Source organism: Mercenaria mercenaria, chromosome 13 (assembly GCF_021730395.1).
Source record: "Mercenaria mercenaria strain notata chromosome 13, MADL_Memer_1, whole genome shotgun sequence".
NCBI classification, from domain to species: Eukaryota; Metazoa; Mollusca; class Bivalvia; order Venerida; family Veneridae; genus Mercenaria; species Mercenaria mercenaria.
Genome location: NC_069373.1, coordinates 60,036,805 through 60,108,893, shown reverse-complemented (window position 1 = coordinate 60,108,893; position 72,089 = coordinate 60,036,805). Strand labels below are relative to the sequence as shown.

General features: G+C 33.3%; 4 protein-coding genes across 6 annotated transcripts in view; all 4 read left to right on the top strand.

Moving 5' to 3' along the window:
* The window catches only part of LOC123530171 (G-protein coupled receptor GRL101-like), a 6,653-nt gene extending 2,730 nt beyond the window's left edge, over window positions 1–3,923 (top strand). Inside the window, exons 3-7 of the mRNA XM_053520744.1 lie at window positions 383–912; window positions 1,170–1,297; window positions 1,841–1,889; window positions 2,895–3,136; window positions 3,635–3,923. Coding sequence (XP_053376719.1) covers window positions 383–912; window positions 1,170–1,297; window positions 1,841–1,889; window positions 2,895–3,136; window positions 3,635–3,772 — 1,087 coding nt within the window. The 3' untranslated portion in view covers window positions 3,773–3,923. The remainder of the gene's footprint in view (window positions 1–382; window positions 913–1,169; window positions 1,298–1,840; window positions 1,890–2,894; window positions 3,137–3,634) is intronic.
* Window positions 3,924–22,331: 18,408 nt separating this feature from the next.
* Window positions 22,332–29,952, top strand: LOC123529345 (uncharacterized). 2 transcript variants are annotated; one of them, XM_045309656.2, is made up of 2 exons: window positions 22,332–22,470; window positions 25,732–29,952. In XM_045309656.2, the coding sequence occupies exon 2, from the start codon at window positions 25,746–25,748 to the stop codon at window positions 27,654–27,656; it is 1,911 nt and encodes a 636-aa protein (XP_045165591.2). In that variant the 5' UTR covers window positions 22,332–22,470; window positions 25,732–25,745; the 3' UTR covers window positions 27,657–29,952. The 2 variants fall into 2 exon arrangements, with proteins under 2 accessions (XP_045165591.2, XP_045165590.2); XM_045309655.2 differs by lacking the exon at window positions 22,332–22,470 and adding an exon at window positions 23,544–23,659.
* Window positions 29,953–42,329: 12,377 nt separating this feature from the next.
* LOC123529577 (uncharacterized) lies at window positions 42,330–53,175 on the top strand. 2 transcript variants are annotated; one of them, XM_045309957.2, is made up of 3 exons: window positions 42,330–42,494; window positions 46,335–46,436; window positions 49,576–53,175. In XM_045309957.2, exon 3 carries the CDS (start codon window positions 49,584–49,586, stop codon window positions 51,495–51,497), a length of 1,914 nt encoding a protein of 637 aa, XP_045165892.2. In that variant the 5' UTR covers window positions 42,330–42,494; window positions 46,335–46,436; window positions 49,576–49,583; the 3' UTR covers window positions 51,498–53,175. The 2 variants fall into 2 exon arrangements, with proteins under 2 accessions (XP_045165892.2, XP_045165891.2); XM_045309956.2 differs by having other exon boundaries at window positions 42,486–42,622.
* Window positions 53,176–56,376: 3,201 nt separating this feature from the next.
* On the top strand, window positions 56,377–62,913 carry LOC123529368 (uncharacterized). Its single transcript, XM_045309678.2, has 2 exons — window positions 56,377–56,539; window positions 58,297–62,913. Exons 1-2 carry the CDS (start codon window positions 56,492–56,494, stop codon window positions 60,277–60,279), a joined length of 2,031 nt encoding a protein of 676 aa, XP_045165613.2. The 5' UTR covers window positions 56,377–56,491; the 3' UTR covers window positions 60,280–62,913.
* Window positions 62,914–72,089: the final 9,176 nt, after the last annotated feature.

Genomic DNA, 72,089 nt, shown 5'->3' with positions numbered 1-72,089 from the left:
CATCTGCCCACCCGACCACTGTCCTAACAGTTCTAAAAACAGAAAATAGAATGGATTTGTATACAAACACGATCTCTCCTATAAACAACACAATTAAAAATTAAGTACAAAACAACGTTCTATGATTATAAGATATTGATATTATAATAAATTTTATAATTAAGAAATATGTGCCGATTTAGCTTTTGTAAAGAGTATATTGTAAAGTAATACTAGTAGCTTCTGTGCCTAGAAAAAATAATATTAAACCCTCCTAAATACAAATGAGTCAGCTCATTACGTCACACGTAAATCTTTACTCTTTTCTACTTTTTATGCGTACAGAATAATGCTAAATTTTAAGTCATCTTAATACGACTTGTTTTACTTATATGCATTACAGATACATTTACATGGATGAATACTGGAGGGGAAGTGGATGGTGTACTTTTGCGGGAGTCCTTTCTACCGTATCGTCTGAAGCCAGTGTGTTCTTTCTTTGCCTTATTACACTAGACAGGCTCTTTGTTATAAAGTTTCCGTTTGGTCAGATAAGATTTAATTCAATCAAGGCACATTTATGCTCGGTTGTAGCATGGATTATTGCTCTTTTCATTGCTTTGCTGCCGGTATTTTACGAAAGTTATTTCCAAAACCAATTTTACTCCAAGTCCGGTGTCTGCATTGCGTTGCCTTTGACAAGGGATCGCCCTCCCGGCTGGGTTTATTCTGTTACTGTGTTTGTCGGCCTAAATTTTGTCACCTTTATTTTAGTGGCATTTGGCCAGGTTTCAATTTTCATGGAAGTAAGAAAGTCTAGCTTACGTATGAAAAAAATGCAATCTGCCAGAAGAAAGGATTTGACAGTTGCACGAAATTTACTACTTGTGGTTACAACCGACTTTATGTGCTGGTTCCCGATTGGAGTTATGGGTATGAAAATGTTATTTTTACTGTTATTTATACATTAATAATCATTTTACTCTTTTTTAAATTTTTTTTATACCATTTTGAATTGATAAGTTTAAGAAAGAGATAATGTGTATAGATAAGTTACTTCGGTTTCGGTTATTTTTAACAAGTTGGTACATTTGTAAAATTCTAATACTACCACATATACTGATGAACAGGCAAACTCGTAGACCAATGTGAGATAAATAAAACCGAAACACTCGACGTTTACATTACAGGAATGATGGCCTTAAATGGTCACGTGATTTCGGGAGATGTTTATGCTTGGTCGGCTGTGTTTATATTGCCGATCAATTCTGCACTGAATCCGATATTGTATACTGTGAGTGCCATCCTTGGAAAAACGGTATATTTCACTTACACTTTTTTAACAAAGTCTTATATTATGTTTCATTTTTAAACACGAACTTGAAGATGAGCGGTGTTCTAGTGGATAAGGAGACGGCCTGTCAATCCAGGGGTCGTGGGTTCGAGCCCCATTGCGGTCACGACAATATGACACCAGTACTGGTTTTTCCAGGAAGCGGACTCGAGAGTGGTTCCAATAAGCTTGAAACTTTAATCACAATCTAGCTAAAACAAATTAGTATAAACTAAACACGAATATGAGCTATGAAGACAGACATACATATTGTCTTGTCTGTGACCTAAACATAAAAATATTAGATTAAACTTTTGCCGGTATAATTTAAACTGTTATTACAGATATATCTATTACCTTACCAAGTTTATTAACCAATTCTAATTATATTGACCAAAAAAGTCTTACGAAATAAACAACACAATGTGCGGACAGGTAATTTGAAATACTTCATCTGATGTGAGAAAACGTGTGTAACCTTCGTTTCTTACATTAATCACTAGTAACTGTTATGTTTCAATTTGATAGAAATTCAATCCAAGTACAGATGAACAAACACGCACAGAACTTTCGAAGGGTTGGTACTTTATTCATCAGTAATAAAATGAAAAATATCAAGTACAATATTATATTTTGCAAACCTTGTATTATGAAAGAGGCCTCCGCGGCCGACTAGTTAAGGTCGTTGACTTTAATCACTTATCCTTGCCGACGGTTGTTCTACCCAGGTGCTTGTCCATGATGAAAAAGTACCAGGAGGGGCACATTGGTTAATAAGCTGGAACTCGCCATATGACCTAATATTGTGTCGGTATGACTTTAAACCAAAAACAAAAACCCTTTATTTATTTGATTCAATCATAGAAACTTTTTATTCAGAAAAATGAAATGAAAATGAAATAAATAGTCAAATGATAATTTGTTAATGTTACATTATTATTATTATTATGCTATCTCAGTCATATTTTCTCAAAATATGTTCTATTTCAGTCAGTCATATTTTGAACAGTTCATGTTATCTTAGTCAAATTTTATACAAAATATTCTGAGTCAGTAATATTGTATTGAATATAGGCTATCTCATTTAACAACAAACTAACATTTCTGTCGTATTTTGTTGAAAGTAATTAACCTTCATAGTTTGCCTGTATGACTTGATAGCAATAAACATATGATTTTAGCAAACTTATTTTTTTTTAGATCAGATAGACTTTCCACGCAAATAAATAAATGGCAAATTATCCAGAGATTCCATTGTTTTTTTTTTTTTTTGTCCGAATACAAACGGTATGAAATCTTCCGATAACAGCTGTGGAAATTGCGTTCGTAGTTAAAAATATCTTTTTTTTTCTAATAAATTGAGAATTTAGAAACAGATGGAAAGTTCAGAAGCCTACAGCTTTATATTTGATGCCACGTAACCATCTTCGGCACTTGCATTGCATAAAAAAGCATGAATAAAATGTAAAATCGTTTTCTGAATGGGAACATAAATCTTTTATGACAATATTATTTACAATTGACTTACCTTATGCATTTCTTTTCATTAACTGTTTACTTGATTGTTTCTTTCATCAACCAGAGCTTGGTGATTACATAAAAGAATATCAAAGTATAAACAGACAGTTAAGCAGGCGTGGTACTTTGAGAAAGAGGTACAGATGTATTGAAGAAATCGTTGAAAACGATATAAAAGTGTTTCCCTTTATCACGCTAAAAGTGTCTTACGAATTGTTCAGATGTATAGAAGTACTGCACAGAGCCTTTTTAGTTTTTGGAACAATTGATAAGGATACAGTTTGTATCAGAACATGGAATGGAAAAGTATGACAGTTTTATTCTTTTCAACCTTTCAAAATTAGTTTATGTTAATGAATTCTGTGTGCGTTTTCCCACGTGTGTTCTATTTTTCATTATGAAGAACAGGTTTTCGAGTTTTAACTTAAACGTACTAGTATTACTAATATTGGCATTAAGTGTCATTTCATCGATTAAAAACAGAATTATCGCAATACATAAGTTTGACACTTTTTGGACATTATGATGAATAGTAGTTAAAATTAATATAGGAGCTTCCCAAACTCAGATTTTTATTTCGAATGTATAATGATAGTGTTTTTAATTTTCCTCTAGTAATCTGGAATGTACGAATAAATTTATATATATAACTGAAACAGAACTATTTCAAAAATAATTATGGAGTACTTTTTCAGTGCAAGAACACAATTCACCTTTAATTTAGATTAGATCATCGATTCTTCCGGTTTGTAATTTACTATGTTATGTCTTATTTTTATCTTTCAAAGTATTATTTGTTTGCAGCTTACTGGAGATGTTCTTATAAAGAAAGATCATATTTCTACAACAAAAAATGAAGACCTTAGAAGCGACATACTTCAGACTGGAAAAGTCATAAATGCGTTGATTAAACATAGCATGAAACAAAAGACAGATATATAGTAACTTTCCTTTGATACAAATTCAAAGTATCTTTTTTTTATTATTTTTTTTAATATTTTGACTAAAGTATTTTTCTTACTTTCATTTGGATTGATTTATTATTGAGTATTACTGTAAACTAATGCGAAGAAGTGTGATGTTCGATAAAGCTGAGTTTATTTGGTTTATTTTATTTTATTTGGTTTTCAATAATTATCATTTGGGCCGCGCCATGAGAAAACCAACATAGTGGGTTTGCGACCAGCATGAATCCAGACCAGCGCAGTCTGGTCAGGATCCATGCTGTTCGCTTTCAAAGCCTATTGGAATTAGAGAAACTGTTAGCGAACAGCATGGATCCTGACCAGACTGCGCGGATGCGCAGGCTGGTCTGGATCCATGCTGGTCGCAAACCCACTATGTTGGTTTTCACATGGCGCGGCTCATTTCTCAATGTGTGACTGCAAGCTATTTTTGGTTGGTGACTCCCTTATAAAGGAATTTTAAACAGGAAAGTCAGATATTGTTCTAGTTTATAATTTTTAGTAAATAGCGAAAATGTCAATATCAACGGTGATTCAAAAACAATTTACGTCACTGTACTAAGATTGTCTTGTTTTTTTGACTTTAATTTACATGTGTTCTTATCAAGTTTTGAAATTATCGACTTCAATTGTTTTCTTGTTTATTTTTTTATTTTGATGTTTTACTCGGCGTTTTCTGCAGCAGTGTCTAATTTCACAGGTTAGAACCAAACATAAAACTAAATATTACAGTTAAATATCAGTTAAATGACGTTATTCCTGTCCCGTAAAGACTTTTTACATTAAATATAAAACGTTCATGGTGTATTGCTCGTATTTGTTAAGAAAACGTAAGAGAAACCAAATATAAACAGGTATTTTTCTTGCTTTTGGAGTACAATGATTTTTCATGGATATGTTTTTTTATTCAATTCATTTTAACAAGGTAAACGTTTTTTTTTTGTCTCAAATTTGAACAGACTCGTGGGCGATCCAAAATTTCACCATAATTGTTTTGGTTAAAATGAAGTAGTTTAAAAACTAATAATTTTTTAAAAGTTGTATTAATAATGGTTTCGTATTGTGCGACGTTAAATCCAAAAAAAAAAATAAAAAAAAAAATAAAAAAAAATATGGCGGTGGTGAGCAAATTTTGTAGACAGAAATTGGAACAAAATGCACATTTATCTGAATCACTTTGATTTTATAGTTTATATATTATATTGTGAAAGTTGATTCTTTGTTTGTCGATCTAGATTAAATAAATTTGTCGTAACAGTACACTTGTATAACTTTTGTTGTGTCAGTTATCGAAAATTGATGAAACTGTTATATAATGTAGACAAGATTATTTTCAGTTTGTACATTTGTAATAGCATCTGTTAATTTTAGAAGGATTTCTAAGAAGTGATAAACGAAAGGGTCCGAGCAAAAAGAATCTATCTCCATTTTTGGTCCAAATGGAGTTAGGGCATTTGTTGCATAAAGAAGAACATTTCCGCACCTGATCAACTCCCCCAGCAGCGTATTCTTCTGTTTAAGAGTAAAACAATGGTATATTGATATATTAAGGCAAAAATGATGCGCAGATCATGGTTTAAATGCAACAATGGTCCATCATTTGAAACGATGCATGTGCTGAATTTTATTCATATCTTCAATAATGCATACTATAAACTAACTGCACTTGTAGAAAAATTGCAAACATGTATCGGATTTTAAATGCAATGTTTTAAAGGTTGAAATGATCAGCACTAATAAAATGCAAAAACGCAAATATCACAAAAATAACCACTGTTAAACTTTAGATATAAAACATTCTCAACCAGACGAAACGTTAAACAATATATAAACCAGATAACATTTTACAAGTGTCTTTTTTACTTTAAAGGACCTAACCCACTCTTTTATGACTAAAGATTATTTCTCTCAAAGATCCATAAAAGGAAATATTCTGAAAGTAACGGGCGGTACAAATTTATTGGCATAAGACTTTTGCAAGATATCCCCATAAAATATCAAAAATATTGTACTGAAGGTAGTACACCGTTGCGTTGTTTTGTCATTTGAAATAATGCAGAAACTACATTCTTTTTGCAGTTTAACCAATATCTAAATTTTATTTTAACCATTTTATCCTTTTTTTCAGATCATATATACATTCTATGCCAAACTTGGTTGAAATGAACATATTAAAAACTTTCACCTAAACTGTTGGCTGGTAGCTTCGATAGGGAATCGATCCTACCAATTTTCGTCGCAAAACGGGATTGATCCCTCTACGGTAACATGCTATATATACCGAATGAGATATACTTTCGAATTAAAATATCTGCCCTTCCAGCACGTTCACACAGCGTCTGACTTCGGATTATTTTGGAAGAATACGCTTTTTCCATGCGCGTTCCATGTGCGTTATTTCTTGTTTAGGACAATTACAATATTTCATTTTGGGACCATATGCCATTTTTCATGGAATTGCAGTCTTTGTATCATTGAAAATTCTATGCACACGTCCGTATGAGCACATAAATAGTGATTTGGTACTTGTATCAGGTGCAAATGTTGATTTCTGCTCAACCCAGGGCTAGGGGGCGTGGACGGCACTAATCATTTCCACTACCGTCCATAAAAAGGTTAAGTTAGCCCGAGCCTGTAACATTGACATATTTTGCCTTGTTTGGCGGCCTGTGGAGTTTTCTTTTTTAAATATTCGATTGTATGAAGAATCAAATACATTCCACTAAAATTTTCATTTACCTATATTGTACATAGAACTCGATTCAAAAACACACGCATTTGGTAAGCTGATATTCTGCGGCCCTATTTATACCTATGACGTTGAAATAAAAGGAATTACCTCGTCTTGGGGAGAAGATATAAAAAGGGGTGCATATGAACCCTTATTGACTTAGAGGTTGCCTTAATAATATGTTTTAGTTGCTAAACTATAGGTCTGCACTTGATGCTTAATAATCATTACAAAATACTTGTATACACGTATGAAACGGCAATGGAGAGCCTCAAGAGCTTATTAGCTCAACTTAACTAATAATTGCACGAGAACAATGCCCGAGTATCAAGTGTTGACAACTGGGTAAGGATCTCATTTGCGTTTAATGGGTTGTTTATTATATGGAAAAAGTAAAGTTGATTATGAAGGTATGTACACCTCTACGTTTTTTAACGACGAAATAGCTTTGACAAAAGCTAAATCATATATGATTCATATTCCTTCTTCATGTTCAAGTTTTTGCTTTGATTATTATAGATATAAGCCACGGTTAAAGCAAAAAAAAAAACTGTAAAAAATGCAATGAACAATTTCTACGTGCATTTTGATTATAAGTACAAGTACAAACCTACATAAACATAAAAGAACAGTCAAATCTTTAATCAGTTATGGCCGGTACTATAATGGAAAATTTTTACTATGCTACTTTAAGCAAAGATGTGTATGATCCATCAATTTTAAAATATTTTGCATTTCTTCTTGAACCGAGTACCAGGATGTAGTTTTACAGGCTGACATAGGCGAGTGTTGTAGATTTCTCCAAGTTGTTTGAATTTGAAGACAATTCAAATACTTCATCAATGACGCATATTCCAAGACAGTCTGGTTCCATCCAAAAGGTCATTGGTGTCATGTATTACGATAGGCATACAGGACATTGCTGAAAAAAAAATTGTATCATCATACCCACACGCAATGCAAAATTTATAGTACAGCTTTGAAACTTCTTTCCACTTTTGTCAAGAACAATAGCTTTGTCCACTGAACTTACAGTAAACTTTGACGAAGTTATATCGGAGTCGCACCCAGTAATGTTTGATATTTCTTTGTTTACTACGAAACTTGCAACTGTTGTAAATCCCTTTTCGCTTACTTTCAAAAGATAATAGGTAAGGGTAGATTTCTCGGAAGTTACTGACCTGAAGCCCGGGTCGGCTATTATAGCCACCTCTTGATTTTCTACGGCAACAATATTATGGTTTCCTTCCTTGAAAGTCTTTTTTACAAAACACATGTCCATCTGTTCCTAAAAGCACTAAGAAATTATGAATTTCTGATAACATCCCTATGTATCCATTTCCGAGATCAACGAGATTCGAAAACTTACATGCAGAAGGAAAATGTTGCTTCATATCTGATGCCATCACTGTTTTGTTTATCACATATTTTAGTGATGTGTAACTTGGCGTATAAAAATGAATTGTCTTGATATATATTTTCTTAATCCTTATTGTCTGGTTCAGAAGAAGTTCTTTACTCTGGAAGAGCGCTCATCCGTTCATAACCTTTTGCATTAGTATCTAAGCTCTTCGCCTTCCCTTCCAATAGATCTGATTTCCTTTTATCAGAAGAAAACCATTTAAATATTACTCTAAAAATTCCATTCCGCTTTTCAGCTGACTTTTTTACCTGGTGATGTCTGTGAATTATCATATCCTTTTGTGCTTTGCTCTGTTTTACATCTATTTGACGACTGTTTCTCAGATGTCTGTATCGAATACTCGGATGTTTTATTGTCGACATCTGCTTGGGCAGAAACTAGCTATTCCTTGTCAGTTATATAGACTATTTCATCTGATGAAGCATTCCATGGCTCGGAAGTCTGATCACGTGCACCATCAGTTACATCATCTATGGTTTCATAACGTTCGCGATTCATTAGATATGCGTTTCCGAGAAAAGCATCTGATTGCATAATCAGATCTCTTAGATAATCGTTGGTTGAAAATCTCCTTCCGGTACTGTGTCTTTATCTAAAATGTTTTTCATTACTTTCGTTTTCACTTCTTTTAATTTATTTTGAATTTCAATGACATCTTCAATTGATTCAGCTGACAACTTGTCAGTCTGCTCATTGATTGTTATTTCAAGTGTAACAAGTTGTTGCTTGTTCTGTTCATTTGGTGCTGTGACAGATTTGGCATGTTTATCAATTTTCGTCAAAACCTTATCTTTCATTTCGACGAGGCGCGTCGTTAGTTCATCATGTAATTCAACTTTTTTTTTCCAATCTATCTTTTAGTGCACTGGTCTTTTGCTCGTGATTGTCTAATAGTCGTTTGTTCTTGGCAGCTATTTGTCTCACTGATAGGTATTCTACCACCAGAGTGTTTTTGTCTCCTGAAACTTTTCGAAGTTCCGTAAACGAACACTCCGGAGATTTTAGACAGAGTAATTTCTTGTGATAATGACAGAGAACTTGAGCTACTTCATCGTGATGTATATTACACATTGGTATAATGGCACTATCTGCTGACATTTTTGTTGCTGAAAGAAAAACAAACAATATTTTTGACCAACTGACTTTAATATTTTATTTTACATATGTGACTCAAATGCAAACAAAACACATTCAGTGTGTATTTCTATGCTTACAGGTTTACAGATTAACACTTAAGTTTGATAGATACCAAGTATATCTGACTTGCATTTACATAATTGAATTGGTATTTGTATTATCTTGATGTAAATAAGTTGTGTATGGGCGGGAGGCTTACATTTCACAAATAAACTTGTAAACTTGTACCTGAGATGAATGTTTATTGCTTGTTGAGACAAAAAAAATGCGGCTTACTCTGGTTAATGTAGGGCATCTTTCCGTTTACAGGCATGTAATATACATGTCCTGTTTATAAGAATATTTTAACACTTACCACTAGTTTCTTTCTACACTTTTTCAACACCCGGCCGTTTCTATAAGAGACATGATAACGCCGGCTAAGTATTCTATTCTGTCAAAGCCATTTAATCAAAGTAAATCTCACCTAAACACCATACTGTTTGCTGATGACATCAATTTTTCAGATCAAACGCGTTTGCTTGTTTTAGGTAGGACTGTTTATCAACAGTATTTCAGTTACATTACTGCGGAATTAAACTTAACCAGTGTTCCTTGATTCAATACCAGTACTAACCTGTTCTCCGCAAGTAACTGCCAACTTTACCACATGAATCAGAGGAACAGAACGAAAGATTTCAGACACATTGTCTTTGATTAAGTCGATACGGTTGACCAAGAGTGATATTCACAAGAATCGCATTATAACAATAAATATGCCCTTTTTGTCATTCCAGTCAGTACATTGAACATTTTTATTCCAGGAAGTATACATTTTCCGAAATATGAAATGTTTCTCGTACAGTGCAAGCTTCTATTATTTAAATCAGGTATTATAAGGCACCACAAAACACGTAAGAAAGCTAACGCCGCCTTTCATTTTCCCAAAAGAAAGAAACATTATTTTTATTGGCATGTATTTTTATTGCAAATGATCGATAGATAAAATTGTAAATAAACAACGGTTTTCACACTTGTCTTGTTGTAACTGATTTTGGTCCAACCTTATTGCCCCTTTGTATGTTTCATCAGGCCGAACCACTAATTGAATCGGACAGACCATGACCAATATGAAAACACTAGTACTAGTTTATTATAATATTTTAGACCATACTGTCAATGCAAACGAAACCATTACATGTCGGCCGCTTACCTTCTTTCCGGTAGGATTTCCACTTAACCTGGTAGTAATGTAGATGGGCAAATGACAAAAGAAGGGAACTTCTAGAGAACTGCACTTCGGCCACGGTCAATTCTGCAAATGAAGAATAAATATGAACCAATGAGCAATTGATGAACTTGGATCCGCTCAATATTATAATAAAAATTGTAGACAAAGAACGCGCTACTTGTAAATGTATAGACTTGAAAATATGTACATCTAAAAAAATTAAACAAGAGGGCCCAGAAGGGCCTGTATCGCTCACTGTCCTAATTCTAACCCCTGATAATATTTGATACGGATTTCAGTACTCATAATGAATAGCATTAATCTTGAAGTTACAGCAACGAAATTACATGTAATCCAAATTTCGTCGCTGTAACTTCAAGAACAAAAAAGTAGGTCAGTAAGTCACGAGTAAGAATTTTGAGGCTGTATCTTAAAAGAACAAGAAAGTAGGTCAGTAGGTCACCTTCATGGTCACTGAAAGTCAGTTATAGAATTGGTGTGCACAATTGTATACACATTATCCAAATTTCCAGCTGGGTGACCTAGTTTTTGACTACATATGACACACAAATCATCAAGATTAACATTCTTACCAAGTTTCATTTCATAAATGTGGCCTCCAAGCTTTTCCTTTTATTTAAACTGGTGATCTAGTTTTTGATCCCAAATAATCCAGATTCGAACCTGACCTAGAGGTCATCAAGACAAACATTCTGGTCAATTCTTATGAGTTTTAAACTTAAAATTAGGTATCTAGAGTGTAAACAAGTTTTACCTTTGATTTGACCTGATGACCTAGTTTTTGACCCCACCTACCCAGACTGGAACTTACTGGACCTAAAGATCTTCAAGATTAACATTCTGACCAAGTTTAATTAAGGTATGGTAATGAATGTGGCCTCTAGAGTGTTAACTAGCTTTTCCTTTGATTTGACCTGGTAACCTAGTATTTGACCCCAGATAAATCAATATTAAACTCCTCTGCCCAAGTTTCATTAAGATTGGTTCAATATTGTGACCTCTAGATTGTTAATAGTAATAATGTTGACAACAGACGACGTACACAGGGCGATCATAAAAGCTCACCTTGAATACCTCGCTAAAAATGGTGAACTCCGTCACCTCCGTCACATTCATGACAAAGTCCAAAGCTTAGTCGGAAATGATGTAAATATGGTCAAAATATATAATTATGCAACAAATTCATCGTCAATGACAACTTCGAACGTTTGGCCTCTCCCCACCCTGTCCATTTAAGCTAATGACAACATAATTCTTTGTAATATAATTAAGACTCCGTGAACTTTAAAACAAAACTTGCTAGCCATGTTTATATCAGTTTTTACAGAATTAAAAAATAGGTGATATTCATCTGTTTTCGAAAAGATATGCCAGGACATCATAGAAAAGAGCTAAAATATGCATCTTGCTTGTTTATGTGGCTTAACACAACTGACTGATAGGCAAGTGGGAGTCAAGACTAACTCAGTTTGATCGGAAATTGAAATACATTTTGTTTTAAGTAAATAGGATCAAACTTTAACAAACCTTAAAAAAGGACATCGGACATTATGCTAGGGATTTTGCCCGAAATTCAATGCCATTTCTTGACTTCAAAAGCCGATGATTTTACATAATGGCTTCAAATACTTATAAATAAGTTATATTCCTATCAAACCGTCACACAAATAATTCTATTTCTTATTTGTTTTCTTGAAATTCGAACAGTTTGTGACAAAGGGTAATATTTTTTGAAAAAATTAATATGTGTAATTTTGGTGAAACAAGTATATGCATTTAAGGTATGTCTATCATAAAGTGTTTTAAAACAATAAATAAACTTTTACCATGCAGATTATCAGTTTTATTAACATTTTTAAAAATAAATGAAAAGCAAAAAATAAAAGTGGAAGAAAGCTTTTGGTCATACAACTGTCCTTAAGTTCTTTTCACCCGAGTTCACATGATAACTGATGCATTGATCATAGCCTATTGTTTGGTCCTATACTGTATACATATCTAGCTATAATGTATTTACACATGTACAATACTGACCGGGCATTATGTATAGGGTTATATATTGAATAAATGCAGCGGCATAGCTGACCGTTTAAGTTGTATCGGAGGGCCGTAGGAACTACCTAGGCCACTGTGGGTTCAGGGGTGCCTGGGTTTCAACATTTAATGGCGCATTTGGGCACGTTCTAGATGCAACATTTGCTCTTTTCAAGGTCCCATAATATTGCATTTCTGGTTTTCATGGCTTTTAGCCTATATTCTTTTAATGCCTAGAAAACATTTAAATGTGTATAAATAAATAAATAAATGTGAATAAAAGAACATAACAATAAATGCACCAGTAGTAATTACATACTGACTGGTCCAATATATCAATAGAACAGAACTTCCATAGCTAGTATCAACATTCATGTACTGATGTAGATATTCTTGGGTTCGCAGTATTAGTTCTTACGAGGTCATTACTAGTATTTCCGGTAGGCATTCGGAATAAGTTTCAGACGTGTGGGTGAATTGCTGGTTATTCTTAGAGTGTCAGTGTTAGTTTTGGGCGTCAGTGTTAGGTCTGGAGGCACCAGGTTCAGTTCAGGAGTTTGTGTCTGGTGTAGTTGTGTTAGATTTAAGGATGTTGGATCCAGTGGTTCTTTGGTTCGAATATAAACCAAAGGTTGTTCTTAAAGTGCATTCTATGTGCGCCATAATTGTGTCCTACAAAATGTGAAAAGGTATTTGCACCACAGCGGCACTATTCCCATAGAAGTTCGTCTATATATTTCTTTTATAAAGGGTAAAAAAGTATTTGCACCACAGTGGCACTATTCTCATAGAAATTCGTCAATATCTCTTTTACCAAGTGTAAAAAGGCATTTGCACCTCAATGGCACTATTTCCATATAAGTTCATCTATATCTCTTTTACAAGGGCTAAAAAGGTATTTGCACCACAGCGGCACTAGACCCATAGAAGTTCGTCTAATAGTATATCTCTTTGTCGTGTTTAGGTTGAAGACACATACATCTAGCTGTATATGTCTAAGCCACTTGCTTGGTTTATGACTTGGCACAGACGTAGTTGTCTCAATTGTGATGATACTCAATCGACGGACGTAGATGTCAAGAGGGAACAGACCTGATTGCAAAATTCATAAGATATACTTATCAGGATCAGTCTGCTTTCAAGCTTGACTTTCTATGTCCGCTATTTATTTATCATAATGTTTTCTATGCTTCAAATATTTACAAAAACAAATAAAGTTGTAGATACATAAGGTTTAAGAAACACATACAATAAGTGTCAAAATATTTTATGTAGAATTCATTTGCTGACACCCTGTATGTAGTTTATTTCAATTTTTGACAGTTCCCCCCTGTGACCAAGTACCATTTTTGCAGCATACATATATAATAATTACTTACAAAGGCATGTGAAATATTTTGTTGCGTCACTGGTGGGAAAGACGTTTAAAACATAAAAATGATTAATGTTCATATTTCTTTAGAAATGAGAATGAGAAATGTCTGCAAACTCATGTTTTTTGTTCACAAACTGGTAAAATGTAGTCGAATATATCAAGAAATGGTCTTGAACTATCTTTACTATACAATTTCAGAGGTCTAGCCCTAGGTCAGTTTTGACTTAATTGGATAGGCAATCTAAATAGGAAAATGTCCGAGGTCCTTTCTTTTAACTACTGATTTTATTGTCATAAGCTACAAACATGGTTAGTTTCAGTATTGTTAGCCTAATTTTAGTATTTGTATTTGTCTCCTTTATTTCATAATGAAACAAACAATTTTGGACATGAACTTTACAACCAAATCACAGCTATATGTACTCCAAATTATTCAAATTCTTCATTATTACATTGAATCATGATCAGAAACCAACACTACTAATCAGCAATTTGAACTTGTTGCTATCGCAAAAAAATCAGTCATTTAAAATTTCACAACTAAACCGACATGGATTCTGGTATAGAGTAATTCTTACATCCTTATACTCAGACATTTAGTCTTGCGGAACACAGACAAAACAATAAAAGTACAAAGTTACACAGCTTGGCATTTAACCAACTGTGGACCTTTAAACCTCATGAACTTATTCCCTAAGGTACACTTTCTCATAAGTGAACCGATACCGGGGAGACTCCCCTGTGATATAGAAGTACATTCCATTTTTTCAAAATAAATATAAAATATTGACTGAGCTTTACTTTAACTGAAATTAAAATCAATACTATCATCAAAGCATTTAAAGGAGAAATCCTCCTTAACGTGTACTTCTTCAAAAACAATATTTTGTAATGCAATATTGGATTACAGCTATTGGAAAGCTGCAATACTAAACAAATAAACTTTAAGTTTATATCTCCTTCGTAAATTATCTAAATTGTCTTCTCAAAGTATATACAAACTGATGAATCATGTAACAAATAATTATACAGTGTATAAATTGGGCTGCCATTTCCTAATATATGCCTGCACTAAACATACATATGTTACCGCCATTGATATATCTTTTAATGTTTTTCTTTACTTTGATGCTTTGCTCTCATTATGTATGAGCCTAAGAATTGACGTAAACATTTGGACCAAAAAAAAAAAGATGGATTTTGCCAGGCCTGGATCCCGTGAGGGGCTTGTGTCTAATGTGTTCTGGTTTGTCAAAACATAAGAGAGCCAAGTGCATCATTGCAGATCAAGGTATTGCTTCAATGACCTTGTTATTATATACATATACCTATTTGTACTGTAATATTAGCCAAGCAGAGCGCCCGCTCCGAGTGCGGGAGGTAGCGGGTTCGATACGTGGCCGCATCATACCAAAGACGTAAAATGGCACTAATAGTTTGGCACTCAGCTTTTAGAGGATAGTGCTAGGGCTGGTCAGCCCGGTTTTAGAATAATGTGACTTGGTGGGGTATCATGTAACGTGTCTACGGCGTGATATTCTAATGAGACAGCACTATAAACCTGTACATTGTGCTGACAGTTACTAGTAGACATTGTCGTTTATATGACAGAAAATTGTTGAAAAAGACGTTAACCCGAACAAAAACACACCCTTTTTTGGCTATAACTGTATTGGTTCACATCGACTGGAGTGGTTTTCAAACCACGTAATTGTAAATAACATTTATTTGGATGTCTACTCTATCTGTTTAAACATGAAATTAAAAGCTTTATGAAACTTTAATTGCAAATATGAAACTTTTCAAATATGGGTTGAAGACGAACTGAAAAATAGTTTACCAATCTTGATCTATTTACATAGTTTGTGCATTCCTCACTGTTCTAAAATAGTGTCACTCTGTCAGACATTGAATAACAATTAACTGTGTATAAACACTTAAACCTATTTTTTCATACGGTTATTAAATGTTTAAAATGTACCTATTACTTCATTAATTCAATAAAACGTTAAGACATTAAACACATTGTCTTGGCATAATAAATGTCAATGTCAATTTGAAACTAAATTATTGTATATCTCATATTTTTCATGCAAATCATGTATAATTACCATCATGGAAATACAAAAGAATACAGTGATTTTGTTGTGCCTCTTTAACGCAACTCTCATTTATATCGTCAAACATTAGATAATTATAATTAATGATAAATACAGAAAGTGTTTGTAAGATCTTCACTTTCCCGTAATTTTATTTAATTTAAAAGGAAAATGTGGCTGGAATGATATAGCTACATGCATTTAATATAATGTAGAATTAGGCTAAATATTAAGCCAAATATTACATGCTGACAGATTGACAAATCACAAAATCATGAAATCAAAAATCTACCAAACGCCGAGAAATATTAACCTGAATATCTTTAAATGTGTTATGTTTTACTTCATTCATGAATTTCTCTTTATATTTAACAGGAGTTTATCTGTCATTGGAAATAAAATATATTTATATTGTAATGTAATTTGATTCTAGATGTAAACTGTTCATGTCAAAAATGGCCATCCAACTTTTCACATTCACATGTAAGTAAATAATTATATATTTGTTTAGACGGGTATATGATTTATGTGGTTTATAACCTCCTAAATGAATTAAAAAAAACATTCGAGTATTGTATGAAATTTAATTTTCTTGCTACAAAACTTTCTTTTTTCAAAAGTATCAGAAAATTAGAATAAGTCAAGCTAAATTCTGAAATTTACCTTCCGCTGACGATACAGTTCTTGATTTACGTGTAGACTTCTAGGCTGCTAGCTTCACGCTGCTTGACTTCCCGCTGCTAGGTTGCTAACTCAAGGCTGCCAAGCTGCTATATATCGCTGTGCAAAATGCAAAATATTTTGCAATTCGAATAAAAATATTTTTCAAATTGCCTTAAATTGCCTAAATAATAGCATCTTTCTCTGAACCCGGACAACGGTTCAATACATATCTTACCTTACAAAATGCAAAATATCATGCAATACGAACTGCAAATTGCAAAAGATTTGGCAGTTTGCAATTCAAGTAGAAAAATGCGAAAGGGATTAAAGGCCTGGAATGCCCTAAACCAAACATATATATATTTTGAATTGAAAATAAAAATTCAGCTTGCGATTCAAATTAAAAAGTACGATAAAGGGAAAGTATATATATGTAATTTCAAAGCCTGGCATGCCTTGAAAATACCAGCTTTCTGGAAAAAAAGTGAAGCTAAGCAGAAATAGCAGTTTTAGATATAAAATATGGAGCTAGAAATAGGGAATTTCTTCAGATATTTTGGTATTTTGATTTCCTAAGGTAGCTGTTTTAATAAGAAATACAAAATGCTGACAGGAGTAGCCTTTAAACAAATTATAAATATTTTTATGTTCGACTATTTTTCAAATAGTAGAGCTTTTGTGATAACACTTTCGCGGGCATCGGTGTCGGCGTTACAAAGTTCAGATTAAAATTTTGCATGTACTTAGGTTTCTCAGATTAGGTCAAATGCTTTTAAACTTCAAGTATGTCTTTGGCATCATGATATGAACTCCCTGTAGAAGTTGTATAACTCTAGCTTTAATGTTGTAAAAATTGTGTCTTTTTTAAACTTAGAATTTATTAAAGCAGGTTTTCCTTGAAATATTAATCTATTAATGTATATTCCCTACCTCCATATTGTTATAATTCCAAAACGTGCAATAAAATTAAGCCATATATTGTTCTAGTTCGTAACACTATCGTTCTTTGACATTGTCCGATCATCTAAATTTGACGTCTTTTACAGCGGTTCTTTAGCACATTTGATCCTTTTGACCTTTTGCTCCTCGGTAAACATGTAAGGCAACCATCAAGCACATATCTTTCTTGAGCCAAAGTGCTGTGTAAGAATCTCATGAATTCTCCCTGTTGACATGCCAAGAAAGGACACGACGACCAGACACCGTGTGCATGGCGTCTTCACGAATCAGACGTCTTATTGCAGCAATGTTCTTTGACATCACTTCTGTTTTGATCGTGCTAGGAAGAGCCATGTCTTTAAAGACTGCCTGATAAATTTTAAATTTACGTACCCTTTTGTAAACAGTTTCCTCTGTTACAGCAGACTACCATTAGATAACATATTTATCAAATCTGGCAATAAAACTTAAAGACAAGTAATTGGTATCCCGATGGGAACTAACTGCGCCCCACTCATTGCTGATTTATTCTTATACTGTTATGAACGAGATTTTATGCTTGGCTTATCCACTGAGACACATTTTGAAATTATTGAAGCTTTTAAAGGAACCTCGAGGTAACTTGATGATATTTCAAATATGGACAACCTATATTTTTCAGAAATTGTAAAACACATTTACCCGAAAGAGCTACAGCTTAACAAGGCTAACCCTTCAGATTTAGAAGACTTAAATTTAACAATTGTGAATAATAATCTAGAAACGAAAATATATGATAAAAGAGACGATTTTAATTTTGAAATTGTCAATTTCCCCCACCTTGATAGAGATGTCCCTCGAGCAACCTCATACGGTGTCTATATTTCACAACTTATTCGTTTTGCAAGAGCTTGTTCAAAGATTTTAATGATAGAAAACTTCTTATCAACAAAATATTATTACATTAAGGTTACCGTTATCATAAGCTACAGTTTCCTTTATATAGGTTACTGACCGTTCCAAGGCGGTGCCCCTATTTTCAACTTGTTTTCTGTCTGTCTTGTATTTTGTGTTGCGTATGTTGTCTTGTTTGTTGTAAGCGTTTCTTTCCTCTTTCCCCTCACTCCCCCTATCGCCCCCATCCTTCCTTCTTGCTATTGCGCTCCCTTGATTTGGAATCCCCTCCCCCTCTACTATGAGTAAGATTTGTGCCCACCTTAATTTTGGTTGCCGGAATCCTAAGGCAGTGCCCGATTGTCTTTTTCCTGTTTGTATGTCTTTGGCGGTGCCCTACAGTGTTGTTATATCTTACTTGTCTGTTTATCTATGTTAGTTAGTTATGTGCGAGTTTGTGTTTTTGTCTTTGGTACATGAATGCCTGCACTACTGTGGTTTACGTTGTAGTGTAACTGTGACACAGGAACGTACCATTCCCTTTGTATACTCATCCTTGTTCTACTTTCCCCTTCAACCCCTTACCCCTCCCCATGTCTATTTATATTTTGCATGAAATTTAAACTAAAGCAACCAGTCTGTAGAATTTTTCCGTTACAGCTTCCTTTTGTTGTTGGCCTACTTTGCAAATACATGGCTCTGAGGCTGTGTTTGTGGTGCGCTGTGCTTTCGAGAAATCTAACCTTACATATTATTTTCCAAAATGAATTTTACAGTTTAATGGGTATCTGCCTTGCAGGTATTTTTAAAGAACAACGTACTTTAATGTACGATCAGTTTTCAGATTTTGTTCGCTTTTTTATGGCAACGGATATTTTGCTTACTTTATATAACTACACCTGATACAAAACTAAATACCTCAAAAATGATACGCTAATTTTCAATAAAACTTTGTTGGATTATAAAGGAGTCATTCATTTATTTTCCATGTACAACACGAGTTTCTTGTGTGTCAAGCTTCTATGCAATTGTTTTTAAGATGATGGAAGCCAGCTACAGTAACTTTACAAAAGCACTTTTACTTGAAGTTCTTTTGTGAGTGTATATGGTATACGCAACTTTAAAACGTATGATTTCCTCTTGATTCAAGACAAGACTTTAGACCAAGACGTAGGACAAATCTGTTCATGTTTAATGTAAAAGTAAGAATTAGAACTACTTGCCAAAATAAACATGCTTATATAAACACAACAATAAAAAATTATATAACCAAATAAACCTTTAATATTTACAATGGCACTAACTTATTCATATATCCTCGTAATATTTGAAATAATTTCACCCCAGGACCATACTACTCAACGAGGAAACTAAAGTTAAAAATGAACCCCTTTTTCAAAAGTGATACATTGCAAACTTATTCATCATAATAATAGATTTAACCATTGACTGCTTTTATTTCTATCACGTGACGATCTAAGATCCTATTATTTCTAACGTGATTTAAAATACATTCACGGTCTATCAAGAAAATGTACCTACAGTCGAAAAACGTCATGTTTATATTGGACTACTGTAAAAAATCAACTTTTTCTGGTATTGGACGGGACAACTCTTCCTATTTCTTAATATGGCATTTCGGAATTACATCCCTTATATAGCAATTTGTCTGCATACAGTAAAAACCTGGGATAATTTTTAAAACGAAACATGTTAGCGTGAGCACACAGTTTCTTACCTAAAATATTTTCTATCCCAATCAAGGTTTCGGTTTAAAATTCGATGAATAGTTGTTTTTCAAACCTTTTTGTGCTGTTCGATTCTACATGTTGAATAATCGCGTCGGAAATAGGTTTATTGTTATCATATTACATTTTCTAGGTGTTTCATGAATGGAACATTTCTTAAAGTGCATTCATCTAATATTAACAGCTTAACAAGGCTAATACCTCAGTTTTAAAAGTGTCATTCTTTTTACCTACATTTAACAATTGTGAATAGTAATTTAGATTTCAATTTTTAAATGTTCGCATGTCCCTTCTGCATGGGGAGGTCCCATCGTTTTGCAAGAGCTTGCATAAATTTAGAGGATTGTAATGATAGAAATCTTCATATTTAATTTACCAAACAATTATTACAACAAGTTTACCGATATCATAAACTTCGGAAGGCTTTCACTAAATTTTACTACAAATCGTCCAAAATCCAAAAGAAATATAACACAAACCTTAAAATAATTCTAAAACTTGGTCTTCCGCACCCGTATACTATGGGGATGTTGTTTATAAACTCAGGCGAGTTAAACATAATGCTTAATTTAATCACATATTTGTTAAATGTGCAAAAAGGTTTCTCAAAAGAGGATACACTGCATGTTTGGTGATTGACCCATCTACAGTTATTCCTTACGATTTCCTATGTGATTCTATAATGGTGAGACGAGTAATAAAATGTAAGACCTTTTAAATCCTAAATGCAACTCAGGGAGAGAATGGAATGTTGTCTTGCAGCTTGCTTAGTCGTGTTTCTTAAGTTTGCTCAGTCGTGTTTCTTAAAAATTACGACTTCAAACAAGTCGTTGTGTACATTTGTGTAATTATACCTTAGATAGATCCTGTTTATATGTTTTACTTTATAAAATCTGGTGTTTTGTCACTAATGAAAGAGGCTTTCTCAGCAGGTCATTTTATTTACTCTGTCCGTATAGTGTCTGTTTTTTTGTCGTTTTTTTTTCTTTCCTGTCTCTCCCCTCCTCCCCTCCTCGCACCTCGCCCCTAGCATTAACACTAGCTCGCCTTTTACTATGAGTCAGGTTAGATATCCACCATAGTTTCGGCCACCGACGGTCCCTGGGCTTTGCCCGAATTTTCCATTTTTTTTTGTGTGTGTTCGGACGAACGTATGTTTGTATGTGTTTGTCTAATTCACGCGCGTATTTACGCTGCTATGGTTTGCGGTGTAGGGAAACTGCGGTTTTGGAACGATGTTTTCCGTGTTGAATATTCATGTTTGCTTTTTTCACTTTCCCCAACGCAACCATCCTACTATCTACACAATACCCATTTGTATTTTGCGTATAATTAAAATGTACTTGTTTTTTTGCTATATTATTCCCCTTCAATTTCTTTTTTTTATTGCGAGCATACTTTGCGATGCATGGCTTTCTGGCTGTGTTCGGAGTGCTCTGTGCTTACGGGAAATCTACACTTACCCTTTTTATTCATCTTAAGCTCAAGAGTCATTGAAAATAAATCTCTTTTAAAGGTGATTTGTTTTATATATAATTCAGTAAATTGTAAATGACGTTTCTACCATATTAATGTGGCTGCCTCCATGATTTGCCATTTTCTAAGATTTCAAACTGCAAATTAGCTTTTTTTGATAATGTTTTAGCTGCCAAAATCTCGGATTTATATGTATCTGTTCTTTTACCCCCTTTTATATGTTTTATATAAAACAAAATAAAAGGAAACTATTGATATTCAATAGTTTCAGCTTATTTCAGTTTTAATCGTATTCGTAAAAATCTCCGTAATTGTGAATATTTTGCATTTGCTTTCTCTTATACGTTTTTATCCCACTTTGCCCTTAGAAAATTAGCATTTCTTTGCTATAATTTTGTTTAGGGCCACTTACCGTTAATATAGATTTCAAAAGTTATATTCTTGTTGGTCATCATAAGGTGAGTGAAGTAGATTAGGAACTATAACTTTCATTAAAGCCTTTTATATTTTTGCAATAAGAAAAGAACATTTTGCCAAGGTCAATGTTAAAAATGAGCGATTTAAGTATATACAAATGTAGAAGATAAATCATCCGAACACAGGCAAGCAGCAATATGAAAAGAAATTTATGACTCAAAACTGAATTACAAAATTTGCAGTTTTACGTATATGGTCTTGAATGCTATCCTCTCTCCCTCCCCTACCCCATCGTCCCTTGCATTTACGTCCCCTATCCTTTAACAGACAGTTGGTTTGAATAAGCACAGCTTTATTTTATCATTATATCTAACGCTTACGTTAAAGATGATTGTGCGATATCCGAGTTGAGTAAACAATCTTTCAAAAACCGTATAAACCATTTCTCTCTCCATGCAAGAAGGAAGTTAAAATACTACAGCACTTGTTTAGCTGTTAAGGAATATTTATCGGTCTCCTTCAAATTTAGGTAAGTACCTTATATACATTATATACATGATATTTTTGTATTAATCGAACCATTTAGTGCTTCCTAATGTATATACAATGTTTACACTAATATTTCAAGCCAAACACTGCCTGAAACATGTAAAAATGTAATCTAAAATAACGAGGTAATATATCATATATAAAGTTATTTTAGGTTTAACAGAGATATGCTGAAAAACCCCATTATACTATATTCATTTCAATGTAATGGTTAAAGTGTGTTGGCCTGATCAAATTATCTCAATTCGAAACAAGTAAATTCTATATGTAGAAGATGTATCGTGTATCAAGACTCAGTCTGTTATTTTATATCAGTTTTTGTTTTCAAGCAACGTGTAGTTTACTCGGTCATTATTTGACAGAATTTTAAGATAAACGGAATATATTATGAACTTTGTTTTGGTGACGTGAAATTTCTTCTAAGTTTGGATTTTCTAAATATTTTAGTTGACAACTTTGATAAGTTAAAGGTTAACATGCAATTAATCAATATGATCCAACTACGCATCTGAATAAAATCTCTTGGCATACAAATAGCAACAAGGAATCACACGAAGCTACAGAAAGGGCAAATTACATTTAAAAACATTACATTAGTTTCAGTTTTTGGCTCCACGTTTGGGTACCCTCCTTTATAAATGCATACTAGCAACAGATATACAAATAATTTTCATACTAGACGTATGATTTATGTGATGAAAATATATCAAAGTCTATAATATTCTTTATGTACTTATGCTTTTTATACGGGCAATAACATTATTGACATTTATAAAAAAAAAAAAAAAAAAAAAAAAACGTGTTCGGGTTATTTAAGTGTAAAAGAGGCATTAACAAATTAGAAATACATTTTGTAAATATAAGAAGTAAGGAAGAATATAAAAAATCTACGTTTCTATTTTGCTATCTTTTGGTATCTGTGCTTTATCAAAGTTTTTATTAAATCTGTCTAACACTTTAGATTTATTTAGCTAAATTCAGTCGATTTATCTTTTCAATTTTTTGTTCAACTATATCGATTATTCTACTTTTGGTTGATATGTTTTTCAAACTTTTAAGTTTATCTTTTATATATTCGTCACATAGTTAGGTAGTTAGGTACCTCCGGCAGTGCGCCTTTTATTTGGACTTTAATACGTAATAAGTGAAAGGAATGGACATAATAACAGGTTTTTGAACGTATTGATTTCATTATTAAGTTTGGTCATTTCGTCCATGTGTAAATTGCTCGTATATGTTTTGCTAGGGCATTTCTGTAGTTATGGTCCTTTCTACTACCATAACGTTTGTAAAGACTAAGTAAATACCTTACGAGTTCCATCGGTCTGTTCCTTCGTCAGTCCGATATCCGTTTGCAAAACGTGTAATATTTGATTATATTTAAAGTTATCTATAAGTATCTTAAATTTCTTTTTCTCCTATTTCTTAAGGTATGACCTGTCTAATGGTGAATATTTCAAATGTTCAACTTAATGTTACAGCAATATAATGTATCGAGTGGGAGACTTGTATGCAAAATTTAAACAACTTTTACCGTTGAGTTTTTTTTTTTAATTTGTATAATTCATGATATTTCCTCAAGCTCAAGAAGAGACACTTTTAAAGTGATGGCCACTGTTCAGTACGTTTGCAGAGAATTTATCATACGATACCCCCTGAAAAAAATTAAGTCAAAGTAATTTATTGTAGGAATTGAATACTCTTCAATAAGGTGGTACACTATTACACGGGTCAAACCTAAACTTCATTGCAAGTTTCGCCTTTTATATCCTTTGGTCAATGGCATGTCTTTTAATTCCTTTTCCCAACACCTGTCCACTCGTTTGAAAAATCAGTGTCTTTATATCGGCCCCTTTGGGATCATCGAGACCGTTTAATGTCTGTGTAATAGAATTATTCTGAAGTCGTTGGGCATGAGGAGCGTTGCATTTATTATTACCTCTCGTTAACAGTTTCTGTAAGTTCGTGTCTGCTATGATTTTACTTGTGCTTTAAAAACTCTCCTTTCTCTCTAAGTTTATTACTTCTCTTATTTCTAAACAAACAGAGCCCCCGCTCTAAAGCTCAACGGCTAGTGTTCATTACATCCTTAGTTCAACTGGCATGACTATTTCTTAAATCAATCTTTTTTCTGTCACCTCTCAATTCTTTGCCAACTTTTAATGTTACATTCATATTTTTTGTGTAATTTGTTATCAAAAGACATAAATCGTATGACCACAATCTGTGGCAGATTGTTAATTATATATTCTTCTCGTTTTCGCTTACCCTTAATGTTCTTTTGAAATATTACCCAATTTATCATGTGCAGATATCATATTTCACCCTTATACATATAATAAAAGTAATTTCAAGTACCTGTTATCTCCATGAAGGAAAATGATAAAATTGAATTGATGCCAAAAAAACACAGTTTGACAAATAAAAAGGCGACTGGTAAATTAGCAAAACCAAGCCGATGATATTGTTATTACACTGTTATCGTTTATGCATCGGCAACTGAAAATAATAGCTTATAGAAATGACGTTTAATGTCATACAATATCTAAGAACATTTGACAAAGAAAATTTAACAAATTAAACTTTTTAATTCATTTAAAACGCGTTTCCAAAAAAAAAATGGTGTTCCAAAATCTAAAACGACAGACTATTGAGTAAGGTCCATAGAAAGTGGCATTCGTATATAGCTCCGCAGCGTTACGTATCATATATAGTTTGATTTTTGTTTTGCTTTTATCGGGTTTAGAGTCACATCGTCACATTTTTATCTATCCGCGTTTTTAAATATATGTCATATAACTGAAATGTTCTTGTTGTTTAAAAAATTGAAGCAACCGGTATGATTTTATTCAACGGCCAGTATTGTAATATTTGCATTTTCAATTGATCTTTCTCTTGCTCTTCATTATAAATGTTTGCTTATTTGAAATGTGTTCAAAACTGTTATTTCAAATATTCCATTAGCATGACATCTTTCTACTCGACCCGATGAATTAACTGACACTTGGAGAAAACTAAAAAAAAACTCACTTCAAAATAGTTGGAATAGTCCAGAATCAGTATACTTTAAAATTAGATCTTTAAATAATTTCTTCTTGTACGTTTTCATATCAAGCCAACATCTGGCTGATATGCCGATAATTCGGCTTATATGTTTTAGCGAAGCGGAATGAAACGAAAAGGTATTTCACTTGTACACAGGTAGAACTCAAATCAGTATGTTGTTGGTTTCTTGTTTCAGAAAGAAAAACAGCCATGTCAAAGGATAGTGCCATCATACCTATGTGTGATATACATCACGATGATGTTGCTCAAGCTCTCTGCCATAACCATAAGAAGTTACTTTGTCTAAGTTGTGTCCTAGAAAAAGCGAAATCTGCGAAGTGTTCGTTTACTGAAATCCGAAAAGTTTCAGGAGAGAAAGACAGTCTGTTGCTAGAATGTCTATCAGTGAGACAAATAGCTAAAAAGAAGGAACGACTCATAGAAGAACACGAGAACAAGACGGAGATTCTTAAAGATAAATTGAAACAAGAAGTAACTGAAATGTATGGTAACCTTACAAAGCGCCTCGACAAAATGAAAGAAAATTGCCTGACGTCAATTGATAAACAAGCTAAAACGGTTACTGCAGCAAATGAACACAACAAGCAACGACTTGCTACATTCCAAAGAACAGTCAATGAACACATTGAAAAGTTGTCAGCTGAATCAGTTGCCGATAAAACTGATATTCAACTTAAGTTTGAAGAGGTGAAAACGGAAGTAATGAACAACATTCCAGATAAAGACACCACTCCGGAAGGTCTTTTCACACCTAATGATCGTCTAAGCGAAGTTATTATGCGATCAGGTGCTTCTCTTGGAAGTGTTTATTTGATAGCTCCCGAACGTTATGACAAAATTGATGAATCTAATAGTACACATGATGGGTCTTCAAAGCCGGTGTACACATCATCTGATGAAGTAGTACATGATACCAACAAGACAAAACCAGATTTCGTCGAATCAGATGAAAGCAATGAAGCAGCAAATTCTATCAACGTACCAGAGAAGAAAAAATCAGAAAGTAATGAAGGAAAAGGAAGCACAGACATATCTGGAAAATCAGGTACAACGTCAGCAGATGGAAAGTCGAAGAAAAAAAACGTCGGAATATTCAACTGGTTTTCTACGGATAAAAAGAAAACGTATGAATTGGACGGGCAAGAAAAGAAAACAGGTTCTGATAAGAACGATGATCAAGGAAAGTCTGCAAATGTAAAGAAAAGACCTTCTTCTGAATCAGGCACAACAGTAACAGAAAATATATATCAAGAAAGTACGTTTTATACGTCAACTAACGAACAACCAAAATATCTAATAAACAAAACAGTTAAGGCATCATCACTGAAACAACTTTTCACTTCCGCTTGCAAGTTTTCGAAACTTGTAGATCTCGGAGATGGATATATAGGAATGTTTTCAGAAGTTCACAATTCCTTAGTGCTTGTAGGAACAAGCGGACAGGTGTTTGGACGGAAAACCTTTAAAGAAGGAAACCATGCTGTTGCCGCCGTGGGAAACCAAGAGCTTGCTGTAATAGCCGAGCCTGGGCTTCAGGTCAGTAAATTTAAAGTAAACGACAAGGGATTTACAGCAGCCGCAAGTTTCGTAGTTAATGAAGAAATATCAAACATTACAGGATTTGATTACGATGTAGCTTCCTCGAAGTTTGCTGTGAGTTCACCGAACAAAGTTATAGTTCTGGACAAGAGGGGACAGACATTAAACGTTGTACCGTTTGGCACCGCTAACACTTCAGCTAGGAATGAATTAGCGACAACATATGAGTTCATCAACAACTGCCTTTACATGCTGAACACTAGAGATAAAACTTTAAAAATGTTTTCACTTGAAAAGTCAGATGCGCTTTGGAAACGTAAATTTGAAAGCTCTTCGGTCATGCCGAGAAGCATGTGTCTATACAAGGATACACTTTGTATTGCTTGTGGGGATGCTATAGCCCTTTTCGCGGCATCATCTGGTAAGCCTATCGTAAAACATGATACTGAAGATCTTTTGGATGATTGTCTTGGTATATGCGTCATTGATGACGTACTTGTGTTTTCTTCAAATTCTGATAATATCGAGAAATCAACATCACTCGCTTATATAAGCATGTAGAATGGAATTCTGAATCTCGATCAGGAAGGACTGCAAAAGTAACTAATTTTAAATTGAAAACATATATATATATATATGTGTGTGTTTGTGTGGTTAACTTCCTTTTGAATTTATCGGCTTACACGTTTTCCTGTGTAAACGCCATTAAATAGGACTATGCTTTATTTTATATAAAATTCATTTGCTTTATAATGTTATTTCGACATTTTCCAGAATATCAGAATTTCAGAGACTGACACTCCCATAAAGAACAATATTGCAACTATAGAAAAAGAAAAATGATGTGTTAACGTTTATATAAGAAAATTACGCTCCATTATATGCCATCCTCTGAATTAACTGGACCTTTTCACTACTTTAAATGTCTCTTTACGAGACATAAAATTCTTACGAAGACATTTTTATCTAGTACTGTCGTGTTTTGCCATCGTTCTGTTGCACTTCTCCGTCGTACTATCTTACTTTACCATCGGTCGGTCACCATCGCATTGTCGCGCTTCGCCATCAGGTTTCGCGTTCCGCCATCGTAATGTTATTATCATACCGTCGCGCTTCACCATCGTAATGCCGTCATCGTATAGGCTTTGAAAGCAAACAGCATAGATCCTGACCGGACTGCGCGAATGCGCAGGCTGGTCTGGATCCATGCTGGTCGCAAACGCACTATGTTGGTTTTCTCATGGCGCGGCTCGTAGTAATACGTAACTTGATTAGAATTATGAATTATGAAGTCCACATCTGAAATCAAATTATGGAAAGAGATACATTTCATTCTACAATTTTCATGTGATTTTCTTGATTGTTTGTTTGTTTAAGATCGATTTATGGAGACTTTCTTGATTTTAATAGCAGAAGACGATGTCAGACGCCAGATTTTTAATATTTAATACACGGGCGTGAATCTTAATAGAACCTTTGATGTTCCACAAGCGAGATGAATTTTCACATAGATTTTGAGATTTTGTTCTTATTTGGCGTATGTAGGTCTGGTTAGAAAAAAGTAGGTACAAAACAGTTTATTTTACCACATATATACTAATCAAAACTTCTAGCGCCCTCTCTATATTTTTATAATTCTAATGGTACATTTATCTTTTTTACATATTTAGACAAATATGCAATAATAACAGATTAAAATGAAAAAGGTTAGATTGTATAAAGACGTTATAATAGGACTTCTACCACAAAATACACACACAAGTAGAATTAAAAAAACGACAAATATCATAAATAAGGATACATAAACGTAGATATTCACTTTTCACAGATATATAGTCAAGTATCAAACCTAATTAAGATTTAGACTAATAATAAGAGAAGATAAAGACGTTTCCTTTGTCTTCGTTTTTATTAAATGTTTGTATATATTTGTGAATATTCAAAATTTGATTGAAGCCGTTAAATTATTCGGCGACGCCGTCTAAATTCGTTTTCGTTACCTATGCCACGTGACTTCAGTTTGCAAATCAAACTACTTGATAACGCATTATAGATAATTTATCAAAACGGAAGATTTATGCAACACTCTGCCTGATTGGACGAGAGTGTTAATTTCTTTCACTCTGTTGATTGTGCTACGCTGAGTGAAATGTAGACAAAGCGTTTATCCTAAACGACGCTGTTCACAGTTTTAAAGCTAACTTTGGCTCAGTATATTTAACAAGAATATTGATATATCTCAAAAGGTTAAGTAAGTTTAATAAATATGATAAAAACCTGTTCAAATACCAATATATATCAAATTAAAGAAAGAGCTGAATACGGTCTGCCTATCACATGAATAAGGGTGTGATAAGAATCTTTTATGTAGAGAAGTGCTTTTTAAAAGATTTTCCTTGTTACAATTGTCGTCTGTATATGAAAAGTTTTTTTGTGTGACTTATTCAGATTGCATATTAAAATGAGTACTTGTTTGCTTTGATATATTTGTTATAAATTATTTAACTGATTTATTATATATGAATATTTTTCTTTAGTATGGTATGCAAATATTGAACTCAGTTGAAATCTGTTTATTATATATATGCTATATAATGACTGAATCTCATTACACTGAAATGAAGGTACGCTGCATACAGGTTATCTATGTGATATGACTACTGTCAAACTTTGTTTATGAAACAGAAATATTGAAATAATTACAATTGTATCTTTTGCTTGACCTTCACTTTTTTTTATAGGTGTGACGTCATTGTCCAAAGATTCATGAATAGCGAATATGCATTTGTTAAAGCGGGGTCAGTTGGCCTATTTTAGAAATAAATAAAAATAATAAATAAAAAAATCCTTTAATTGATTTTTTCTCATGTATTCTAATCAAACTTGATTTGTATCATCTTTATTAGGCCCGCAGCCAACTTTGTTCAGCTTGGACATTTGACCCCTTTTAGGTGCTGCTAGAGCTAAAACTAGAAATGCCTTTATACAGCGTCTCATGAACAGCTTGGTGGATCTTTGTCATACTTGGTCTGGAGCATCATTATAAGGTCCTCTTCCAAATTTATTTATATAGGAACTTGGGCCCTATCAGGGACCACTATAGCTAAAAGTAGATATGCCTTTCTTCGCATTAACCACTAAAATGTAATGGATTTTTATCAAACTCGATGTGTAACAATATCGTAAGGTCTCCTGCTATTTTGTTACAAATGGGGATAGGGACCAATTAATCTAAAAATATAAACACGTTTAATGACTTCTCCTCATGAACCGCTTCATGAATCTTCATCAAACTACTGCTGTAATTATTCGTCTAAGGATAAACGAAACAAAATTTCTACCCTACGAAACCTTTGCGAAAAATTAAAAGATAACCATTTAAATTGTTAAAGTGCGGTGTTAATTAGTTTTGCAATTTGAAAAATGTTAGATGAAAGATGAATGTTAGATGAAAAATTCATAAACTTCTTTCCTTATTACAATTCGCCGACCATCATTTTTAAAGATATTTCTTGTTTGTTGATGTTTTTTTTTATTTTTAGACTCGATATATTCGTTTGATAATTCAGAACAACTTTTGAAACCTACTAAATATTGCTTTTTGCTTGAATAAATTTGTGTTATTTACATGTTGAATTACAATTATAGTAAATATTACTTCAATAAAATGAATGACAAGTGCACGAACTTCTATACAAAATGCAATTTGTTATAAATATTGTACTTCCTTCTTGCCAGCCAAATATTATAGATCTCCAATATCATAAAACAAATGACACAAGCAAACTACTTCAAAGTCTGACAAAAGTGCAATATGCAGAATGTTTAATATCTCACTTTTTCAAATGTCGCATTTTGAATGATATTCATTTCTTATTCGGATGTCAAGTACTAAACGACATTCAATGCTTTTTTAGAAGTCATTTGTCACGTGCTAATCGATATTCATTTTGTTTCGATGTCGTATATTTATCATACCAGATTTATATAGCACCCTTTCCGTGATAAACACGTTCAAAGAAGCTAAGCATCGCGCAAAGTACAGACAGACAGAGAGAGAGAGAGGGAGAGAGAGAGGGAGAGAGAGAGGGAGAGAGAGAGAGAGAGAGAGCCTGTCTGGCTAACTTAGACTAGATCTCTGCGAACAGACAGACTGGTTCTTAATGTGTCAGGTCAAGCGAAGCCGTCTTTCCTGGGAAGAACCAGTACTAGTCTTGCCTCTTAGTTGATGGGACACACTCAAGAGCCGGACATCTTGCTTGCGAGCTTGCTATCACTCGACCACCGGGCCTCCTACGTATGTTGCATATTTAGCCATTTTCACTCATCTATTTAATCCGGGCATTTAGGCTTTAAAATTTTTTTTTTTTTTTATAATTTATTTTTCAATCTTCATACATTTACAAAATATGATGACTTGGACAAATGTTTTTAACAATAGATACAAAACATGTATTTTATGGTCATCTAATTAAACAAACATTTGTAGTAGTGGATGTCACAAGAAGACTTTTTCTATATATATATTTTTAGATGAAAAAAATTAGAGAACAAAACATCTAAGAGAGAAAAAAGTTAAAAAGAGTAGATATTATTGGATGTTTAGATCGTCTCCAAACTCATATAATTGTCTAAAAATTGTAATGGTTATTTATGCTACAATCATGTAAAAATCAATTTGTAGGCACACTGTCTAGAAAGTATCATTTTATTATATAGATGAAGAATAAAATATGTAAGATATTTTCTTTTTTTTTTTATTATTATTATAGCCAACAGCATCTACATTCATACCTCAAAACCAGACCATTTGATATTATGTTGGTTTATTTTGTCATTTGATAATGCAATTTCTTTTTCAAGTTTTATCCTGATTTTAAGATATGATATGAAACTGTCATAACTGAGTGTTGTTTTCTATTTTTGATTTGAAAAATGTAAGATTTCATTAGAAATATTATAAAGTTTATCACATTTTTTCGTTTTACGTTCCTTTCAGCGATACCAAAACTGACTACCTCTAAGCTAAATTGTGTTTTGAGATTTTTCTTGTCAAGGTACATATGTAATTTGTTCCATAGTTGTTGTACACAGTTACATTCCCAAAACATATGTTCTAATGTTTCAACATGCATATTGCAGAAATAACATAAATTTGATTCTGTTAATTTGTATTTTAAATAATGATTTGTTTGTTGGGAGAATTCTCATCAGATGTTTGTATTGAAAACTTCGTATTTTGTATCTATTGTTGCTTTCTGTGTTTGCATGTATATGTTTGACCAACAAGAGGGGTTCTCTGATATAATCGCTGACCATTTCATTTCCGACTTAATTATGGTTTTGGTCTGTTTCTTCTTTGCGTGTCGTAAAGTAGTTTATTTGGTTCTTTTGTCTTTCTTAATTTATCTATAAGTAATTCATTTCGTGCATAAGATATATTCTCTTGCTTAAGCACCTGTTTAACAGTTTGTGGAATGCTTGCTATAAGATTGTAGTACTTCAAGAATTGATTGTTTTCTATATTATATAAAAATTTAAATTCGTCAAAAGTATAGAAAGCTTTTGTTCTGTAATCAAATAAATGTTCCAAATGCTTTATTCCCTTTTCGTACAGTCTTTATAGAAAAATGTTTTATTTTCAAGTTTTATGCTTGTGTTATTCCATATTACCTGTTTACTTATGCTCTTATTGTTGTCCTGTGTATTAATATTTACCCAAGCTGTCAATAAATCTTTCATAAAAATGTTGGATTTACATATAGTTTCAATTTCTTTCTGAGAATAATTACATTCAAATAAAAGTTCTCCTCCAACATTAGATAATAATGTACTATAAAAGATCTTCCATTGTCCTTGGTTACTTTTATCTATTATCCTTCTGATCCAACAAGCTTTTATAGCATTTATGAAGTAATCTAGATTTATCATTTTTATACCACCCATTTTGTAGTCCAGTATAATAATCTCCCTATTAATTTTATCTGGTTTATTATCCCACAAGAATTTAAACAATTGTGTTTTAATCTCTTTCATTACTTCATTTGATGGGTTTGGTAACACTGTAAGAGGGTAAATTAGTTTTGGTAAAGCTAATGATTTTATAACAGTTACTTTTCCAAGTAGTGTTAGTTTTCTATGTTCCCATTGTTTTAAACAGTTAGTAAAATTTTGAATCTTTGGTATCAGGTTTAACGTTATGCTGTCTTTTTTATCATTTGTAAATATCATTCCTAATGTTTGAGCTGACTCGGATGTCCAATTAAACATTTTATCTTTACAGTACTGGAGGTTTGTATCTTTTAATGATCCTATCCTTAGTATGTTAGTTTTGTTGATATTAAGTTTCAATCCAGATATACACTCGAAGTTCGATATAACATCTATTAGTTGTTCAAATGAATGTTTTGCCCCATTATTGAAAAAGGGTTTGCATCATCTGCAAACAGGGATTGTTTTATTTCAACATTATTAACTGTTATGCCTTTTATGATCTCATCAGTCTCGATATAATTTGAGAGGATTTCAATGCAAATAATAAATAAGGAAGAGGAAAGAGGACAGCCTTGTCTCACTCCACGTAGTATTGAAAAGGGTTTTGATAGATAGCCATTATTTATTACCATACTGGTTATATCATTATAAAATAATTTTACCCACTGTATAAGAGAATCACCAAAATTGAAGTGTTTTAAACACCTTATCATAAAGTTATGATCTAGTGTATCGAAAGCTTTTTCGAAATCTGCGAACAGTAAAAGTCCTGGTATTTTATTTTGTTGTGCGAAATCTATTATTTCATATATTAACCTAACATTTTCCCCTATATATCTGCCTTTTATGAATCCTGTCTGTGCACTGCTTATGATAGAATTGATAATCTTTTTTATCCTGTTTGCTATGGTTTTGGCGGCAATTTGTAATCTACATTTAATAGACTTATAGGGCGCCAGTTACTCAAAATTTGTGTGTCTTTATTTGGTTTCGGCATAAGCGAAATAATACCTTGTTTCTGCAAACTAGTCAGATGTCCGGTGTTGTAAGAGTAGTTAATAGATTGAATAAAGTACGTTTTAATCTCTGTCCAAAATATCTTATAAAATTCAACAGACATGCCATCTGAACCTGGACTTTTTTGATTCTTCATCTCCTTAAGAGCTTCGAAACATTCATTTTCGTTTAATATCCCTTCACATTTTTGTTTTTCGTTTTCATTTAAAGTTCGCGAATTGGGTCTAAAGAAATCATAATCACAAGTTTTGGATTCTTTTTTGTTATATAGCTGTTTATAGAATTCTGCTTCTGCCTTTAAAATTTCATTTTGAGAAGTTATTTCTTTATCGTTGATTTTCAATTTGTATATTTTTTTTTTTTCTGCGTTTCTTTTTTCTAAGGCTGCAAAATATTTTGTATTTTTTCATTTCCTTCAATACTTATTGCTTTTGCTCTGATCAACATTCCATTAATTCTGTTATCAATGATTTGATTTAATTCCTGCTGTTTTTTGTCAAGTTCTTCCTTTAAAGTTTTTATATTAATGCTATTATTATTTTCGCTTAAAATCTTTTCTTCCAATACTTCTATATTTTTGTTTATTTCTTTTTCAATTTTATTTTCTTCTCGTTTCTATGGGTGGAATATTTTATTGTTTGATTTCTTATAGTGCCTTTAATGACTTCCCATAGAATGTTTGGGTTTGCATCCTTATTAATTGTTACGGTTTCTCGAATGGCATTTCTTATTATTGATTGATATTCTTTTTCAAGTAAAATGCTGTTGTTTAATTTAAAATAACCAGGGCCTTTTTTTGTGTTAATAAAATCCAATTCTAGTTCAACCAATGAATGGTCTGTTTGGTAGCCTGGTTGTATAGTGCAATTTTTGACATAGTGCGTTAAACACTCAGATAATAAAAAATAGTCAAGTCTACTGGAGATGATTGGAATTGTATTTGAATGCCATGTATATTGTAATTTTGATGGATTACATAATCTCCAAATATCTATTAAGTTTCCGATGTTAATGATATCATTATTTTCTGTCTGCAGTTTTTATGGCTATCATCTTTCCATTTCTTTTGTCAGTATTTGTATTCAATATGGTGTTAAAATCACCACCAATTATAAAATCTTCCTCTAAGTTTTGACTAATTTCTTTCTCAATAATCGTAAAAATATCAGCTTTATCCTCATTCGGCCCATATACATTCATAATATTAATTTGTTTTTCGTTTATAATCATGCTAACAATAATCAATCGCCCTTCAGTAATTCATGATATGTTAAAATATCTCCTGTAAAGTTACGATTAAAAAGGATTGCTACCCCTTCACTATTGCTTTTGTCCCCACTAAAAAAGATTTTCCCTTCCATTCCCTTTTCCATTTTTCAGCTATAAGTGTAGATGAATGTGTTTCTTGTAATAAGCAGATAGAATATTTTTTAGATTCTAAATATTGAAACACTTGTTGCCTTTCCTAAAATTTCCTAATCCTCTTACATTGATTGAGCAAATCCTAACCGTCTCGAAACTTAGTAGGTTTTTTTTTTTTGATAATTAGACGTTGGAACGATCATACATCCACAATGTTTTTTCATGGTTTAAATTAAGTTCACTGTTGAGCCAATGCCATATCTACTATCTAAGTGAGTTGAGCATTTAAACCATTTAAGAATATAATAAAATTGTTTCTTTTGTTTCTGTAACATATCCCATAAATTACATAATTTTTTTTAGAGAGAAAATTTATTATATCATATTCGAAGATATTTTTCATTTTATAACGAGAACAAGTATATATGTTTTAACTAAAGGTTTTGATAGGACTTCGTTTTTAAGATTTGAAAACGGTTTACATAATATTACTACATGCATACTTAAGAAACAACTTTTTTTCAAGTAATATATATTACTAATTTTATAATACATCCGTTTTTATGACTGAAAAAGATTTAGGTAACATATCAGGCATGTAAAATTAAAATTAAAACAAAATATGTTTCAATTATTTGACCTTGACTATAGTTGCTTACACTATATTGAGTTTCAAGTAACAAATTACGATAGTAACAGAGATATTTGACTTTGTTAAAGGCTTAAATTAAAACTTCCCGAGATTTAAGGGACATATCTCTGTCATACTCCAAAAGATTCTCAATTAAAAAGGGGTATAACTCTGTAAGAGATCCAATTAGAGTTATTATGATGTATACTTGGTTGCAGATAACCATTCTTAATTTCCAGTCAATAGCTTTGATAGCAGCAGTGATAAAAATGTATTTGACTGTATCCTAAACTTAACAATGGCAATGCCACAATGAGTGCAAATAGCTCTGCTTTTTCTTCAACAAGTTGAGCTGAAAATTTGTGCATAATGTTACAACACTGAAATACCCACAAATGCACATGATATCACAAGTACTATATCAAAAACACCTTTTTAAGTTCTATTAAAAACTTGCATATGACAGTACTAAATCATATATGACAGGCATTTTTTAAATTATATACTATTATATATACATGATTTTACCATGAAAATTTGTGTATAATGTCACAGTACTGAAACACATACAAAAGTATTCGATATTACAAGTACTATTTAAAAAAAACCTTTTTAAGCTCTATTAAAAACTTACATAATATTATGACATTTACTATGTGACAGGCATTTTTTTTAAATTGTATAATATTATATATGAATTTACCTGAAAACTTGTGCATAATGTTACAGCACTGAATTACATACAAATGTACGTGATATTACTAGTACTATATAAAAAAAACTTTTTTTAAGTTCTATTATAACACTTACTTATGACAGTACTATATGGCAGGCATTTTTAAATTGTATGATATTATATATACATGATTTTACCTCAACATTTGTGTATAACACAGTACAGCACTTAAATACATACAAATGTACGCGATATTACAAGTACTGTATCAAAAAGCCTTTTTAAGCTCTATTATAAAACTTACATATGACAGTATTATATGACAGGCATTTTTTAAATTGTGTAATATATACATGATTTTTTCACAATATATTAAAAAGCTCGATTGTTCAGGCCAAAAATGTATTTTTTGACATCGCTAATTTTACCATTATAATAATAGGCTTTAAAATTTAACATTATAGTTTCTTTGAGCTTCTTACTTTGAATTGAAAACTGAAATGTGATTCAGCTTTTCAGAAATATGCATTTTACGATTCCAATTGCGAACAGAAATTTATGTTCCATCTATCAATATAAATTCTCTCTTCAGACTATTTTGAACATGGTAATTGGAATTTCAAAGCTGAAACATGTTTCATATTTCGCGGTGGCCTAATAAACTTTTTGATTCGAACCCGCAAAAAATGAAACTCACGATTTGAAATGCAATCTGCAGAATATTGTCACTGTATGGTAACTACAACAGTAGCCGTGTGTTTGGATTTGTCCAATATTGCCGCTCAAAGCAACAAATATTAGAATAACTTGTAAATTTAATGTGTCTTGCTATGTTTCGTTACAAAACTCTGTTCAGTAACCCTATTAATGTCCAAATAGGTAATCGCTGGACTGACACGGCGATAGGAAGCAAATTTAGCATAAAATATCCTATAAACTCATAGAATTTGTTCAGTTTGCATCAGATGTTCCAAAATTTCATTTTTATTATCTATAAAATCAAACTATTTGGACTTAATTGATTTAAACTCTGTTCAGTAACCTTTGTAATGTCCAAATAGGTAATCGCCGGACTGACACGTCGATCGGAATCATATTTAGCATAAAAATACCTTATAAACTCATAGAAATTGTTCAATTCGCATCATATGTTCCAAACTTTCATTTTTATTATCTTTAAAATCAACCTTTTTGGACTAAATAGATGTAAATATAATTTATAATAATCTCTAGTATATGTATGCATAAACTGTGATATAAGCCCGCCCGCTTAGCTTATTAGGGAAAGTGTTGGTCTACGGATCACGGGGTCGCGAGTTCGATCCCCGGGCTGGGCGTATGTTCTCCGTAACGATTTGATAAAAAATCGTTCGTCCTCCACATCTGATAATTCATGTGGGGAAGTTGCGAGATACTTTCGGAGAATAGGTTTGTACTGGTACAGAATCCAGGAACACTGGTTAGGTTAAATGCCCGTCGTTACATGACTGAAATACTGTTAAAATATGGCGTTAAAACCCAAAACAAACAAATTAACTGTGATATGTACAAAGCACCTTAATTTCAAAGGGTTTAATAAAGACCATACACGTATAGTGTGGTGAAAACATAAATGTAACGGTTTAGATAACACATGTACACCGGTTTGGATGATTTAATCTCTTTGGATGTTTGCAGTTTGGACTGAAATATTTAACTGCTTATTTTAAAATAATGTTTGTTTCTAAGTAATGTTTTCATATTTTACAATGGTACATATTCAAATATGTCATCAGGCAAACTAAACATGGCCTTCAAGCATTTATTTTAGATTACTTTATATGTATGCTAAAAATAGGGTTTAACAATTCAAATACACTAATATGTTGATCAGTGTGAATGCTAATTTTTCTAGTGTATTTAATCAAACTGATGTTACTGCTAACAATTTTGAAAGCATTCTTTTCAAGAATGTTTGAAATGAGTACACACATCTCCTTGCTGAAGACCAGAAAAAATTGTTAAAACTTAAGTGATCAATACATGCTGAAGATTGTTTCAATTCGCTACACATTTAAGCACACCTCACAAGTAATATTTACTTTAGCACTTGCTCAAATGAACATCCTCGTGAAAAGCATAGCTCAATGATCTGCCGGAAATACGTTAAGCGACAGGTTGACAGGTTTAATATACAGTACAACCTCTTCAGAGCGGCCCTCTCTTCAACGAAAATCTCTCTATAGCAACATCATCAAAATTTCCCTAAGCTACAATATACAATGAAATTTGCCTCTCCAGAACAACAACATCTGCATAACAGTCAATAATGTGTATCTCCCAAAGGGTGTTGCTGTACAGAGGTTGCAGTGTACAGTGTTTTCAATACAGGGCTAACACCCTATCACCTTGCAGTGTGTACTAACAGGTTTATACTCCAGTGGTGGTTTTGCTAATGACAGTTCCAAGGCGATGTCAAGGTATTTGTTTGTTTCTTCCTTCTACGTTACATATACGTTCTAGTATCACACCATATAAACGACTGTACTCCCCCTCTTCCTCTTGCGAGTGACCAAAACAATCAACTAACAGCTAAAAGTTGAAAAACATCATTTTAAAGTGACTGATTTGCTTTGAAGGTATGTAGATTTTTATTTTGTTTGAAGCTGAACATGATTTGTTCCTTTATATAATGTGTTAGTCCGATTACAGATATAATCATAGCAAAATACTCGGTTGATCACTGAATTTCTCCATAAATTGTACATTGTAGGCGTCAGAAGTACATATTTTCTTGCTTGAAGAATGACCTACATGTCAATTCCACTGTTTCATGGATAAAAAAACAATACTAGTTTAGTAAAATAAAATAAAATCATTGCTAAAATCTCCAATTTGTTTATAACCGTCAATGAAAGAAGATTCGGTGTGATTATCTGACTGTATGCATGCTTGCTTTATTACTGTACAAGTGCTTGCGACTTTCGGAAAAAGACTGTATGCCTGTTTGCGACTGACTTGCGTATAAAATATCGGCGTTTCCTAAGCTCCTGTAGTATTTCTTCATAATTATAACCCGCAAACAAAGTTTGAAGGAAGGTGGTATATAGGATAATAGGTAAGGGTAGATTTCTCGGAAGCACAGAGCACCTAAAACATAGCCTCAGAGCCACGCATTAGCAAAGTAGGCCCACAACAAAAAGAAGCTGTAATGGAAAAATATTACAGACGGGTTGCTTCAAACATCTAACAAGTACATATTACTTTATGTGAAATATAGATAGAGGGGGAGGAAGTGGTAAAATGGTGGGGTGGGGCGGGGTGGGGGAAAGAAGAACAAGGATGAAAATACAAAGGGAATGCTACGTTCCTTAATCACACTATAACGTAAACCACAAAACCGCGGATACTCATGTACCAAAATCAAACACACAACCATACCCAAATAAATAACTTAGAAAACAGTAGGACACCGTCTTAGACTCACAGTCACACAAACGCACCCATATAAGCAGAAAAAAAAACAATTGTGTACTTCATTTGGATTCCGTCAGCCTGAAAAAGGGGAGCCACGAAAACTAATTCAAAGTAAAGAGGAGGGATGCAAAAAGTAGCGCCAATGCAAGGGGAAAAGCGGGGGCAATAGGTGGAGTAAGTAGGAGGACAACGCATACAACAAACAAGAAAACATACGCAATAGACAATACAAGACAGACAGAAAATCAGTTGAAAATAGAGGCATCGCCTTGGACGGTCAGTATTATAATATATAAAGGAAATATATAAATAAATGAAACTGGGGGTTTAAACGCGTTTAGGGCATGCCAACCTCACCCTATTTTCAACAAGTTAGACAACACAATGTAAATAAAATACCCGCTGAGAAAGTAAACTTAGTGTACGAACTTCTAAACAATAAGAATGTAAAGAATGCAATATTTCATTGATAATTTACGACAACTGTTAACTGCATAACTTCCTGCTTGTCTATTGAGTCATGTAAATATATGTCAGGTGCAATTTTGAAATGGTATATATTGATTTCCTATAAAAACACTTGACAACGACAAACAAACGGATCATCAAGGCTTTTCAGCTTGAATTCAAATCTTATACCAAAAGAGAAATCTGTGAAATGTTCAGAAATATAAACCTGAATATTTTTTTTTACCTCACAAGCATAACTTTCTTCCTTTCACATTCATATGAAGTAAATAATTATATATTTGATAAGACGGGTATATGATTTATGTGGTTTTTATCCTCCTAAATAAAAGCCGGGCTAAATTCTGAAATTTACCTTCTGCTGACGATACAGTTCCTGATTTTAATCTGACGTATCCTTGAAGTCATGCGTTCGAGTAGCACTCGGTTGAAGAATGCATGCATCATAATACACAAGCAAACATCTTTTCTAGGAAGCGGGAATTAGAAAGGAATAAGCTGTGTTGCGCACTTTATTAATCTCTTGAACGAGGAAAAAACGCAAAATAAAGAGATCAAACAAATATAAGTTGCTGAAAATAGTTTCCTGTTTTCTATAATCTTGATTTGTTAGGTAAGAATAGTGAGAAAGATCAATGTTTTATATAAGGCTGTGCCGCACCATGCGAAAACCAACATAGTGCATTTGCGAATAGCTTGGATCCACACCAGACTGCGCAGGATCGATGTAAATAGCTTTCAAAGCCTATTGCAAGTAGAAAAGCTGTTAGCGAACATCATGGGTCCTGACCAGACTACGCGGAATCGCAGGCTGGTCTGGATCCATGCTAGTCGCAAAAGGACTATGTGGGTTTTCTCATGGTGCGGCTCATTGCATTGTTTTGGTTGATTTGTCAATCTGTCAGAGTGTTATATCTAATTTAACATATACCCTTTTCTGCTTCAAAAAACAATATATGACATTAAATGCATGTATATCATTGTCTGCATATTGAAATGCAATATCAGTTACAGCTACAGTTTGATTTAAATAAAATGAGCGCGCTTTATCCGTGAAATTTGAAACTGTGTTTTTGTTTATTCTAACACGATCGGATTCTTCTATTAAACAAAGAAGGCAGAAAACAGTGAATTATTATACAACAAATCACTGTTCTGACGTCACAATCATTACGTCATGGCGCCAGACGGCATAGCGAAGCGCTGGAAAAGAAACCGATTGAAAACGGGCAAATATTTAATGAATGTCGTCAAGGATGTACTTAAAAATCCTTGGTAACGTGTAAGAATCGAAATAATATATCTCATTTAGTGACTTGCTCTTGAATAAATCATTGTTTGTCGTTCAGATGCGTATTATTATATCACTCGGGCTGCGCCCTCGTGATATAATTCCTTCGCTTCTGACCTCCAAACAATGATTTATTCAACGACAAATCACTGGATGAGATATATTATTTCTTAATTAAACCGCACAGAACAATAGAATAGTTGTGTAAACTGCCGATATAAATTAAAGTAGCGCTTGACATTTCATTAACCATATGGAAAAATAGGTTTAACTAAGTTTGTACTAAGTTATTAATTGTTATACATACTTTGTCTAACAGTGACACTATTCGAGAATAGAGAGGAATGCACAAAACATGTAAATAGATCAAGACTTGCTTACTATTTTTTTACGTTCGTCTAATCATTCATGATATTTCGTAAAATATATTCTACCCATCGCACAAGAAGGAAGTAAAAATACGAAGGACTTCATTCAGATGTGTAATGTAGATCTTTCGGCGAGGTAAAGTAAATGTCTTTTTCTATTTGCTCTATTTTATTGTAACCTGTCGCATTTATAAATTATTTGTAGTTATTTACCTATAATATTCACAATTACAGGCGATTTTATCGGTCATGTTAACTCAAAAGGTAAGTTAAGTTATGATTATATTAAGATCCAGCCTGATATGTATGAGATTTTTGTCAAAAATATCAATACACAGATGGTTTACTTACTTAATCATAAGTAGACTGAACTATTCGACCTGACTATTTTCAGCTTGCATTTGTTGTATATTTCAGATGAAAATGATGACAGAGAAATAATGTAACTAATTGTATTTCAACAGTTGTTCAGATTATAATTATACATATTAACTACATGTCATGTCAGTGTGTATAATAACAATAAACGTTTTAACTACATTCAATATTGTGTAAAATTATGGTAACAACTTCTGTATCAAAGGCAACGTTATCACATCTTTGGTACCCACGGATGCCTGAGAACAAGAAGGGAGGGCGTAAATCCTTATTATAAACATTTAAATGCATAAAATTTACAAAATCAAATCAATCAAACAAAGGCCTTGTCGTGTCCTATTGATCGAAAAAATAATTTAATATTTGTGTGGCATGTAACCATTTAATAGTAGAAAATAAACTCTACAACTCTGTATTTGTAAAAATGATATTCATAAATTTTCTATAAACACATTTTTGTGTATTTAATAACTCTTTTAAGGTATGACCCACCTAATGGTGAATATTTCAAATGTTTAAAGCAATGTTACAGCAATATAATGTATCCAGTGAGAGACTTGTATGCAAAATGTAAGCAACTTTTACCGTGCCAGTTTTGTATATATATATTTTGTATAATTCATTTCCTCAGCTCAAGTAGAGACACATTTCAAAGTGATGGCCACTGACAAAAACGTTTGCATCTCATTATACCATCAATTGTGATAAAGAAACTTTAAACTGTTCTACCGCATGTAACTCAGTATTTTAAAGATGTCTAACTCTGTCCTCTTCTGTTTCAGAGGTAAATTCATTTTGAATAAAATTATGAACTGAATACTTTCACTTTTGTACAATAAATCAGAAGTAAGTCTTGAAAAAAGTAGAATCTTACCAGAAGAAAAGAAAAATAAGGAAAAACAATCTTGGTCCCAGTGGGGCTTGAACCTATGCCCCCTGAAAATTTAATTTACAGATTAAGTCAAAGTAGTTTTATTTTAGGAACTGAACACTCTTCAAAAGGAGGTACACTATTACACGGGTCATACCATAAAAATGGAGTGTCAGTAAAATGGTTAAAATCATGTCTTTGCATAACTAGATTTCGATATGCTATTTATAATACATTGATCAAATGTGTTTCAAATTTCATACAAGTACTTCTAAAAATTTTAAGATAACAAAGCTGTTTTGTTCAGTATAGTACCCACACTAAATTCAAAAGTGAGAGCGGTGGTCTAGTAGATAAGGTGTCGATCGCTCAATCCAGGGGTCGTGGGTTCGGGCCCCACTTGGGTCACGACCATGACTTCTCATATAACACCAGTGCTGGGTTTTTTTCCAGGAAGCGGACTTAAAAGTGGGTCCAATAAACTTGAAGCTTTCTTTACGATTGAGCTAAAACAAATCAGTATAAACTATACAAAACTGAAATATTTTAAAAGCAAATAAAATGACACAGGTTATACACTTTTAGATGAACTTTATGCATCGAGGCGTTTCTGCACTTTACATAATTCACGTTTTACACCACATATAGTGTGGACGCAAACGAGTTTAAAAAATAAACCCAAGTTAATATAGGATTAAAAGCGTAGACTGAACGCAGCATAATTGTCGTTGAATTTTTTTTTAGTGTACATTGTAAAATACACAATACAAGTAGCTTTAAAATTGAAAGATATTTTTAAACATAATATGTTGTACACATAAAGATAAAGGTGCATGTGTCTTTCTTGTCATTATTGACGTGAGCTTTCATTCGTTGCTCTAGCTCATGGAATGTGAACATACAATAATTCTATACCTACGTATTTTGGGTCTGAAATTCAGGTTGTATTTCGCTTATGAATAAAAGAACACTGCATTCAACTCCCAACGGATTTCGATAAAAATTCAACAGTTGGACTTCATGTTTTAAGAGCTACGTTACATGCGTCAAAAAATTCATCGTTTCAAACGCGTTTTCAGCCATATTTGTTAAGTATCATAGTCCATTTTGGATTATATGACAGTAGAAATAGGTATATGTAATAACAAGGTCATTGAAGCTGTACCTTGATCTGCATTACTTCATTTTCGTGAGTTTTGCCAACCCGGGTCACATAAGCACAAGCGTCTCACGGGATCAAGGCCTGGCAAAATCCGTTTAATTTCAATACACAGGCTTATAATAGCAAAACATCACAGTAAAGAGAAACATTTTAAATATATCAATGGCGGTAACATATTTATATTTAGTGCAGTGATATATTCAGAAACGGCAGCCCAATTTATACACTGCATAATCAGTTGTTACATGGATCTTAAGTTTATGTATTATTATATTTACGAGGAAAATTTAGATGATTTACCTTCGAGATATAAACTTAAATGTTGATGTGTTTGATATTGCAGCTTTCCATAAGCTTTAATCTAATATTGCATAAGAAGATATTGTTATTGAAGAAGTACACGTTAAGGAGGATTTCTCCTTTAAATGCGTTGATGATAGTTTCGTTATTAATTTCACTTAAAGTAAAACTCAGTTTATATTTCATATTTATTTCATGCGAACACTAGAGTAAAGAGTTTCTTTTAAATATGGAATGTACTTTTATATCACAGGGGAGTCGTCCATATGGGAAATTGTACCCTAGGGAAAAAATTCCTAAAGTTTAAAGGTTCATTTTGGTTAAATGAGAAATACATTACTGTAGCTGTGTAACTTTGCTGTTTTGTCTGTGTTCTGCAAGACTAAATGCCTGGATGAAAGGATATAACAATTACTCCATATCAGAATCCATGACGGTTCAGTTGTGAAAATTTGAAATCTTATGACTGAATTCTTTGTTTTAGCAACAAATTCAAATTGCTGATCGGTAGTGGCTTTCTGGTCTTAATTCACTGTTATAATGATGAATTTGGATGATATAGAGCACAAATAGCTGGGACTTTGTTGTGAAGTTAACAATGCATGTCAGAACTTATTTCACCATAATAAAGAAAAAATTACTTGGTCGACACCTTTATGCAACATTGTTGTAGTAAAATTAGGTTAACAATACAAAAACTAAATATGTTAATACCTTATGCCAATAAAACTAAGAAGTTAAAAGAAATTGTTAAAAGTTTGTATTTACTTTATTATGATGTTTTAACTTCCGATCAACCTAAGGTACTAATAAACTTTGATAATGTGGCAGGTGAGTCCAATAAGTCCAGGTTTATTCAAAGATAATCCTTCATAGATCTATTGTAATGCAAATTTTGGATTTACCTGTATTGGAAAATATTCAGTGTCGATTGGATTTAGGTCAACTGCCACATTATCAAAGTTTATTAGTAGTCTTTACTCCCACATGAATAAACAAGATGCACTATTTTAACTCTTTGCTAGGAAGTCAGATGTCTTTTGGCATATCTTTTCTAAACAAGGTGTAATTTCATTTTTCTTTAATTCTGTAAAAATTGATATAACATGGCTAGCGAGTTCTGCTTTAAAGTTCACAGAACCTTAAATGTATTAGGCCTACAAAAATATGTTGTCGTTAGCTTAAATGGACAGGGTGGGGAGAGAACAAATGTTTGTTGTTGTTATTGTTGATGCTGATGATTTATAATTATTCTTTATTTGCAGATCTGACAATTACCGAAGTGCAGTTCTCTAGAAGCCCTTTTCTTTTGTCACTTGTACATCTACATTACTACAGGGTTAAGTGGCAATCCTATCGGAAAGAAGGTAAGCGGCCGAAATGTAATGTTTTCGCTGTAAATGTCCTGGCAATGCTTCTCTTTAGTTTTTAATTAATGCTTATACCGAATAATACACGCTGTAAAGGACTTTGTAGACTAGCAGCAACATTGTAAACTGGAATAAAACAGTATGATCTTAGCAAAAATGTGTTTGATGAATTGACAGTATGGGCTAAGATATTATATAATATACTACTGTTTTCATATTGGTCATTGTCGTTCCAATTCAAATAGTCGTATTGGCCCGATGAAACATACAAATGGGGCAATAATGCTGGGCCAAAATCATTTACAACAAGACAATTGTTTAAACAGTTGTTTATTTACAATTTTAGTAAACGATCCTTTGCTATACAAATACATGCCAAGAAAAAGATGTTTCTTTCTTTGGAGAAAATAAACGGCGTTAGTTTTCTTACGTGTCTTGCGGTGCCTTAAAATAGCTACAGTGAATAATGAAAGCCTGTACTGTACGAGAAACTTTTCATATTGTCTCGCAATTGCAGATCTGTCGGAAAATGTGCTTGCTGAAAAACAAATGGTAAATGTACTGACTGGAATGACAAAATAGGGCGTATTTATTGTTATCTTGTAATGCTCTTTTAATATCGCTCTTGATTATCTATGACGATTTGATAAAAGACAATATATTTAAAATTCTCGTCCTTTCACTCAGATTCAAGTGGAGAAGTTAGAAGTTTCTTGTGGAGAACAGTTTAGTACGGGTACTGAATCTAGTAACACTGGTTGCGTTAACTGCCTCTGTAACATAATTGACATAATGTTGAAAAACAGCGATTGTATCATAGTTCGGTGTTTTTTCTTAACAAATTTGGTGCAGGTAAATCGTATACACTGACTACAGGGTGCGGTAACTAAAAGTGTGCAGTATTAATACCCGCACGCTAGTTACCGCACGTTGATAGAAATATGCCAGCGTGTCTGGAACAGTAAACGCGAAGTGTTTTTATTGATTTTCTGCTCTCGCATTGGTTAATTTTACCTGGCCTTTACCATTTGTAATGCAAGGATTTCAAGTACTCACTGAACTGCTGTATATGGCAATGGGAACGCCTACAACTACCATATATGAAGGCTATGATACAAAACAAAAGAACATTAAAACTCTCGGTAAACAATTTATACTCGGGGGCTACGCCCCCTCGTACAAATCGTTTACCCTCGAGTTTTCATGTTCTTTCTATTACTTAACCCAAAACAAGCAAACACTTTTGATCAAAGGTGATGTCATTAGCAAACAGTATGGTGTGTAAATGACATTTACGTTCATTAAATGGCCTTGATAAAATCAAATATTGCTCTTTATAACTGCATTTTGTCCCTGAACTATAGTTTAGAATATACAATCATAATAACTGTAATTCCTTTTTCAGCTTTTAACTAAACTTGCACGATTATTTTTAAATAAATGTCCGTATAATATACCATTGTACACAATATTACTCAACGTTAAATAAAGACACACAACAACATTAGCTGGTGACATAACCGTTTATTTTATTAATTATCCTATTGATGATTCCAAAGAAATCACAGTTTTGGTAATTGTACTCTTACAGTGGAAAGTTTTATTTCCGAGCCAGATTGCAAAGTCCCATGTTAAAAACTGTTTCTGTCATATTACACTTGGTTTGATAGGAGAATGTCATGTATTACATTTCTCCTAAGAAATGTTTTACTAAATTTAAAATTTAATTTTGGTTTTTTAAGGAGTCACCTCGATATTGATTCACTTCCGGGTCGTTGTTTGTCTTTAATGGTTATGGTTTTCCAGTCTTGATTCACTGGGGTAGTGTTGAATTTGAAAAATATGGAGCACTACTAGCTTAGATTTTTTTAAACTCTCATGTTATGTCACAAAATGCTTGTTTTACTATTCAATAAAGAAAAAAGAGTACTGGGCTATCGTTTTAGTGCATTTTCTTGTCTCTTATGGAAACGGTCAGATTTGGAAAAGGTGCAATTGCAGATACTAGTGCTAATTGCTGGAATATCCTTAAAAAACATGACAAGTATAATGAATGCATGAAAACATAACGATGTTTCACATTTGCAAGAATGTCTCAATAAGCAATGAACATTCATTTAAGGTCTGCTTGGTATTTATAAAAATAAAGCGGAGACCTGTTTTTGTTTTTTGAAATAATTTTAAGCATCACTAAACGTAAATTGTAATAACTGGAATACTTTGTGCTTATATTTTGTCACAAATAAAAAAAAATAGATGATGAAAGATCTTTGTAATGCTAACATCATACCAAAAGCAGGACACATACATTTGTATATTTAAGACCTATTGATAATCAGTATTAATACTTACTACAGTTGACATTTAATTTCACACTTTTATAAAGTTATCTATCAACTTTCTTATTACCCGCATTATTTTTTTTTCCAAAAGCAGATATGTGATACCGTTATCACTTAAACGACCCTTCTTATGGAATCGACAACAAGTGTATATTCGTTATGGAATTAGAAAAGATTTCTAAGTCACATATGTAAATATAGTTATATATTGTGCTTTAAAATACTGAAATATAGAAATATGTCAGAAGGTAGTGCTAATTGCTGGAATATCCTTAAAACATGACAAGTATATTGAATGCCTTAAAACATGACGATGTTTCACATTTACCAAAATGTCTCAATAAGCAATGAACATTCATTTAAGGTCTACTCGGTATCTATAGAAATAAAATGGAAACCTGTTTTTGTTTTTGAAGCATCATTAGCAGTATTAATTGGAATACTATTTGCTTATATCTTGTCACATTTTCCATATAAAAATCCAGATGATGAAATTTATTTGCAACGCTATGATCAAATGAAAACGTTGAAATGTTTAAATAAAGGCCGGTACATTTTAGACTAAATGATAATCAGTACAGACGACAATTGACAAATTTATCTTACATAATTGTGAAAGATATAATTTTTTTAAAAGCTGATAAGTGATATCATACTCTATGAAAATACCCTTCTTATGGAATAAACAACAACTGTATATTCGTTATGGATCTGGCAAAACGATTTCTCAGTCACATATGTTAATATAGTATTTAAGTCAGTTTGCCAAAAACATTGTGTTTATTTTCTTTCAGCAACAAAAATGTCAGTAGATAGTGCCATCATACCAATGTGTGATATACATCACGAAGATGTAGCTCAAGCTCTCTGCCATTATCACAAGAAATTACTTTGTCTAAGTTGTGTCTTGGAAAAGGCGAAATCTCCGGAGTGTTCGTTTACGGAACTCCGAAAAATTTCAGGAGACAAAGACACCCTAATGGTAGAATGCCTATCAGTGAAACAAATGACTGCCAAGAAGAAACGACTATTAGACGATCACGAGCAAAAGACCAGCACACTGAAAGATAAATTGGAAAAAAATGTAATTGAATTGCATGATGAACTAACAACGCGCCTCGTCGGCATGAAAGATAAGTGTTTGATGACAATTGATAAAAGCGCCAAAACTGTCACAGCAGGAAATGAACAGATCAAGCAGCAACTTGTTACACTTGAAACAGCAATCAATGACACTATTGACAAGTTGTCAGCTGAATCAATTGAAGATGTCGTTGACATTCAAACTAAATTAAAAGAAGTGAAAACGGAAGTAATGGAAAACATTCCAGATAAAGACACGGTACCGGAAGGAGATTTTAAACCTAATGACCATCTAAGAGAAATAATTATGAAATCAGGAGCTTCTCTCGGACACGCATATCTGATAGATCAAGAACGTTATGCAAAAGTAGGCGAAGTAACTGATGGTGCACGTGATCGGACTTCAAAGCCATGGTATGCTTCATCAGATGAAATAGTCTATGGAACTGAAAAGGGAAAGCTAGATTCTGCCAAAGCAGATGTTAACACTAAACAAACTGGGTCTTTGATAGAAGCGTCTGAGAAACAGTCGTCAGAAAGAAGCAAAAGAGAGCAAAGCACAGAAATAGATGATAAATCACAGACATCACCTGGTGGAAAGTCAGGTAAAACGCGGGGAGGAATATTTAAATGGTTTTCTTTTGATAAAAGGAAATCTGATCTATCGGAAGGGAAGGCCAAGGGAATAGGTACTGATACAAAAGAACATCAACGGATTAGCACACTTCCAAAGAAAAGAACTTCTTCTGGACCAGACAATACGGATTCAGAAAATATATATCAGGACAGTACTTTTTATAGGCCAAGTTACATGTCACCAAAATATCTGATAAACAAAACAGTGATGGCATCAGATATGAGGCAACAGTTTCCTTCTGCATGTAAGTTTTCGAAACTTGTTGATCTCGGAGATGGGTACATAGGAATGTTATCAGAAATTCATAATTCCTTGGTGCTTTTAGGAACAGATGGACATGTGTTTGGTAAGAAGACTTTCAAGGAAGGAAAACATAATATTGCTGCCGTAGGAAATCAAGAGATTGCTGTAATAGCCGAGCCCGGGCTTCAGGTCAGTAAATTTAAAGTAAGCGGAAAGGGATTTACAATAGTTGCAAGTTTCATAGTAAACGAAGAAATATCAAACATTACTGGATTCGATTTCGATATTACTTCGTCAAAGTTTGCTGTAAGTTCAGTGGACAAAGTTATTGTTCTTGACAAAAGTGGAAAGAAGTTAAAAGCTGTACCATATGGTACCACAAAAACACCAGAGACTAACGAAATAGCGACAACATATGATTTCAAGAATGACTGTCTTTATATTTTGAACATTAAAGATAAAACTTTAAAAATGTTTTCACTTGAAAAGTCGGATGCTGTTTGGAAACGTAGGTTTGAAAGTCATTCGGTCATGCCGAGGAGCATGTGTCACTACAAGGACAAACTTTGCATTGCTTGTGGGGATGCTGTAGCAATTTTCTCAGCAATATCCGGTAAGCCTATCGTAAAACATGACACCAATGATCTTTTAGATGACTGTCTTGGAATATGCGTCATTGATGAAGTACTTGTATTGTCTTCAAATTCAGACAACTTGGAGAAATCTACAACACTCGCATATGTCAGCCTGTAAAACTACATACTTGTACTCGGTCCAAGAGGAAATGCAAAATATTTTAGGACTGATGAATCGGACACATCTTTACTTAAAGTAGCATAGTAAAAATGTTCCATTATAGTATCGGCCATAACTGATTAAAAATTTGATTTTTTTCTGTATATAGATTTGTTCTTGTACTTATAACTACAATGCATGTAGAAATTATTCCTTGCATGTTTAACAGTTTTTCTTGACTGTAACTGTTGCTTATAACTTCAATAATCACAGCAAAATTTTAATATAGAGGAAGGAATATGAATCATATAATATTCAGTTTTTGTCAAAGCAAGGTTAAAGAACGTACAGAAGTACATACCTTCATAATTATTATTATTTTTTTCCAACAAAAGTTTTGACGTCAAAGATTGTTATGTAATACGATTACATTTGAAAAACGTTTAGATAAAACATAATACTTAACAAAGCATTTGAAAATGCGTTCGTATATATTTACCAAGAATATAAGCAGCAATTTCGATGGTCTGTTGCTAAGGTGAGGAAACGTGCATCATATTATAGTATGATTTTTAATATATAATTTATTATGTTAATATGTATTATATATATATTACTATAAACAGTTACAAAACTGCGTAGGACAGATTACAGTAACCCAGGCCAAATAACTTATTGGAATTGGGAACTATGACCGGTTCTTTACCAGTCGGGGATGTATGACGTCATTTTAGTCTTAGTCATCTCAATGAACTATTCGTTAACGTAAATATCTGTATAATTATGATAAACCTATTTAAACAGTCGAGTAATCATAATTGTGTCAAGATATATAATGAATAGCTCATAAAACAGCAATGACGGTCCTTAGGCACGGTTGTCAACACCCCTAAAAACAAGGATGAATATCCAACAGAGAAAGCCCCGTTCTAAAAAAAGCGCAGCCTCCCGAAACGCAAACTCAGTAGGCGGACGTGCACACGACACAAACAAAGCAAGCAAATAAAGGAACACAGTGGGGCACCGCCTTGGAACGGTCAGTGGCAAAACCACCACTGGGGAGCTTAAACTGGTTTATGGTGCACCTAACCTCACTCTTACCTCAATCTAATCCCCCCCCCCCTCCGATGTTCCAAAGTCACAAGACCTAGATTATTACTCGGACATTGTCCTCGTGCAATTATAGCTAAAGTCGAACTAAAAGGCACGTGAGGCTCTCCATTGCCGTTTTATACGTGTATACAAGTACCTTTCAAAGAACAATATAAACATGTACTGAATGCGTTTGCAGAAGGAAGAGCCATTTTATATGGTCATAGCATTTCATTATATGCAACAGAGGTTTTCACTCGTTTGATTAAGGTCACAGGTAAAATGATATTTTATGTAGCCTTTACCTTGCTAAATATCTAAAATGGACAGGTTCATCATACAATTTAGGCCGAACCGCTAAATATTCAAAGGGGTGTTCGCTGAAAATATATTGACTGAATAGAGAACAATGGAGACCATGATCAACTTGCACGGATGCACGGATGTGCAGGCTGATCTTAGTCTACACTAGTCGCAAAGGCAGATTCACTTGCCGTCAGCAGACTAAAGGGTAGACATGTTATGTAATTATGCAAGGGTATGTTGTAATAACTTTTTGTGTGAGATACTTGTTCTATTTTCAATAAAAGTGTAGAAAGTTGAACTTACATTGTCATTTGTCATGAAAATGAAATGTATCCATTTTACTCAATACTAGCACGATTTATAGTCCAATAATACATGATGTAACATATAGATATAATTTCTAGTAAATGCATACGTTTAGAAAATCTAATAAAACGGATTTTATATCATACTGTTATGTTGAGGAAATATATTAGTTTAGGACAGTTAGAAATAGACTTTAACTTTATGAATACTCTCAATTAAATAAATTAATAAATTAACTAAAAAAATTGCCATGTATTCATAATTCTAATCCACCCACATGGTACATAGATTTTACAACACTCTATCAAATTTGCAAAATGAAAGAATATAATGACCGTCAAAATGCCTGCATTTTACATTATACACTTTAATTTTTTTTACGTTTTTCATCTGAAATGTCACTGATCATCAGGAACAAAATGCATGATATGCATGAAAGGGATATAGTAGTATACAGTTACACTGACAAAAACATTTACTCCCTCTTATTTATTACATAAATCCTAGGTATCGAGTGTGAAGCTAGGCGTGTACTGTAACAGACAACTTTTGAATTTCAAGTATGGAGTGGGTCAGACAGTCTTTTAACAGGTCGTTTGACAGATTTATTATTAATCAAAGCAGCTAAAACCTGATAGAACTCTTACTTTTGTTAAAAAACATTTTAACTGAGTTTTTAAGTTACTTCATGTACTGAACTATTGATTTAACACGCAGTCTTTGACAACATTATGTTAATGACTTTTAGCTCAAAACGTTCGAGAGATTGTCAACACCACATTAGCATGTGAGTGCAGACCTATAGCTTAGCAACTAAAATATATTATGTCAAGGCACCCTCTTACTCAATAAGCGTTCATATACGCTCCTTTTTATTTCAGCTCCCCAAGACGAGGGTATCCCTTTTATTTAAACGTCATAGATATAGACAGGGTCGCAGAACGTTCGCTAATCACATGCATGTGTTACTGAATCGAGTTCTATGTACAATATAAGCATATAAAAATGTATATGGAATAAATTTGATTCTCCATACAATTGAATACTAGTATTTAAAAAAAGAAGAAAACTCCACAGGTCGCCAAACACGACAAAAATAACAATATAATAATAGACTCGGGGTCAATAAGCTTGTTTATGTGCGGTAGTAGAAATGAATGGTGGACGTTGAGCAGAACTCATTTTTTGCACCTGTTTCAAGTAACAAAATAAAACTATTTAAAGACATCCACAGATCTGCTCATACGTACTTGTACATTGTATTTTCAACGATACAAAGACTGCAATTCCACGGAAAACGGCAAATGGTCCCTAATTGTCCTAAACGAGAAATAATGGGCAGCAATAAACTTTATTTAAGAAAGCGGATCTGGTACTACTAAGTATGCATATCACATGAACTGCCATAAGACAAAATTAAAAATCAGGCTCCATACCCAACGGGTGATTTTTAAACAATACCCATAAACTATAGAAGATGAAGTATTAGAACCACACAAAACAAAAAGTTTACGAGTACTACCAACAAAACATAAAATCCGAGCTGAACAGTCTGAAAAATGTACGGGGAGACTTAAAGCCAATAAAACAACGTTGCCATCTTAATTTCCTTTTCTCATTTCTGACAATACTAATACGCAGTTTTTTAACATGCCTTACAGTCCGATATTTTTGTGAATGTATTGCTCATATTTAACTTTGTAGATTTTACTTATCAGTGACCAAAGGTTTATAATTTAGAACACAAATCCTGAAAAGTGTCAAGCTAAGCGGATTACTGCCTTATGCTTGCTCATTATGTTTTATCATTTTATGTTATATTTATTTGAATGCCACGACAATCAGGGAGACAGAGATGTAAGGGGTTATTCTATACAATTAAAAATATTAAAATGGTAGGTGTAGCTTCCCTTTATATATCACTACTCAACAAGTTTAGAAAACGTTGAAATGAACAGCTCGTCCAAGTACAGGGAATCCTTTTTACAGCCGCTAAAAGACAATTAGAAGATCTTCATTAGATTTCATTTAACTCATCCTTTTTAGACACCAAAAGTTAATTTACCAGGCCTCTCTAAATCTAATTTATTAATTGTAAAATGTCGTTTAATTTTAACTCACCAGATAATATCGTTTTACGTTTATTTCTATGAAGTTAGCGTGTACCACAGGGACTGGTTCTGGGTCCCGAGCTTCTTTACGTAACCCCATAGGCAAAGTATACAGACGTCAAGGTATACTGGTGCATCATGTCTTCTTTGACGACTCCAAATTGTACTGTACTTCAGGTCAGTAAAAGCTAAATTTAGGAAGCCGTGTTGAGGGATACCTTGCTTAATTATCTCTTGGATGAACTGTAACATCCTGAAGCTGAAGGCAGATAAAACAGAAATAATGCTGTTATGATCAAACATAGATCCAGGCACAATGCAGACGTATCAGTAGACGGTGACTCTGTAATAGAGTCATCAAACTGAACGTGAAATCTCCAAACAGTGTTAGACACTAAAAGGGATCTGGGACAAGAGCACAACTCCGCCGAATACGTTCTATCAGATGGTATTTGACCAACGGTCACCTTATTTCGAGAGCAACGATGTCTACGATTCTTAAGGTTTGCTTTAAATACATCTCGTGTGTATGCATTGTGTGTGCATGATTGCGCAATTGTACGTGTACATGTGAATGTATGTCTTATGGTCGTTGTCACGGCACTGTGGGTGTTGCGGGATGCTTTGGAATTGAAAGTGACCTCATAGGCCCTATGGCCAGGATCGCATACTTCAAAACACTATCCTCTCACAGCTATGGGTGGTGTTGTAGAAGTTTTTGTATATGTACAGAAGGTCCATGGTTCTATTCTGCAATAGTGTACAGAGTTGCTCTTCTTGTTTTGAGAAACAGCTACACAGACGCATAAAAGTTTGTGCAAATTCGTGAATGCTACGTGATAAAACAATTCCCAACTGATATATTATCATATAAGTGAAATAATACTTTATTCTAAAATTGATATATTATGAAGAAAAGTTTATAAATCTGTATACGTGGCACCACTTTCGTTTTTTTTTCAACGTAACTTTTTTGACACATCCTTTTGCTAATTTATACAGAAAGATTTGTCTTTTTTATATCTACAACCAAGTTTCGCACGTAACACCCATATATCAATAGTATAGCTAGCCGGTTTATCTTTCAATACATTTACCCGTAGCGTTGAATTTCATTTTAAATCTTACCTTATCTGTGCGCATTGTAAATGATATGAACTTCCTCATTCTGACATTTTCCATTCAAGTAATACTCTTATGTTACTGTGCAACTTAGAAAACAAACATTGGATTAAATTTAAACGTGTAAGTTTTCTTTATATGCTTTTGTAGTTAAAGTTACCGTTTTATATATTTTAATATTTTGTTCTTTTATTTTCTATTTTGACTGTTTGTACTATGCTTTAATTACAAATAGTTAATATACAACATTCTTGTTAATTTATTTTGTAGGCAACTAGTCTTTCCGTTAATATAGTTTGGTTTGCTATCACCCTATATTTACCCATGTTATGTTCTATCCTTCAATGGATTCGATTATATTTTACAACATCAGTCTAACGTACGTGTGGTACGTGTTGTTATTGTCTCTGGTCGTTTGGGGTCATGAGATAATAGTTACTTTATAAAAGATTTTCGCTTTAGCTGGTGCTCGGAGGGCGTGATCAATGTTCCGCATTTCATTTTCTTATATCAAATATAAAAAATGAAAACTCCGAAGGTTGCCCGACACGACAAAAATAGAAAACGTTGCAAGCTTGGTTTGATTGAGCCCGTTCACAGACGGTAGTAGAATCCGAGTCCTCTAGCCCCGGGTTGAGCAGAACGCACCAATTACACATATTGCAAGTACTATAAACAATTTTGACATCCGCAGATGGAACCTTCATTGATAGACAGAGAGCAATACCATGAAAAGTGGCGTATAGTTCCAAATTAAATAATGAGCTCGACCTAAGTGTATGTATTTTTCTGAAAAGTAATTATAATTTATTCTTTGACATGGTAAACTCGTATAACTTGTCAACAGAAAGTAAGGCCATGGACTACATAGAAGTAATAGATAAAATGTTAATGTAGCAAAGATCTAGATGACAACTGCACAAATCGATCCATAAACCTTGTGTGTGAGGTTTAAGTAAATCTCAAAAGGTAAATCAGTTATCTTGTATTTCATTTACGCCGAAAATGTGAAGTCATGTTTTGAAATACTTACTTCGAGTTTCACGTAGTTTTGATGAAAAACTTAGTTTTGATCAAAACTCTACTTGTATAAAACTAAACATCTGAAGTGTTGAATTCATAACATATTAAAGGTACCAGCCCAAAGGTTAGCTGAATTTTTTCAATATGTTAATTTCCACCAAGTTTGGCAAAGAATGTACACATGACACTGAAAAATTGATAAATTGGGAGAAAATGAAATTCAGATATTGGTTAAACTGCAAAAAGAATGTTTGTTTTTTTTGCATTTATTTCCAACGACAACACAACGCAACGGTTTACTACCATCTGCACAATATTTTGGTTATTTATAAGAATATCTTGCAAAAATCATATGTCAATAAATTTTTATATTTTCAGAGAACTCTCTTTTATGGATTTTTGAAAGAACTTATCTTTCACCAAAAATATGTGGGTTACTCCTTTAAAGTACAAAAACACTTGTAAAATGTCTCTTTTAAATAGTATTTAACGTTTCTTTTGGTTGAGAATCTTTTGCATTTAAAGTTAAACAGTGGTTACTTTTGTGATATTTGCGTTTCTGCATTTTATTAGTATTTTTTTGTATGCACTAAATAATAATTAAACTCAGTGTTTCTTCTATAATAGGGGAGTTTGTTATTTTTCCGATATTCCACCGGAAAATTATGTATCCATTAAATCGAAACCATGTCAGTCATAATGTTACATGCATCATTATGCGTGATTACACATGTATTTCTTGCGGTTCTTGTGAACCTACCAAAAAGCCAGATAAATTAATATGTCTTACAATAAATGAATACTGAAATATAGACATATACGGTTTATTTATGCAGGTTTCTTTTCATTTTTTGCAGGAACTGACTGAAAATATGTCGGATCAGTCTTATCTGTCACCCTATTGTGATTTTCATGTTGCTGATGATGAAGAAGCCGCGAGTGCCGTATGCTTTACTCACCGAAAGCTTTTGTGTCTTTCTTGTTCCCTTGAAAAAGCAAGATCATCAGAAAGCTGCGATATCCGCCCTTTAAGCAAAGTTGCAGACGACCAAGATAAAGTTATAGTCGAATTTTTACAAATGAAACAAAATATTTATAAGAAGAGGTTGATGCTTGAAGAAAGCGAAATGAAAACTACGAATCTAAAGAATGATTTGAAAAAGGGAGTCAATGAAACGTATGAAAAACTAAACAAACATCTGTCTAATCTAAAGGAGATTTGCTTGAATTTAGTTGATTCAAAGACAGACGCCATGAGTGAAAGTTTCAATCAAGCAAAGAAAAACCTGAACACGTTTGAAAACGAATTAGAGGAGCACCTGGCACATGTTTCAAGTAACAAAGATAATGCAACTGAGAGTAAAACGAAGGTTCAGGAAATAAAGTCAAAACTGATTAAAAAGCTATGTGGCTCATCTCTTAATCCAAAAGGAGATTTCCAGCCTAACCCGGAGTTAGAAGATGCCATTTTGAAGAGTGACATATTGGGAATAGTGAATATTGAAATGCACTGTGAAGATTTATACGATGAAGTAAATCCAACGGATACAGAAAACCAGAGTGAGAAAGAAAATGAACGTGTGCATAAAAACATGTCGGTTACTAGTAGAGACAATTCACTGGTCACAAGTCGTGGAGAGCCGCAAAATGTTTCGGTATGTTCAAAGGATAGTATTTCCACAATGCCTGTGGGATCGGTTCATAATAACACATACTTTCACTTTACACCTACCATAAAAGATAAAACGAGCGATTTGAAAGACGGGTATGAAAAAGATATATCTGAGCACTCGAGTGAAAGCATTGCTCCGGATAGGAAAAAACATCACGATGCAAACCACTCGAAACATCATTTCCGATGGCCAAAATTTCTTTCAAGACAGGAGAAGTCAGAAGTTACAGCAAAGAAAAAGTCTATTCATAAAGAGAGTGCAAAATATTCATCCGCGATGCCAGACACTAATCCACCAAAGAAACCACATGCAACCGAAGTATACGAAAATATAACATTCAATACTCGTACAGAAATACAACCTAAGCATCTAATAAATAAAACCGTCACATTAACTGGTCTTCAAACAAAATCCACTAAAGCGTGGCATTTTTCAAAGATAATGTGTTTGGGAGAAAATCATGTAGTTTTGCTTTCTAAGCCTAATTCTGCTGTTGCGATTGCCGAATTTGACGGGACAGTTGTATGCCAGAAACAATTTCAGAGTGCAATTCTTGGTGTAGCCGTCACCGGATACAACCAGCTTGCTATTCTTCTTGAGAAAAAGATGAAGGTCATTAATCTTTATGAAGTAAAGAACGGATTGCATCAGAAAAATAGTTTCTACATAAATGAAGTGATCGTAAACATTACAGGATTTGACTTCAATGAAAGGGAATCGCAGTATGCCATCAGTTCGCCTGCAAAATTGATCGTTCTTGGTATCGACGGAGATAACATTAGAACAATTTCACTTGATGTATCTGACTACACTGAAATAGTAACAACTTATGACTTTGAAAAGAACAGCCTTTACATATTGAATATCCAACATCAGACATTGAAATGCTTTTCATATGACAAGTCGGACGCAATATGGAGGCGAAAATTTGACGACAAAGAAATGGTACCTATGAGTTTGTTCCTTAACAAGGAAAAACTTTACATCACATTCCGTGACGCCATTGCTGTGTTTGCAACTACAGATGGAAGCGCCGTCGATAAACATGCTACAAACGATTTACTTGAAGATTGTCTGGGACTGTGTGTAATTGATGACGTTATCATGTTTTCATCAAATTCTGATCAATATGAGGGCTCAACGAAACTTGCTTTTATACCCCTATAGTCAGTACAAGGTAGTGCTACGAAACTGAAAAAAAAATCAGTACTGACAGCTAGAGTCCTATTGGGATATGCTTTTGGTTCGTCTTTAAAAGTCAAAATAACTTTAAAGAAATATAGGTAAAATATTTTGTTCTTTGACAATATGAACTGTATTTTGCTCTGATTTACAACACAATGATCACAGAAATTCTATGATAACATACATCTTTTAAAAGTGTTAAAACAGTCAAAAATGTTAGTCAGGAACTCTGTGTGTCGTAAATGTTACTGCAGAAACATCACACTGAAATAAAGGTAGTACCACTTTGAACGTTAAATCAACCTTTGCGAACATAATGGTGTAGATATAATATGTGAAAGGAACGTTGAAAGAAATGTGATAAAATGTTATAAAATGAGTAAATGTGAATGCGTAAACTTGCGATTGCGCTAAAATGAAAACTTGTTGATACCTAAATCATATTAGTGCACTGCGTTACATCGTTAGATAATCAAACGTTTATCTTTATGACGTGGGAAATTGGAACTTGGACAAAGATGTCCATTGTTAACGTTTTGGGTATTTGGTAACAGTTTCTTTATATTAGTAATTTATATCTTTTTGCAAAAGCGGCAGAAACGAACAATATTCTGTAAGGTCGTGCCGGCATCATTTATGTCATACGGCAACTTTTGAGCTTTAAATGTTGGAGTCGTGGGGTAAAACATTCTAGCCTAACAAGCTTAACAAAATAGGCAATGTGGTTTGTATATAAAACTTTAAATTGTGAATAAACGTAATGTAGCAATTTTGGGAAAGGTAAAACATTACCTTCTGTCTACTTTTTAAGCGTTGAGTATTTTACCATGCACACAAATTCAAATACTGAGTTTACAGGTGATTATACATTGTATTATACTACTAATTTTCTAGGGTAACATGAGATAAATATTATATATAATTCAATATTAAATTTCAGAATTTACATTTCTCTCTATCTTACATCTATCTCATTATAATACACCCGTCAAATTGTCTATTATATCGGGTGGGAGCGGTAGAGGGGTACTATATCAGAACCATTTTGTCCTTCCCGTTCTGTAAAATCCCGAACCGTACTACTTGAATGTTTCTAGAACCATTACAGATATATTTATATGAAATTTTACAAAACCCAAATTATTCTGTTACACCTTTACGAGATGCGCAAAAAAGAAGATTTTTTCCTCATGAGCTTTTCCTCATGACATTGTATAGTATCAATAAATCTTTCTCAGTACCAACACGTATCCAATGAAATGAAAGGATTTTTACATTTTAAAAAAAGAACGATAATATAATATATTATAAATGTTTAGACATGCTTCTCATGCAAGTAAGGAAATAATCAAAACATTAATGTAAAATTCCCTTTTATTTTTAACTTTCATTCTTTTGGGTACTAAAACTTGCGGGGAATGTAAAATTCTTCATGTGGGGAATATGTCATGGGTTACAAAAGATCTGTGGTTCTTAATATTGTCAAATTAAAACCTTGAAAACATGTTTTCTTTTCGGAGTTATTTCTTTTAACTCACTTTATATATTGTTACAATTACTCAGGAATAACATTCTTCGGACTTTGTAAAAATATATTGTCTGTGAAATTTAAAGTAATTCTTAATTTCATGTACAATCTATTTAGACATGCCCGCTTAGCTCAGTAGGGAGAGCGTTAGTCTACGGATCGCAGAGTCGCGAGTTCGAACCCCGGGCGGGGCTTATGGTCTCCGTGATGATTTGATAAAAGACATTGTGTCTGAAATCATTCGTCCTCCACATCTGATAATTCATGTGGAGAAGTTGGCAGATACTTGCAGAGAATAGGATTGTACAGATACAGAATCCAGGAACACTGGTTAGGTTAACTGCCCGCCGTTACATGACTGAAATACTGTTGAAAAACGGCGTCACTCTCCCCTCCCCCCCCCCCCCCCCCGACCAAAAAAATAAATAATAATAATAAAATCTTAATTTATTTCCATACGGTTTGGAAGACAGGCAAATAGAGAATGAGATGCATATGAACAATTTGTTATGTTCAAAAAATACAAAGGAATCCATTTTTGACGACGTTATTCCAGTATATTATATAGATACTTCAAGATGTCCCTGATTTTTCAAAATCTTTTGTTTATTGTTTGTTTGATTTTTCAATTTTAACAAATAGAACATGAAAAATTTAAAAAATTAGATTGGGAAACTTTATCAGTCAACAAGTGTGAAAATTTCCACATTATCATCTGATTTCAATCAATTGAGCGTGGAAATTTCCATTATACTTCTTTTGACCCATTTATTAAAATAAATAAAAACCAATAAACAATAGCTATCAGAGTAAAATTTCAGTTGTCTAAGTATTTCAACAATTTCCACATTTACTTTCACATCAAGCTAAAATACTTTATAAGAAATGTAAACAAAGCAATTGTTTAAACACCTTTAGTGAAGGTACATTTTATCAGTTTCAAAGTGTGGAAATTTCAATATTATCATCAAATTTTCCCTCTTTGATTTTAACAAACTGAATGTCACAATTTTCAGATTGAAAATTCTTAGCTAATTCAATGTATCTACTTGCAGAAAATTAAATCCGAATAAAAGATGATTAAACACGTTTTGGATATAATAAAAACTTAAATAAATTGCATTGTAATTAACAGTAAAATCTGAACTTATCCAAAAATTCTTATTGTTGAAATTTCCACAATTATCCTTAACAAATAGCTAAATCAGGTTGTTATTGTGGAACTTTCTACATGAATCAAAATTGTCTATTATAATAAGTGATTATAAATAAAGTTCATAAACATTTAGTAAGGATACATTTATCATTTGCCGATCGTAAATATTTCCGTATCATAATCAAATAGAGGGTCATGGTAGCGGTACGTCGCTCACCTGATCTTGAGAGTTTGACCTTGAATATAGGTATGGCACACTCAATCATGAGTAGTCACAACTACATGTGGACAAATCAGGGAGAGGGCCCTCAGTGATGTTACTGACTGACTTTAATAAAATCCGTCAAGTGGTTCATGAAAAGATATTGTTAAAAGTATTTTATTTTAAGCTTTGGCGGCCCCTAGGAGGGTACCGAGTGCCTCTATTTGAACAATTATGAGAGAAGACCTGATAAAGATACTACAAATCCGAATGTGAATAAGCTTACATTAGCAAGGACAAACTTATTCGATAAATACGAAAAAATTCATGATTACGATACTAAATTAGCAGTAGCAGTAACAGCAGTAGCTCATGAACAGTAGAAGCAGTAGCTGTAGAAGCCGTAGCAGCGGCAGTAGTAGTAGTAGCAGTAATAGAAGCCAAGTGTTAAATTTAAATCGTGAAATGTATTGTTTTAATTTGTAATTCAAATCGTAGTTTAAAAAACAAAGACAAATATCAAACAGGGAATGCCACGCACCAAAAACGCAGCCTCCCCAAAACGAAACCTACAGCACGCAGACGTGCACACCACCCGCACACACACACATACACGCGCACACACACAAGGCCAATACACCACAAACACACACACACACATACACACACAAAGCCAACACATTAGGACAAAACGAACAAACAAAGGAACACAGTCAGTGGGGCACCGCCTTGGAACGGTCAGTGGCAAAAACACCACTGGGGAGCTTAAACCGGTTTATGGTGCGCACCCAACTTCACTCTTACCGCCCCCCCCCCCCCCCCCCCCCCCCCCCCCCCACCATGTTCCAAAGACACGGGACAGTGTAAATAAAAGTAATCCCCTCCAGGTGAAACCCTTTTTTGTTTCCTGAAATTCTAGCCAGTTATAGCGCCACGGTAAGACACTTTTAGGCCACGTATGAAATCCTCCCTCAAAGGGATTCAAACCCGAGACATCTGGATTCGGAGTACGACGCTCTACCGTAAAATTCTTTTGTCTGCATTTCAGTTGTGTATTGCATGTTTTTGCTGTTCGAATCAAAAGTTTAACAGGCTATCGCGAAATACCAAATATATTTAAGTTTTGTAAATCCAATTACCAAGTTCAAAACAGCCCGAAGGGTGTATTTAAATTTAAACTCGAACATATTTTTTGTTCGAAATTCGAATAGCAAATTGCAAAATATTGTCCAGTTTACAATTTAAGTTACGAAATGCAAAAAAAAAAATGACTGGAGTGTTCAGTTTTAAAGCTTGAAATATCCTAAATTAAACATGTTTCTGAAATTCTGAATCATTGTTGAGTTTGAAGAAGTACAAAGCGCAAAAGGGACTGAAGTGTTCATTTTTTAAGCCTGAAATTTCAAATAGCTGAGTGAAATTGGCTAAACATACGAGATACGACATCGAAAAAGGTTAATGTCACTCAGCACGTGGCATACGGCATCGAAAAACTGAATGACGTTTAACACGCGACATGCGAAAAAGAACGGCGCATTAAACATTCTGCGTATTGCACATTTTTATCAAAGTAATTTAGTCAGTCAGTCCTCGTAGTGTTTTATCAGTGACAGGAGATCTATTAAACCAACTATCTTTATTATTTAGCTGGCAAGAAGGAAGTTAAATTCATATAAATTATGCGAAATCGCATTCTTTAGATCATTTTGTATACAGTCACTTACCAATAATATGAATTTATAAGGTAAGATCGTATATAAGATAAGTGAACCAGACCAAAAGCAAATTCTATTGAAGAGTTTCACGTTGTTCTGAAATACAAAACCAACATTATAAACTATCGCAAAATAAACTAATGTATAGAGTAATTATCACGGTGCCCTAACATCATATTTTTTTCTTATCCGCAAATTTCAAATACACTCTAACCACAGACACTTGGGATAAGGACCCTCTACCCGCTCCACTCTCTTCCGCCCCTGGTTTAGTTTAGCGAACATTTTTCAGCATTGTACCATGTATTGAGCATAAGTGACGATCATAAAACGCATTTTGTTACATTTCAGCGTGTTTTAAAAAATGCATTTTTACTTCAATGCTTTCAATATTTGAAGACTTGAAACAGTGCACTGACAATGAGAACACTTCCCTGCGAATTGATCCTTGCTTTGTATAGCGCATGCCATAAACCAGGCACCAAAATTAATACGCTTACGACTCGATCGCCAATAGTCCAATTTTGTGAAGGACGCTTAACGGGCAAAACATGTGGAAAGCACGTAACTGCATATTTTGTTGAGTACTTTTTTAATGTTTTAAAAACCTTAATCGTTCTCTTATTCATGAAATATTTACTATTGCTAAGCTCTACTTTTTCGTTGCATCAATATAAAATGAAGACACTTGAGATGTATGTATATATGAAGATACCTGTCCCTTCATACCGTTCAATCCTTTTCAGAGACGTTGACGTGTTAGTGTGGTAGTAAAATGATACATAGACGATACTGTGAGGGTATTTTTTTTTTATTCGACGCGAATAACCTAACACTTGAAGTGATTGAATCGCGCATGAATTTGCACATTCTGCATGTCTAAGTTTTAAGTAACTCCTGTAATTCTGAAGTGTTTTTATTGTTAAATATAAGTGACATGTATATTGTAGTGTCATATTCCATTAAGATACTTTGTGAAACAGAGACTATTTTCTATATGCACTGAATTTTTTGCCCTAGTACGGACCTTGCGAAACTCCTGGGTCAGTATCAAATCCCCATGGCGTTATTAACGCATATTTAGCCACTGTTTTATGTCATGTGTAAACGGTTATGGTTTATATTGTTACGGTAATATCTTTTCAGAAACGTTGACATGTTAGTATGATAGTAAAATTACATATAGACGATAATGTCAGGGTAATTTCTTTTAGTCAACGCGAATAACTTAACACTTAAATGGATTGAATTGCATATGCATATGCTTATTCTACTTGTCAAAGCTTGAAGTAATTCAGGTAATTTTGAAGTGTCTAGAGCAAATATAGGAGTCAACGGGTATAAAAAGTTCATTTAACACCTTAGAAGGTATGAACTCATTCTTATAACAGCTACAATCAGGCAATACAGTTTTAAATTCAGCACTGTAAAACTCAGAAATAAGACGTGGATGCTCTTTAATTAACGAATGTCTGAAATGTTTCACTTGCAACTGCTCTGCAGAAACTGCACGACCTAATGCAACACCTAGTTGACCAGGTATGTTTGCATCGTCATAGTCAATTACAATGAATTCAAAAGCCATTCTTGTGACTTATGAATAGTGGTATCAAAAGCAAGAATAAGCGTAAATTGAAGTCTTTTTTTTGAAAGTTTGTTTTTTTAGAAATAGAGTCGTTTTCTTGTGAATAGGTACCTACTATCAGTTATTTTTGTTTTGAAAAATGAACAACAATTTGATTAGGAAGAAGTTTTGTAACTCTACCAGTGCTACCATTGACGAGTTTGTCACTTAAATTCACGACAAGCATAACAGAACATCCTCCTTTTAATCCTAATATTTTTGGTGCTAGAAATTTTTTAAGGTATTAAGAATCTCCCTTATCTTCGGCTTCATATACTTTTAAAACGCCTGGCACAGTTTGCAATTTGTCACGATTAAAAAGGTTCCTCTGGTAAGATGCATAGTGTTTTCATTCTCTTCAATATTTCTTTCAAGATTTTTTTTAATATAATCCAATGAACTTTGTTTTAAATTTCCCTTTTCAAGATCATTAACGCAGGCTATAAGGTTTTCATCATTTTGCCTTAACATTGTTTGAAGATTTATATGATGAGATAGAGCGGATGAAAACTATTCAGATTCAAAACAGAATTTACCAGATTAGCCGTAAAACGGTCTGAAACAGGGGGAAGTTGGTAAAAATCACCTGGACATATTACCTGTATTCCATTGAAATACCTGTCGTTTTTCCTTACCTACCTGCTCAACAAATTCAAATAACATTTTCTACTAACCATAGAACATTCATCAACAATAAGGATTTCACATGTCTCTAAATGTCGTCTTGTAGCTACATATCTCTTATCATTGCACACAAGTCATGTTAGTTTTTGTATCGCTATATCCCCATCACCAAACCCACACCATCTAAACAACGTTTGTCCAGTTTTATATTGTGTTGCAGCAATCCCTGAACTGCATGTGATAGACACTATCTTTCCTTTCCTGTCTATATCTTCTGCAAACTTACAGAACGTTTGATTTCTCCGTGCCACCTTGACCAGTTGAAATAATATTGTTGCCATTTGATACAGCCGAGTAAAATGAACATTGGCTAGCGCTTACCATAACTGAAACCATGGAGTGCTTCGAGAGGAATATCCGTCCAAGTTGCAAACAGCTTTTTCCACTATGTAAACAAGTCACGTGTAACACTGGCGAAAGTGATGATCTGGTATAATGTAGTCGTAACCGTATTAATTTTGTTACCCGGCAATGATATGCGCAGTGCAAAGCAGGGATCAATTCGCAGGGAAGTGTTCCATAAAATTGAAATTGATCGATTTTTAATACTAACTGATTTCTCGTCGGAATACGAATGACAGTTGTCAGGACAGGTGTCATTTGACAGAATGATAACCGACGCGTCAATTGATACCAGGGTTCATAGGTAGGTGTTAATTTAAACGTTTATTAGGCTATTCTTTTCTAGTGACCATGATACCGTTTCAAATCGTCAGAAATTGAGAGTATTGATGGTAGTAATGCGTTTTTTAAAACACGCTGAAATATAAAAAAGAATGCGTTTTATGATCGTCACCTATGCTCAATACATGGTAAAATGCTGCAAAATATTCGCTAAACTTAACCAGGGGCGGAGGTGAGTGAGGCGGGTAGGGGTGTCCTGACCCCAAGTGTCTGTGACCAGAAATACCGAAAACTAATCCGCACTTAGTCTAACACTACAATTCAGACAATGCATGGTTTGGTAATCTTCTGATATCAAATTGTGATTAACGACTAGTGTTTTGTCTCATTTTGCAGTATCATATAATTACTTTGTATAAGTATTTGATATTTGATAAAGTTCAACAGTAATACCCACATAACCGCTGATGGGTTTTATGTAGTGTTCGCGTAAAATATGATTTACAAACTAACGTTTCGTTTTATTTTATATTAATACACACTACCGTCGTAATATAACTATTGGTGTCTTTGTTTGACAGCAATTCCTCTACATTTTCTTACTTAATGGAACTTCTTACGTCACCCCCGGTGTTTTTGTAAACAGCTTTCATATTTCTTATCGTATTTTTAAAATACCCTAGAAAAAATGTGTTGCAAAAACGATATGGAAATTTTAATAAAAACGGGTGGATTTTGTTATAAGGAAGGAAAAACAAAAATACTTCTTTAACTTGTCTTACCTATTAAAAGTCAATATCTATACCTCTGTATTCTTATAAATGATATTAGATCGTTTCGTAAAAGATTTACTTTTATGTGTTTCTTTTGTGACCTTTCAAAAATGAGTACCACTCCTGCAATGTACAAAAATGAAATCTCTGTATGATCCGATTTTTTTTTAAAAATTGTGTTACACATATTCGTCTAAATGTTTAAGAAACTTGATAAACTGTTACAATAATAAAAGACCTCGCCAAAATATAGATGTCGATTTGTATATAATTATACGCAATTATGTTGATGAAATAAACGTTTTGTGTCGGATTGATTGATCTCTCCGGACCTTCATAGGTTGAACAAAAATAATACCATGTAAGCATCCAGCATGCTTTTAGAAGGTATATATTCATGTACATGATTTGACTTTATGTGGTTGTTTCTTTTTTGATTTTTTATGGGCTTAACGTCGCATCGATGTAATTACAATTCATATGGCGACTTACCAGATTTGACGGTTGAGGAAACGGAACGTGTCATCCGTGCATTGTTTCATCAAGGGCTGGCGCCTGGATAGAACACAATCTACCGTAAGCCAGCTGCATGGCTTCCTGACTTGAATAATTGAACGCCTCGAGTGAGTCGCGAACCCACATCGGTGAAGGGCAAGTGATTTGAAGTCATCGACCTTAACCAGTCGGACATGGACGCCACCCGCCTCTATGCGTTGTATTGATCTAAACTTCTTGCCGTAATACAGATTATTACATGATCGCAAATCTAATGTTTGTGCTATATGACAGACCTATATTCAACACATGATTACCGGGCTAATTAGTCAAACAGTCTGAAAAAATGGGAACATTAATTTCTGATGTAACGTAAAATGGATTCGCATCTCAGGCAATAGTTAGAGTTATTATACAGGGCCGGTGTACCTTAAGGCAATATTGGCATTGACCCGGTGCCAATGTCGACTTCAGGCTCACCAGCCCTGTTTTATAATCTATCTACTGCATATAGTCCACTCTACTGTTTTATTAAAAACAAGTTTAAATATGCTGTACACAGTTGAATGTTCATGTAATGCGCGGGAACGTCAACGTTGTCTGAAGACGCTGCTGCCATTTCCTTTGAAACATTTGTTTTGAATTTATTTATTCTAGGACTGTAATATTTTGTGTCATTTTTGCCACTGTAGAAAATGAGGCTAGTGAAATATTGTTAATATTTCATATTTTCTTGTGTAAAATAAATGTTAGTTTTGTAGTATTTGTCACCCTGTCAATGGAAGTATAAGTTTGGATATTTTGCGCGCCCAGACGTGTACCTGATATTGCCAGAAGTGTGCCAAAAACAATATCAGGCAGAGAATAGAGATAGGGAACTTCTTAAGAAGTGGAGGTAAAAAGAACTCATTGAACCATTATCTAAACTGAAAGGTGCATGTACATATTTTAAGGTAGATCTATAACTTTTTATCAGTTTCATTTGGATATACTTCTTGATCAATCTGACTTTACAAAATCTAACAGAACTTTCAGTGATTTATCAAGATCCCAAATCTTACATGCCAGATGACAGAAAACAGGAAAAGGCACATGTTTTATACACTTTTATGAAATGATGAACTACATAGCCATAACAATACATTCTTTGACATCATTGCATGCTTTACCACACACACACACACGCGCGCGCGCACACACATGTTTACCGACCAGTTTAGTTTTTTGTTTGTTTGTTTGTTTATTTCGATATTGACAACATGGTCATTTATCAGCAAGGTTAGAAATAATAAAATTCATGAAATATGCATATGTAATAAACCATGTCAGTACACCAATATCAGGGATAACACAAAAAGGGAAAAAATCCCTTATTTCCATTATGGTCACTGTTAGTGATGTTCTAACATTGAGAGGCATGAAACATGATTTTAGAAAAAATAGATATTTAAATTAAGATACTATTATTATATGAAACTTGTAATGTTCCATAATAATTATTCAAGACATTAGGATATCTAATTAAAAAAACATTGCACTTATTAAAGACTAGGTCAAAGTTGGGCACAAAAAGACAGATTTCTGCATGTGTAATCTAATATTTCAAAAATAGATCCTTAACAACACTTTTGAAAATAGTAAGGCTTGACAAATTCCTTATTTGAGATGGAAGCATATTCAATATTTTACAAACTAAAAAGGAAAATGACTTCAAACCAAAGCCTTTCACCCTAGGTAGCATAAAAGACCCACTGTCACTAGACCTTGTTCTATATGAATGAACAGAATCTTGGGTCACAAAGTATTGAATCATATGTCCATTCTTAATTTTGCAATCATGACACAATGTTATTTGTTCACCTTTTACAGACGGGTAAACAATTTCAATGAAATAATATGTCTTGTTGAAATTATGGGAACATATTTCCTGATTTGGTATAAAACTGATTAATTTATTTTGGGAACCTTTAGCTTTTATTTTTCCAAATTGAATAAGCCGTGTGAACCATAAAAAAACTTAAACATACTCAAAATGTCACTGTATCTAAGCTAAAACCAAAAGTTTTTTAGGACGATCTGTAAGAAATTTCTGTTTCCTATACAGAAATGTTAACCTGGCATTTGCCTTCTTGATAATAGTGTTAGCCATGTATTCACCAGTAAGACTCTGATCTAAATACACCTAGATACTTGACAGATGACGGGGAATTTATAGTTTGATCATTGCAACTTATATGAAGGTTATTATTTGACTTTAACCCGGGCTTTGAGCCGAATAAAATTGACTCTGTTTTTCCTAAATGCAGGGACAGCTTATTATCAGTTATCCACTGACAAACTGATTCAAGATCTTCTGTTAGCTCTTTCTCAATAGCTAACCTATTTTAACAGATACCAAGATAGCGTAGCCATCCGCATAAAGTAATAATTTATATTTAACAACTGCAGACATATCATTTACGTAAACTAAAATGAATACGTCAAGGACTACTGCGCGAAATATTTATTATTGTAATCTAATACATTTGTCCGGTTGAAAGTTGAGGATGAGCTGAAGTAGACAACGTACCCTTGAACACACTGATAACTGTCTTTGGTTTAATATTTATGCTGATTTCAACCTCGAATGATATAACAATGATATGACCTTCAGTTTTGATGTGCTTTTAACCGAGAACGTGAAAAGAATAGCACATATTAAACTTGCAATTACTTTTAACCACCGCAGCAGGGCATATTTGTTGAACTTATTTCAATACAATATCATACACAAAACATTTAAGATAAAATTATGAAATATAATAAACATTTGTACAACATAACAACTTACAGCTACTATGCCCCTACGATAAAACTTGATATTTACAAACATGACTATAAATAGATTAAAATCGAAAAAAGGAATTCAACATTTTCTGACATGTTAAAATCTAAATATTTCTAGTTTTAGTACCAAATACAAATAAGCATACTGCCCAAGGTATGTTAAAC

Coding starts and splice junctions, on each gene's coding strand:
- LOC123529577 (XM_045309957.2), top strand. CDS start 49,584: ATGTCAGTAGATAGTGCCATCATACCAATGTGTGATATACATCACGAA.
- LOC123529368 (XM_045309678.2), top strand. CDS start 56,492: ATGTTACTGTGCAACTTAGAAAACAAACATTGGATTAAATTTAAACGT. Junction 56,540..58,296: donor ATTGGATTAAATTTAAACGT/GTAAGTTTTCTT, acceptor CATTTTTTGCAG/GAACTGACTGAAAATATGTC.